Source organism: Stenella coeruleoalba, assembly GCF_951394435.1.
Source record: "Stenella coeruleoalba genome assembly, chromosome: X".
Taxonomy (NCBI): Eukaryota; Metazoa; Chordata; class Mammalia; order Artiodactyla; family Delphinidae; genus Stenella; species Stenella coeruleoalba.
Genome location: NC_137152.1, coordinates 67665846 through 67737934, shown reverse-complemented (window position 1 = coordinate 67737934; position 72089 = coordinate 67665846). Strand labels below are relative to the sequence as shown.

The 72089-nt window shown below is 37.2% G+C and overlaps 1 pseudogene across 1 annotated transcript; it reads right to left on the bottom strand.

Moving 5' to 3' along the window:
- Positions 1-25452: 25452 nt before the first annotated feature.
- Positions 25453-60634, bottom strand: LOC307180608 (V-type proton ATPase subunit B, brain isoform-like; annotated as a pseudogene). Its single transcript has 2 exons — positions 60486-60634; positions 25453-26885 (listed from the first exon to the last, which is right to left on the bottom strand). The product of its transcript is annotated as a V-type proton ATPase subunit B, brain isoform-like (transcript).
- Between the last annotated feature and the right edge of the window lie 11455 nt (positions 60635-72089).

Here is a 72089-nt window from a genome sequence, read left to right as displayed (position 1 = left end):
GTAAGTCAGCAGGAAGTTCTCTTCTGATTGCTTGTGGAAAATCTCTCTTTTAAAATATTCTTCATTTTGGAAAAGTTCAAACATATACTGAAGTAAAGAGAATGGGATAATGAACCTCTTGTTGTCATCACCCAGATTTAGCAATTATCTCTTCATCACCTATCTTGCTTTTCCTGTTGGCCCACCTATACTCTCTCCATTCCCCAGATTACTTTGAAGGAAATCCCATATGGCATATTATTACCATAAATGTTTCCATAATAAGTACCATAAGGACCTTAAATATTTATGATTTATGAACAATAAATATTTCATTATATGTCTCTAAAAGACAGTTCTTTTAAAAATTTAACCACATTACCACAATTAAAAGATTTATGATAATTCCTTAGTAGCATTAAGTATCCATTCAGTGGTCAAAATACCCCAATTGACCTTTAGCAATGTTTTCTTGAAACAGGATCCAAACAAGGTCCATGAAATGCAATTGGCCAATGTGTGTCTTAAGTCCCTTTCAATCTATAGATTCTCTTTCCATCTATTTTCCTTAATTTGCTTGTTGAAAAACTGAATTATTTGTCTTACAGAATCTCCCACAGTCTAGATTTTTCTTTTTGCGTCCTCATGGTGACTTTTAACATGTCTTTCTGTTCTCTGTAATTTGCATTCTAGAGGCTTAATGAGATATGGGTTCAAGTTTTTGCAAGAATATTTCATAGATGGCATTGTATACTACCATCAGGAGGCACATAATGTCCAGATGTCTCTCTTGTTAAGATGGTAGCAGCAATTGATGATTTTTGCTTAGATCTATGAATTCATTAGGAGTTGCTGGAATTAGCTGGAATATTTCTAAAATAAGAAACTTCCCCTCATTCCTGATAAGGTTACACTAGTATACAGTTGGAAGTTTTATTTTGATTGATTCAATTTTCTCAGTTAAATAGGAAGGAATGTCATCAACTAGAGTGAGGAGAGAGAGGAGATACTGGAGATTTGATGAGGAGAAGGTATTAGTTAGACATCTAGGAGAGTGGGAACACGATTGGACTAAGGAAATTTAATATGATTGCCAGGTAATACTAAGAGCACAGATGAGGTTCATGATCAAGAATTTGACATAAGACCAGTAAGTGTAGTTGTGCGCTTTTCTCAAGAAAACTTCAGCTGCATGGGTGCAGGTAAAAGTAGGTAAAGAACTGGATTTAACCAGGATTGGGTTTTGGAAGATCAGTACAAGCAAGAAAAAGACAAGAATATTGAGGATATGTGCAAGGGAATGATTGTAATGATGAACCATGGAATTTGAATTAGGTAAAGAGGGAAGTGAGGGCATGAGAATGATGAGGAACAGTGAAAAGTGGATAGGGTCAAAGGAGTGCATATCCTATAATGGCTGAATAATTAAAGAAGTCAAGAAGCTAAAAAAAAAAAAGAGTGTGCTACAGGGATAGGTGGTTTTGATCAGATAATGTAAGACTAAAAATTGAGTTATGAAGAGAGCAATGAATGACTAAGCCTAGGGAAAGACTACGGGAGTAAGTGGCTGAGGTGGAGTGAGGGACAAGATCACTGGAAGAGAGGAGATCAAGGGAAAAGAGGCCAAAGGATTGGAAAATTCATTAATATAGATATTGACATTATTAAGTATAATGACGGCTAGTGGACCAGAAGCTAAACTCCTCAAGGGATGAGTGTTATAACTCAATAAGGAAGGGTAGTAAAATATAAACTCCATATGGGCAGGGATTTTTCTCTATATTTTTTATCACTGTATCCTCAGGTCTTAGGATAATACCTGGCATATAGTAAGGTGCTCAATAAGTTATTATATGACTTAATAAGTGAATGAATGAATGACTTGAAATTCAAAGCTGAAGAGTGTTTAGGTAAGAGAGAGAGAGTAAATGAGTTGTAAGTAGAACATTTAACCCACCTCTAGGACCATTGATTTGAGGGGTATGGGAAAGGAAACAGCTGCCACTTGATAGGACTTCAGGGGAAGCAATGTCTTCATGGGAGAGCCAGAGTTCCTAGATCAAGAAGGCGAAAGGAATGTTCAGAAAAGAGGTTGAGGATATAGGAAATTTTTCTGGTGAAGGATTGTAAGTTCCAGTAGACATTGTAGAAGAAATTCAGGAGGGTGCGAGGGGTGGGGGAAAAGGACCAAAAGAGAATTTGTGACGTTGTATGCAGATTAGGGATTTGGGATTTCTGGACTTCTCTTGGTGACTGAAGTAAGCTGAGATAAAGGGTGAAATGAGATGATTCTAATGATTTCAAAGCAGATAATGGTTGTGAGGCTGTGAGTGTTGGGGGTGAGGGAGAGAGAGATGGGGATCCTGCAAGGAATACAGAGAGATATGAGGCCAATTCTTAATTTATGTAATGAAAAGGTGGAGACCAGGGAAGGAGGTATGTCTTTCTCCTAACTCTTGGAGAACAAGGAATGCTAGGGTTCTCTTTCAAACTTTATGTATCATAGTGTTGAATTCCAGGGATTCCTTTTGACTACTACCAAAGGTGAACATTTCAGGAAAAGTGATATCTCATGCATAAGCTCTTTATGCTTCAGCTGTACTTCACTTACTTGCAGCTCACTCAGTCTGGCATGCTGTCTCAGGTTTCTTTGCCTTCTAGTCTCTCTTCCTGGAGTATCCCCTATATACATTCCCCATCTACCTGGAGTGCTCCTACTCATTTTTCAAGACTCAGTTTAGGCATCTATTTCAATACAAAGTCTTCCCTTTTCCTCACATCCAAGGCAGATTTAAGCACTTCCTCCTGTTGTATTCCTTAGCACTCTATAAATATACCATCATGACATTAACTTTTTTATTAGGATAGTGTAGATTCACATGTAGTTGTAAGACATAACACATAAATAATCAATATACCCTTTACCCAGTGTTCCCCAATGGTAACATCTTGCAAAACTATAGTACAATATAGCAACCAGGACACTAACATTAGTAGAGTTCATCAATCTTATTCAGATTTCCCCAGTTTTATTTGTATTCATGTGTGTGTGTGTATGTGAATTTAATTCTATGCACTGTTATCATATGTGTAGGTTCCTGTATCCACCACCACAGTCAAGGTACAGAATAATTCCTTCACCACAAGGATCCCTCTTGTTGCTCTTTTCTAATCACAGCAAACTCTATTCTACCTCCTGCAACCCAACCCCTGACAACCATGAACATTCTCTCTATTTCTAAAATGTAGTCATTTCAAAAATGTTATAAAAATGGAATCATATAGTTTAGAAAATTTTGGGATTCACATTTTTCACACATAATTCTTTGGAGATTCATCCAGGTTGTTGCATGTATCAGTAGCTCATTCTTTTTATTGCTGAACAGTAGTACATCATATGGACGTATCATGGTTTATCCATTCACCAGTTGAAGGACATTCAGCTTCCCACCCCCCCCCCCAGTTTTGGCTACTACAAATAAAGCTTCTATTCATATATATGTTTTGTGTGAACGTAAGTTTTCCTTTCTCTTGGATAAATACTCATGAATGGAATTGCTAGACGTAGTGGAAGGACCAGGGAAGTCCATCTCCTCTTATCAGGAAGGCAAAAACTTTCCCAGAACCCTATCCCCATCATACTCCCCCTTCAATTTCATTGGCCAGAAATAGCCGCAAGGGATGCTGGAAAAAACAGGGACAAACTTAGATGACCCAAACAAAACTGGGATTCTGTTAGCAAAGATGAAGAGGATATTGGTTATAAAATTTAAATGCCTGCTAAAAAGTCAATGTTTGAGAACAAAAGAAACTGAATAGGAGAACGTGTATCATAGTAGTTATAGTGGGCTAAATGGTGACTCTCCCAAAACTATATCCCTAACCCCTGGAACCTGTGAACATTACTTAAATGTCAAAATATGCGATTAAGTTAAGGATCTTGCTTGTCTGTTAAGAGACAGAAGAGGAGACAGAGACATACACAGAGGAGAAGGTAATGTGAATACTGAGGTGGAGATTGGCATGATGTGGTCACAAGCCAACAAAGCCATCAGAAGCTGGAATGGATACTTCCCTAGAACTTCTGGTGGGAGAGCTACAGTGCTGACACTTTGAATTCAGGGTTTTATATTCCATATCTGTGAGAGAATAAATACCTACTGTTTTAAGTTGTCCAATTTGTGGTAATTTGTTATAGCAGCCACAAGAAATTAATACAGTAGTTAAGAGCACTGACATTAGAGTTACATCTGAGTTCAAAGCCTTCCTTAGCTACTTAGGATTATGACATTGGAGAAGTGACTTAAATTTTCTATGTTTAAGTTTCCCCATTAATGAAGTGGTGACATAACATAAAAACATTGAGCACTGTGGCTGGCACACAGTAAGCACTTATTAGCTTTTAGCCATTAGTGTTATTCAGAGAGGTGAACCTACAGAGGAAAGCAAGAAAAACACTCACATTAATATATAATCCACCAATCTCAAACTCTGTCTCTCTCTCTTCCAGTGTTATCATTTCCATAAAGAATGCTTCAGGGTTTTCAAGATGGCAGAGGAGTAGGAGGGCATGGAGTTCATCTCTCTCCACAAATGCATCAATAATATATCTACAGATGGAACAATTCTCACAGAACACCAGCTGAACACTAGCAGAAGACCTTGGACACCGGAAAGGACAATAAAGATCCCCACATAACAGGGTAGGATGAAAGAAAGAAGGGAGAAAGAAGAAGAGAGGAAGCAGGATGGAACTTGCAGACCTCGAGGGGAGCTGAAGCAGAGGAGAGGTTCCCGCATTCACGGAAACCCCATCACCAAGAGGGAAATCAGTTGGGACAGAAGGGAAGCATCTGAGGCTGTCAGAGGAGGGTGAAATTGCCTGTCTGTGGCAGACTGGACAGAGTGAGAACTACATAGACAGTCCGTACCACGGCTCTGTGTGCCTCAGACTGGGACATGTATCCACTGGTGTGCATGTCCACTGCTGGCTGAGAGCTGTAGTGTGGGAATTGGAGAGCAAACCTGGGGGAAGAACTTCTGTTGGCTGCGAGGAGACAGACTGAAGGGATAGGGGGGAGGAAATCTGCAACAAGGAATGCTTGTGGAGGAAACCCGGTCTGCCATGGAAGCAAGGTGCCACCGTTGAGTGACGCACAGGGTGTGGAGCCATCATTGTGGCCTCTCTCTCAACACGTGCTGACCCCTGCCCCCCAAGGCACCAGGAAAGGGCCCCACCAAGGCTGGCCCTTGCACACCTGCCACCAGGCACTAGAAAAGACTCCCACTAGGGCTGGATCACTCATGCCCATGGCCGCTGGCTTACCCATGCACCTGTCACCCCTGGGGCTCCTGCGACCCAGGAAGCTGCGCCACCTCCATGACCTGTCCTCAATGGGGCAGACCTGAGTGCTCTAGGGCAAGCTTGGGAGCAGACTCCTGTGGGTGGCCCACATGCAGAGGTGGGGTTAAAACTACAGCTGAGCCCCAGTGGCGGGGTGACTAAGGAAGAGTAATGAAAATCTTCCCCTCAGCTGCACAAGCCACATTAAATGCCTGCGATCTGTTTGATAGACACTGCATCTATGGAATATCTGAATGGAAGAGTGTTCCCACAAAAGAAGCCAGTCTAGCTCCGACAGCTGTGGATTTTGGGGGAAAGTACACATAAGAGTTGGGCCTGATCAGAGTCTGAGCTGTCCCCACAGGGCCCACAGTAGATCCAGAGACCCACCTAGAGGCACTGGAGGGCCTCCGGGGGAGGCAGAGGTGGGCTGTGGCTCACAACAGGGGCAAGGACAGTAACAGCTGAGACTCCAGGGAAATACTATTATTACTATTATTTTTATTATGTTTTGATTCATTCAGCTGTTGGCATTGTTTTGTTTTCTTAAATTATTTTTATTTTTTATTTTTATTTAGTTTTCTGGGTTTTTTTTTGGTTTGTTCGCTTTTTTCTTTTTGTTTTCTCTTTTAAATTAAATTCTTTTTTAATATATTGTTATTGTTTTATATTTCTATTTTTACTTTGCTTTTTCATTCTGCTTTTTTCCTTTTTCTTTTCTTTGTTCTGTTTTGTTTTTATCTTTTATTAAATCATTTTTATGTGTTTGTTTTGTTTTCTTTGCTTTATTCTTCAGTTTGCATTCCACTTTAGTTTTGTGGTTTCCTTTGTGTTTTTGTTAGTTTTGTTTTTAATTGTTTGATTTCATTTTGGGTTCTTTTGTTTGTCTGGTTGTTCTCTTGTTTTTTGTTTACTTTGTTTTTGTTTCTTTTTTTGGTGTTTGTGTGTGTTTCTTTGCTTTTTTGTTTGGCTTTGCTTTTACCATTTGTCTGTGGTTTTGTTTGTCTTTTTTTTTATTGCTGTTTGTTTGCTTCTGTCTTTGCTATTTGTCTTTAATTTTGTTTCTCTGTTTGTTTTCATTTGTTTTCTCCATCCCAATATTTTTCCGTTTATTGCCATGATGTGTGGCTTGCAGGGTCTTGGTTCCCCAGCCTGGGGTTGAGCCTGAGCTTCTGGGGTGGGGTTGCAAAGTCCAGGACGCTGGACCATCAGATAATTTCTGGCCCCAGGGAACATTAATCAGACAGAGTTCTCCCAGAGGTCTCCATCTCCAATCCAAGACCTGGCTCCACCCAACTGCCTGCAGTTCCAGTACTGGACACCTCATGACAAACAACAAGCAAGACAAGGAATACAAAACCACCCAACAGACAGGCTGCCTAAAGTTGTACCAAGCTCACAGACACCCCAAAACACACCACCAGACATGACCCTACCCATCAGAGGGACAAGATCCAGCTCCACCCACCAGAGTTCAGGCAACAGTCCCTCCCACCAGGAAGCCTACACAAGCCAGTGGACCAACCTCACCCACTGGGGGCAGACACCAGAAGCGAGAGGAGTTATGACCCTGCAGCCTGTGGAAAGGAGAGCTTGAACACAGCAAGTTAGAGAAAATTAGAAGACGGAGAAATATGTTGCAGATGAAGGAGCAAGGAAAAACCCACAAAACCAAATAAATGAAAAGGAAATAGGCAATCTACCTGAAAAAGAATTCAGAATAATTATAGTAAAGGTGATGCCAAATCTCTGAAATAGAATGGAGGCACAGATTGAGAAAATACAAGAAATGTTTAACAAGGACCTAGAAGAACTAAAAAACAAATGAAGAGTGATGAACAACACAATAACTGAAATTAAAAACACACTAAAAGGAATCAAAAGCAGAATAACTGAGGCAGAAGAATGGATAAGCCACCTGGAAAATAGAATGGTGGAAATAACTGCCATGGAGCAGAATAAAGAAAAATGAATGAAAAGAAATGAGGACAGTCTCAGAGACCTCTAAGACAATATTAAATGCACCAACATTCAAATTATAGGGGTCCCAGAAGAAGAAAAGGGCCTGAGAAAATATTTCAAGAGATGAGAGTAGACTACTTCCCTAACATGGGAAAATAATAGTCAATCAAGTCCAGGAAGGGCAGAGAGTCCCATAGCAGATAAACCCAAGAAGAAACATGCCAAGACATATATTAATCAAACTGAAAAAATTAAACACAAAGAAAAAATATTAAAAGCAGCAAGGGAAAAGCAACAAGTGACATACAAGAGAATCCCCATAAGGTTATCAGCTGAGTTTTCAGCACAACCTCTGCAGGTTGTGTGAAGGAAGGGGCAGGATATGTTAAAAGTGATGAAAGGGAAAAACCTTCAACCAAGATTACTCTACCCAGCAAGGATCTCATTCAGATTTGAGAGCAAAATCAAGAGCTTTCCAGACAAGCAAAATATAAGAGAATTCAGCACCACCCATCCAACTTTACAACAAATGCTAAAGGAACTTCTGTAGACAGGAAACACAGGAGAAGAAAAAGACCTACAAGAACAAACCCACAACAATTAAGAAAATGGCAATAGGAACATAAATATCAATAATTAGCCTAAATGTAAATGGATTAAGTGCTCCAGACAAAAGATACAGACTGGCTGAATGGATACAAAAACAAGTACCATATATATGCTGCCTAAAAGAGACCCACTTCAGACCTAAGGACACATACAGACTGAAAGTGTGGGGATGGAAAAAGATATTCCATGCAAATGGAAAAAAAAAAACAGGAGTAGCAATTCTCATATCAGAGAAAATAGACTTTATAATAAAGACCATTACAAGAGACAAAGAAGGACACTACATAATGTTCAAGGGAACAATCCTAGAAGAAGATATAACAATTGTAAATATTTATGCATCCAACATAGAAGCACCTCAATACATAAGGCAAATACTAACAGCCATAAAAGAGGAAATCAACAGTAACACAATAATAGAGGGAGACTTTAACACCCCACTTACACCAATGGACAGGTCATCCAGACAAGAAATTAGTAAGGAAACAAGGCTTAAATGACACATTAGACAACATAGACTTAATTGATGTTTACAGGACATTCCATCCAAAAGTAGCAGAATACACTTTCTTCTCAAGTGCACACGGAACATTCTTCAGGATAGATCACATCTTGGGTCACAAATCAAGCCTTGGTAAATTTAAGAAAATTGAAATCGTATCAAGCATCTTACCTGTCCACAGCGCTATGAAATTAAAAATCAATTACAGGAAAAAAAATGTAAAAAGACACAAAACTTGGAGGTTAAACAATATGCTACTAAATAACCAAGAGATCACTGAAGAAATCAAAGGGGAATTCAAAAAATACCTAGAAACAAATCACAATGAAAACATGATGACCCAAAACCTATGGGATGCAGCAAAAGCAGGTCTAAGTGGGAAGATTATAGCAATAAAAACATACTTTAAGAAACAATAAAAATATCAGATAAACAACCTAACCTTACACCTAAAGTAACCAGAGAAAGGAGAACAAAAAAACCCCCAAAGTTAGTGGAGGGAAAGAAATCATAAAGCTCAGACAAAGGTATCACAAAAAAGAAAATTACAGGCCAATAACACTGATGAACATAGATGCAAAAATCCTCAACAAAATACTAGCAAACTGAATCCAACAACACATCAAAAGGGTCATACACCATGATCAGGTGGGATTTATCCCAGGGATGCAAGGATTCTTCAACATACACCAAACAATCAATGTGATACACCATATTAAAAATTGAAGGATAAAAAACATATGAAATTCTCAATAGATGCAGAAAAAGCTTTTGACAAAATTCAACACCAATTTATGATAAAAAATAACTCTCCAGAAAGAGGGCTTAGAAGGAACCTACCTCAATATAATAAAGACCATACATGATACACCCACAGCAAACATCATTCTCAGTGGTGAAAAACTGAAAGCATTTCCTCTAAGATCCAGAGGAAGACAAGGTTGCCCAACCTTGCCACTATTATTCAACATAGATTTGGGAGTCCTAACCACTGCACTCAGAGAAGAAAAATAAATAAAATGAATCTAAATCAGAAAAGAAGAAGTAAAGCTGTCACTGTTGGCAGATGACATGATACTATACATAGAGAATCCTAAAGATGCTACCAGAAAACTACTAGAGCTAATCAATGAATGTGGTAAAGTAGCAGTATACAAAATTAATGCACATAAATCCCTTGCATTCTTATACACTAATGATGAAAAATGTGAAAGAGAAATTAAGGAAACTCTCCTATTTACCATTGCAACAAAAAGAATAAGATACCTAGGGATAAACCTACTGAAGGAGACAAAAGACCTGTATGCAGAAAACTATAAGATACTGATGAAAGAAATCAAAGATGACACAAACAGATGGAGAGATATACCATGTTCTTGGATTGGAAGAATCAAGTTTGTGAAAATGACTATACGACCCAAAGTAATCTACAGATTCAATGCAATCCCTAGCAAACTATCAATGGCATTTTCCACAGAACTAGAACAAAATTTTCACAATTTGTATGGAAACACAGAAGACCCTGAATAGCCAAAGCAATTGAGAACGAACAATGGAACTGGAGGAATCATGCTCTCTGACTTCAGACTATACTACAAAGCTACAGTCATCAAGACAGTATAGTACTGGCACAAAAACAAAAATATAGATCAGTGGAACAGGATAGTAAGCCCAGAGATAAACCCGTGCACATATGGTCACCTTATTTTTTTTTTTTTGTCACCTTATTTTTGATAAAGGAGGCAAGAATATACAATGGAGAAAATACAGCCTCTTCAATAAGTGGTGCTCGGAAAAGTGGACTGCTACATGTAAAAAAATGAAATTAGACCACTCCTTAACACCATATACAAAAATGAACTCAAAGTGGATTAAAGACCTAAATGTAAGGCCAGATACTATAAACTCTTAGCGGAAAACATAGGCAGAATACTTCTTGACATAAATCGCAGCAAGATCTTTTTTGACCAACCTCCTAGAGTAATGAAAATACAAACAAAAATAAACAAATGGGACCTAATGAAACTTAAAAGCTTTTGCACAGCAAAGGAAACCATAAACAACATGAAAAGACAGCCCTCAGTAAGGGAGAAATATTTGCAAAAGAAACAACTGACAAAGATTAATCTCCAAAATGTGCAAACAGCTCATGCAGCTCAATATCAAAAGGATAAACAACCCAATCTAAAAATGGACAGAAGAGCTAAATAGACATTTCTGCAAAGAAGACATACAGATGGTCAAGAGGTACATGAAAAGCTGCTCAACATCACTAATTATTAGAGAAATGCAAATCAAAACTGCAATGAGGAATCAGCTCACACCAGTCAGAATGGCCATCATCAAAAAATCTACCAACAATAAAGGCTGGAGAGGGTGTGGAGAAAAGGGAACCCTCTTGCACTGTTGGTGGTAATGTAAATTGAGACTACCACTATGGAGAACGGTATAGAGATTCCTTAAAAAACTAAAAATAGAACTACCATATGACCCAACAACCCACTCCTGGGCATATACCCAGAGAAAACCATAATTCAAAAAGACACATGCACCCCCATATTCACTGCAGCACTATTTACAATAGCCAGGACTTGGAAGCAACCTAAATGTCCATCAACAGAGGAATGGATAAAGAAGATGTGGTACATATATACATGGAATATTACTCAGCCATAAAAGGAAACGAAATTGGGTCATTTGTAGAGTTGTGGATGGACCTAGAGACTGTCATACAGAATGAAGTAAGTCAGAAAGCGAAAAACAAATATCATATATTAATGCATATATGTGAATTCTAAAAAAATGTTATAGATGAACTTATTTGCAAAGAAGAAATAGAGACACAGATATAGAGAATAAACGTATGGATACCAAGGGGGAAGGGAGCATGGGATTAATTAGGAGATTGTTATTGACATATACACATTACCATATGTAAAATAGGTAACTAATGTGAACCTACTGTATAGCACAGGGAACTCTACTCAGTGATCTGCGGTGACCTAAATGGGAAGGAAATCCAAAACAGAGGGGATATATGTATACATATAGCTGATTCACTTTGCTGTACAGTAGAAACTAACAGAACATTGTAAAGCAGCTATACTCCATTAAAAATTAAAGAAAAGGAATGATTCATTTTCATTTTGTAATCTGAAAACATTAGGCAGTATACTCCCAACTATGATTCATGCCTGCATTTATCCTCTATTCCCAGAGACATAAAAGTGTACAGTGCCTTCTTCATTCCTATACTTAAGAATATATTATTTTACTCTCAGTCTAAATACCTAGTTTTGAATGTTGACAGAGAAAATATCCTAAGGTTAATATAGTGACAGATCTGATTATCTGTTCAGCTAAGGCTCTGGGCATTGAAATACTATCCTACAAATACTACATCTACCAAGGGAGCTCCTCAATATCAGTAATGAATTCACCAGTGAGAATTAGTTTTGTTTCAAGGAGCCTTAGGCAAGAAAGTAATTTAATATATAGTATAATGCTTCATTTTAATTATGTCATTCAAAAACAGATAACATACATGTGTTATAGCTGATTTCAAGTGGATGTACCTAATCAGATACTAAACTGTTAAAATTTGGGGTTCCCGTCAGAAAGCTGAACATATTCTCCAGTCCTGTGTTTGGAAAGTAAATACACTATTGCCAGATGTCGGCTTTCTTAAAAGGAAAACGATTCTGTGAATTGCAGGCTTCTAACACACATTTTGACTCTCATTTGGGGACCATAACTGGACCTTTATCTTACCTAACACAGAAAGGAAATCCTGGCAAGCTTATCAGGACTTCAGAGTTTCAAGAACTTTTTGAAAAGACGAAACATGCTCTGATTTCATTACTAATGTTGAAAGTTCCAGTCTTTTCAAATCCATTCATAATGACCTACTACAAAATTGGATGCAGCTTTGTTTTAGGAACATGAAAATATAAAGCATCTTGTAATATATTTCAATAGAATGTTATTGCTAAACGAAAGAAAATTGTTTTCTTTCTAGAAATATAATCTAGAAATTTTGCAGGACATATATATATATTTTTTTTCGGTACGTGGGCCTCTCACTGTTGTGGCCTCTTCCGTTGCGGAGCACAGGCTCTGGACGCGCAGGCTCAGTGGCCTTGGCTCACGGGCCCAGCTGCTCCGCGGCATGTGGGATCTTCTCGGACCAGGGCACGAACCCGTGTCCCCTGCATCGGCAGGCAGACTCTCAACCACTGCGCCACCAGGGAAGCCCCAATAGGTGTTTTGTAGGAGTTGTTCCACATGTAGATGTATTTCTGATGTATTTGTGGGGAAGAAGGTGATTTCCACGTCTTACTATTCCGCCATCTTGAAGGTCTCCTCTCTCAATTTTTTTTTTTACTTGGTTTATTATCATCTAAAGGTCCTTCCTCTGCAGGAATGCTGTTCTTCACTTCACTGCGTGGGAGAAGAGGGAGCAATATTGAAGGCTTTAAGAAGAGAAGTAACATTAGATTTGTATTTTTTATTGAAATATAAATGAAGTAAAATATGTTGATTTCAGGTGTATTACATAATGACTTCATGTTTGCATACATCATGAAATGGTCACCATGATAAGTCTTTGTATTTGTCCCCATATAAAGTTTTTACAATATTTTTGATAATATTACTTATGCTGCATATTACAGCATAATGTGACCTATTTATTATATGACTGGAGGTTTGTACCTCTTAATCCCCTTCATCTATTTTGCCTACTCCCCATCCCCCACCCTTCTGGCAACCACCCATTTGTTCTCTGTATCTGTTAGTCTATTTTCACTTTGTTTTGTTTTTTAAATTCCACGTATTCAGTGGATCATGGGGTATTTGTCTTTGTCTGACTTATCTCACTTAGCATAATACCATCCAGATGCATCCACATTTTTGCAAATGGCAAGATTTCATTTTATATTTGGCTGAGTAATATTCAATTGTGCATATATATATGTATATATATACACACACACATACATACAATATCACATTTCTTTATCCATTCCTCTATCATTGGATACTTAGGTTGATTCCATATCTTGGCTATTGTAAATAATGCTGTAATGAATATTTGAGTTCATATGTCTTTTCAAATTATTGTTTTTGTTTTATTGTTATAAATACCCAGAAGTGAAATTGCTGGATCATGTAGCAGTTCTATTTTTATTTTTTTGAGGAAACTCCATACTGTTTTCCATAATGGCTGCACTAATTTTCAATCCCACCAACAGCGCATGAGGATTCCCTTTTTCCACAGCCTCGCCAACACTTGTTATTTGTTGTCTTTTTGATGATAGGCATTCTGACAGATGTGAGGTGGTATTTCATTGTAGTTTTGATTTGCATTTCTCTAATATCAATTTCTCTTTCTGATAGTTCATTGTTAGTGAATAGAAATGCAACAAATTTCTTTACATTAATTTTGTATCCTGTAACTTTACTTAATTCATTTATTAGTTCTAATAGTTTTTTCGTGGTATTTTTAGGATTTTCTATATATGGTATCATGTCATCTGCAGAGTGACAGTTTTCCTTCTTCCTTTCCAGTTTGGATTCTTTTTATTTCTTTTTTCTTGTCTGGTTGCTGTGGCTAGGACTACCAATGCAATGTTGGATAAAAGTGGCAAGAGTGGGCATCCTTGCCCTCTTCCTGATGTTAGAGGAAATGCTTTCAGCTTTTTACCCTTGAGTATGTTAACTATGGGATTGTCATATATGGCCTTTATTATATTGAAGTATGTGCCCCCTATAACCACTTTGTTGAGAGCTTTTTTTTTTTTACCATAGATGGATGTTGAATTTTGTGAGATGCTTCTCCTGCATCTATTGAGATGATCATATGATTTTTTTAACATCTTTATTGGAGTATAATTGCTTTACAATGATGTGTTAGTTTCTGCTTTATAACAAAGTGAATCAGTTATACATATACATATGCCCCCATATCTCTTCCCTCTTGCATCTCCCTCCCTCCCACCCTCCCTATCCCACCCCTCTAGGTGGTCACAAAGCACCGAGCTGATCTCCCTGTACTATGCGGCTGCTTCCCACTAGCTATCTATTTTACATTTGGTAGTGTATATATATCCATGCCACTCTCTCACTTTGTCCCAGCTTACACTTCCCCCTCCCCATACCCTTAAGGTCATTCTCTAGTAGGTCTGCATCTTTATTCCCGTCTTGCCCTTAGGTTCTTCATGAAGATCATATGATTTTTATTATTCAATTTGTTAATGTGGTGTATCACACTGATTTATTTGCAGATATTGAACTATCCTTGCATCCCTGGGATAAATCCCACTTAATCATGGTTTGTGATCCTTTTAATGTATTGTTGAATTTGGTTTACTAATATTTTGTTGAAGATTTTTGCATCTCTATTCATCCATGATATTGGACTATAATTTTCTTCTTTTGTAGTTTCTTTGTGATGTATCTTAAATTCGGGGGGGGGGTACAATTGCTCTCTTACCATAATGTTAGTTTTAGTGGAGAAATTGATTTTAGGCACTCTAAAGAAGAACTAGCCTCACTGTAACTTAGACTAGAAGACCTCTACATTCTCTTCCTCCCACTACATCCACAGGCTCTGAACAGCTTCTACATTCAACACTAGAGATCATGGAATTTGCAAAACTTTCCCAACTTTGGAACAATCATATGAATCCCTTCTCTCCAGTTGTTGGATAACAATTTAGCTGGAGAAACAGCTAAGCCAATCCCCCATCAACCCATCTCCATCTGCCTTTCTGTGAGGGAAAAATGGTGCTGCATGGGTTAGAATTATATTGGAGGAATGTGGCAGACACTTCTGGATGCCATTCCAACACCCATTTTCTCCTTTCCTCTTGCCAACAAAACCCTTATTGTGATCAAAGTCTTGAATGATACAATAGTAAGAATAATGCCCTTCCCCCAAAGATGCCCATGTCATAATCCATAGAACTTGCGGATTTTACCTTAAATGGTAAAGGGGAATTTAAGTTGCAGATGTACCAAATGTTGCTAATCATCTAATGTCAAGATAGGGAGATTACCCTGGATTTATCTGGGTGGATCCAATGTAATTCTTAAAAGTGGAAGAGGAAGGCAGAAGAGGTATTTGGAGTGATGCCTTGTGAGAAGGACTCAACCCACCATTGCTCGCTTTGATGGGGACCATAAGCAAAGAGATGTGAGCAGTTTAGAAGCTGGAAAAGGCAAGGGAACAGATTCTCCCCTAGAGCAGGAGCAATACAGCCATGTCCATACCTTAATTTTAGCCCAGTGAGAGTCATGTTCAGACTTTGACCTACAGAACTGTAAGACAGTAAATTAGTGTTATAAACCAACTAAGTTATTGGTGATTTGTTACAGTGGCCATAGGAAACTAATATGAGCAACTAGATAGATGAGCTCACTTTTAGGAATATTGAGTTTTCAATGCTTTTGAGATATCCAAGTTTACAGTGACATTAATCTGCCTCTATCCTCCCAGCTCTTTTGTTCTCTTACCCCTCTCCCAGTCTGCTCATTAACCTGTTGATCTGTTAACAACCTACCTCATTGAATAGTCCCAACATCCTTTCAATCATAATAACTTCTTCCTCCCATCTGTGACATCTCATGAGTCTCCATGTCCTGTCAGTTTACTTAGAATTTGCTTCAATCTGCCTTTCTTCTCAATCTATTTCTCTCACTGCTACAGTGATAGGATTCCTCATCTCTACCTTCTAACTGGTCGCTCTGCCTCTCATCTTGTCTCCTTTATTTTTTAAAAAAACATTTATTTATTTATTTGGCAGTGCCGGGTCTTAGTTGTAGCATTCAAGATCTTCATTGCGGCATGCAGGATCTTTAGTTGCATCATGCAGGATCTAGTTCCCTAACCAGTGATCAAACCTGGGCCCCCTGCATTGGGAACACCGAGTCTTAGCCACAGGACCACCAGGGAAGTCCCTCATCTCCTTTAAATCCATCCTCCACTTAGCCATCAAAGTGATCAATCTAAACATAAAATCTGATTATGATTATTTAAAACCCTTCAAAGGATCCCCATAACCAATAAAATTTAGTCTAAACTCATTAACAAGACATATGAGATCCTCCATGACCTAGTTTTTGGCTACCACCTCAGCCTCATCTTTTATCTTATGCCCTTGCTCACTTTTACATGCCAGCAGTACTTGAAGTTCCCTGCATACTCCATGTTGTTTTTCATTTCTCCACTTTTTGCTTTCCCTCTGTCTCAAAAACTCTCTCCCAACCTCACTTCATAAAGCTAACTCCCACTCACCTTTTATGACAGCTTAGGCATCACCTTCTTTTATGGCCTTCTTCCTTCACCATTATCATCATGCTTCTCCCTAGGCTTGGTTAATTGTTCTTTGAACTCCTACTTCCTTGTATACATTTTTATCATTGTATTGATAACATTGGATAATAAGTGTTTTTTGTTTCTGTCTCTTCTACCAGTCTGAGCTCCAGGGACTATCTCAGATTCATCTTCATACCTTTGCAACTAACCAGTGCTTGGCACATAGTTGGTGTGAAATAAGTGCCTTTTAAAGAAAGGAGGGATGAAGGAAGAGAAGTAGGAATAAGGGAAGAAAGGAAAAGGGGAAGGAGCAACCCAGATCTTGGGATCATTCCACAACACCACTCAGTTACAGAAATCATTTAGCAATTCTTAGTTTATTTTAAGGAATTAATTTATAATCAAATCACACATTTCAAATAAAATTCATTATTTATATGCCAATGCTTTGGTGCAATTCCATAGATTTATCCAGTAACTAAAAAGTATTCAATATTCTCTATAAGCAATTTGCAACCAACCTTCTATGCATTTCACTGAGTACTTCATAAAGATACATGTCATAAATCAGTAAGCAAGTGTTATGCTGAATTTTGGAGATAACAAGTATTTGCCATTCCTGCTGGTTAAAGAAGTTGGATATTGGAAGTGAAAGTTTCGCTCTGTGGTCATAGAAGGAAGGGTTGGGGGAAGGAAAAGTTAAACATATAAAGAGATAACAATTGATGGCATTAATACAGAAAGAAAGGTAAAGTATAATTTATAGCATAGGTAACTCATACTCATAGTTCTCTAAAAATATTCCAAGTATGCTTTGAAAATGATCAAATTATATTGTATATATAATATATATAAATTATATATATATACAGATTTTTTTCTGCCGGAAACATTTAATAGTTGGGTTTTGTCTGCACACGTCCTATCTTATAAGGGATTTCTGGCTCTTCAGAAATTGGGTATCCAATTTGTTGTCTCTCTCTTTGAGTGTAGCTTGACTTTGGAACTCCTGGTGTGGCCAAACTCTGCAAGGAAGTTAAAAATATCAAACATAATTAAATGATATTTAATAAAATTTCTATTCTTGTTTAGATATGTTGTGTATTAGAAAATTGTGCATATAATATCTGAATCATTTTAGAAATTTGTTTAATCACCATTATACATTTTAGTTATTTAAAAACACACACATACAGAATTTTTTTTTAGCAACTGAATTGTTGGCTGCTTTTAAATAACCTTTAAATACTGTACTCATAGTACAGTTTCCCTAGACAAGTTTAGATATTGTCCAATCCAGAATCTCTGTACTAAAGTAAGAACCTAACATTACAGGAGCAAATTTATGGAAGAAAAACAGATACCTCTTTTTTCTGAAATTACAGTACCAAAGTCCACACTCTAATCTTGCAGTGATGAATGTTAGTACTATATAACTGCACAATTACATTTGTTGCTTTTATGAAGTATCTCACTTTTCTTTTGTTGTATGATCCTATTCACAAACTACATTACTAGTGTTTCCACATCATATGTTATTATAACAACATTGTTTATGTTATAGTAGCCCAGACTTCTGTTACCACTATAATATTGTTTTATGATAGGGGTTCATGCTAAAACCTCATTTTCTCAGCATAACATGTTACTTTTTGACAATTAATCTCTACTCACAGATGCACTTTTCTATTGCAAAGACCCTCAGAAACATGTTCATGAGCATTTAAAAATACCATTTTAAAACAGATCTGAGAAAGAAATGAAGGCCTTTATTTTGAGAATTCTCTATTTTTATTGGAAAATATTGCACTGATCACTTTCCTCAGTTGTAAGAGAATGGTTCAAAGATAAACACACATATGTGCACATATACACATATGTTGACCACCACTCTGTGGCAGGCATTGTACTTGGCACTAAGGATACAATAATGAATAAGTGAGGGTTCTTGATCTGGATGAATTAAAAATCAAGTGGAAGACACATACCAATAGTCAGGTAGATAAATAATTATAACATAATATCTTAGTATAAGAATGAAGGCAATAATAGTGCTGCTGGGAGGGCAGAGGATAGAGCACTACCTCTGCTTAAAGGTTTGGGAAAGGCTTCATGAATGTGATATTCAAAGTACATATTAGGATGACTAGGAGTTTTCCAGGCATGGAACCATAAATGCTTTGGAACCATATACTTGAGAAACCATACATGTGGTATGGCTGGAACATAGAGTGCAAACCTAAGATCAGCCAGAGATGAAGCTGTAGAGCTGGAGAGATCAGGGGAGCTAAAATCCTTCACATTATGCTTACTTGAGGAATTTTGACTTTGACCTATTTGTAATAAGGATCAAGTATGGTCTTTTAAGCTAGATAACAATAAGATCATATTTGGTTTTAAGATAATAACTTTGGCAGCTGTGTGACAGTTAAGCCTGAAATAGAGACACAGGTGGCAGAGGAATTAGTTGGTAAAAATTTAGAAGGGACATGCTGAAGACCTGAATTTAGTCCGTGGCAGAGGGATTGAGTTTTCCCAGAACTGAGGGGGTGCCTGGAATGTGGGACTTTCACTTTTAAAACCAAGACTGTCCCAAGCAAATTGTGGTGAGATGGTCACCCTAGATTTAAGGGAAAACATTAATAACACATGACTTTGTGCATGATTAGATTTAGAGAGAGCAGTAAAGGAGAGAAAAGAGCCTCCTAGTGCTCACAGACTTCAGTTTTAGATGATTGGGTAGATGGCACCATTCACTTTAATACAGAATACAGGAGAGGAGCAGGGTGGAGTGAAGAGATAATGACATAGGTCTTTAAGGGGCCTGCTAGACATACAAATGTACAGATATCCTGTAGATTACTAGAATCACTGGTCTAGATCTAGAGAAACTTCTATGAGTTGAAATTAGATTTGAAATTCACAAACAAGATGGAACCCTGAAAAAACAGCACCATTTAAGTTGTGGACAGAGTTGGAAGTGTTTCAGAAGGAGTTTGAGGAATAATAATCAGAGAAGTATGCAGACAACCAGGGCAGTGGTACCCTGGCAGTCAAATGAAGAGTCAGGAAGCAGTGAGTGTCAAATGCCAACAGAGACGTCAAGTAAGGTAAAGTCTTAAAATAAGCTTTTAGGTTTGCTTATCAGGGGCTTACAGGTATATGTAATGAGAGCAATCTTAATAATATGGTTTAATAAAATGCTGAGCTTGGTCTCTTGTGTCCTTTAAATGATAGTACAATGAAAGATTTCTTGAGAAAAAGATAAGTTGAAGTTGTTAAAAGAAACTCAGATGAAAATTTCCCTAGGTATTAAGTAAGGAGCTCTTGGCATATTGTTTCCTTGTTTGGTGCACTACCTTCTACCCTTATCAATATCAACTTCACTTCAACTTTTTCTCTTACCTTGCCTCCTCCACTTCCAACCCTGCCCCTACTTAGAAATTGCTACTACTTTTTGACTGAGGTAGCCACAAAAGGGAGCTACAGCCCACTTCTTCCCTTTTAAGTCTCTTGTCCAACTCTTGTATATTACTGCTTTTCTTTTAGTGACTGTAATTAAGGGTAAAATTGATATGCGCACTGCATTGAAAGTACTGCACCAACTTTGTTATTTTCTCTCACTACCCTCTGAGCTATTTCCTCATAGCACTTATCACAATTAGTAATCCTATATGTGTTTATTTGCTTAATATATTTCCCCCACTATATTACAGCTCCATGGAGCAGGAACTTTTCTTTCATCATTCTTTAACTACCACAACAGTGCTTGGCATGTAATGGGCAACAAATTAGTTGAGTGAATGAAAAATGTCATGTTACTCTGTTAACTTCACTCAGTTTTAAAAGATTAATCTATCTGTCCCAAGATTTCTATAATTCTATAATCTTTAAGGGTCACTATTTTTTTCCTGTTCACCTAGTCTTCCAGTAAAATGCTGTTTTAGTACCATTTTAGTCCACTTTAAGTGGTAACCTGCTATTTATCTGGACACACCCTAAAGAATGACCCTCCAATGAGTCATGTCCCCTGTGTAACCCCCTACCTTTGAGTGTGAGCAGAACCTGTGATTCGCTTTTAGCCAATAGAATATGGAGAAAATAATAGGAAATGTCAATGGAATAGTTATTCCCTTGAATAGATTTTCTTATATGACTCCATCTTAGGAGAATGGAGCTGAAGCTTCTTCTGCTGGCCTTGAAGAAAGCTGTAATGTTGTGAGAGAGTCTGTCAGAAGGCCAAGTGGCAACTGTAGGTAGCCTCTACAGACCGACAGTGACCCCCTAGTTGTCAGCCAGCAAGGAAAGATATGGGGCAGGGTGGGCGGAATCACCTAAGTGATTCCTAAGGAACTGGATTCTACCAACAACCATGTGAACGTAGAAGAGGACCCAAACTCCAGATGAGAATACAGCCTGCCTGACACCTTGATTGCAGCTTGGTGCAACCCTGAGCAGAGCACCCAGAAAAGCCATATCCAGACTCCTGACCCACGTAAATTGTGACACAATAAATGTATAATGCTTTAAACTGCAGAGTCTATGGTAATTTGTTATGCAGCAACAGAGAACTAATACATAGATCAAAACTAATATGATGTCACCTGCATTCAAACCCAGACAGTTTACCTGCTATATTCTCAATATTAGTCTTTCCTCTTTCATTATTTAGATTGTATTTTCTCTTGGATTTCCACGTGTATTGACCCACAATGAGTTCAGTACCATTCTCTATTTCCTTCTCTTTCTGATTTAATATGTCACTTAAAAATTCCCAGTTTCTTCCCAGTTCTATCTTCCAGAATCACTGGTCCACATACATGGTACCATTTATCTAATGTGTGAAAAATCAGTTTTTATTCCATCACACATCCAGCATTTTGCCTTTCTCTTGTACGTCACTAAAACTCCACATTTGTATTTCCTTTCTTTACCTCTCTGAGGTCACTCATCAATTCACAGTGTTTTTTCTCCCAATTTTAATGAGAAACAATTAACATGCATCACTGTATAAGATTAAGGGGTACAGCACGATGGTTTGATTTACATATATCGTGAAATAATTACAACAGGTTTAGTTAACATCCATCATCTCATATAGCTACAATAAGAGGGAAAAAATTTTTTTTCCTTGTGATGAGAATACTTAGGATCTACTCTCTTAACAACTTTCCTATGTATCATACATCAGTGTTAACTATAGTTATCATGTGGTACATTACATCCCTAGTAGTTATTTATCTTATAACTGGAAATTTATACCTTTTGACCACCTTCCTCCAATTCCCCTCCCTTCACCCCCACTTCTGGTAACCACAAATCTGATTTCTTTTTCTATGAGTTTGGTGGTTTTTCATTTGTTTGTTTTACATTCCACTTCAAGGACCATCCATGTTGTTGCAAATGGTAGGATTTCCTCGTTTTTATCTTGCTGAATAATATTCCATTGTGTGTGGTATATATATATACACATACCACAACTTCTTCATCCATTCATCCATTGATGGATGTTTAGGTTGTTTCCATGTCTTGGCCATTGTAAATAATGCTGCTATGGGCATGAGGGTGCAGATCTCTTTTTGAATTAATGTTTTCATTTCTTTTGGGTATATTCCCAGAAATGAAATTGCTGGATCATATGGTAGCTCTGTTTTTAAGTTTTTGAAAAATCTTATACCAATTTACAATCCCACCAACAGTGCACCAGGGTTCTCTTTTCTCCACATCCACATCAGCATTTGTTATCACTTGTCTTTTTAATGATAGCCATTCTAACAGGTGTGAGGCGATATCTTATTGTGGTTTTAATTTGCTTTTCCCTAATGAATAGTGATGTTGAGCATTATTTTCATGTAAACATTGGCCATTAATATATCTTCCTTGGAAAAATGTCTATTCAGGTCCTTTGACTATTTTAAATTTAATTATTATTTTCCTGTTAAGTTGGATTAGTTCTTTATATATTTTGGATATTAACCTCTTATCAGATATATGGTTTGCAAATATTTTCCCCATTCTATAGGTTGTCTTTTTACTCTGTTGATGGTTTCTTTTGCTGTACAGAAGCTTTTTAGTTTGATGTTATCCCACTTGTTTATTTTTTATTTTGTTGTTTGTGCTTTAGGTGTGAGTTTCCAAAATATAATTACTGAGACTTGTGTCAAGAAGATTTGTTCCTATGCTTTCTCTTAGAATTTTCATGGTTTCAGGTCTTACGTTTAAGTTTTTAACACATTTTGAGTTAATTTTTGTAAGTGGTATAAGAGAGGGGTCAAGTTTCATTCTATTACATGTGAATATCCAATTTTCCCAGCACCATTTATTGAAAAGACTCTCTTTTCTCCATTGAGTATTCTTGGATCTTTCACGTCATTGGTTAAATTTATTCCTAAGTAGTTTACTGTTTTTGATACTATTGTAAATAGCTCAGTTAGTTCTTTTTCTATTACTTAAGGCATAGAGTTAGGTTGTTTATTTGGGATCTTTCTTGCTTCATAATGTAGTCATTTATTGCTATGAAATTCCCTCTTAGAACTGCTTTTGCTGCATCCCATAAGTTCTCATATGTTGTGCTTCCATTTTCGTTTGTCTCAAGAAATTTTTAATTTCTCTTTTAATGTATTTTTTGATCCAGTGGTTGTTCAGGAGAGTGTTGTTTAATTTCTATGTGTTTGTGAATTTACCAATTTTCTCTTGTTATTGATTTCTAGCTTCATGCCATTGTGGTCAGAAAAGGTAATTGGTATGATTTCAGTCTTCTTCAAGTCACTAAGACTTGTTTTGTGGCCTAATGTATGGTCTATTCTAAATAATGTTCCATGTGCAATTGATAAGAATGTATATTCCGATGTTGTTTGATAGAATGTTCTGTAAGGTCAATTGGACTATAGCGTTGTTCAAATCCAAATCCACTGTTTCTTTATTAATTCTCTGGCTGATCTATCAATTGTTGAGAATAGGGTATTAAAGTCCCCAAATGTTATTGTATTACTGTTTATTTCTCCTTTTAATGTGTTATTGTTTGTTTTATATATTTAGTTGCTCCAATGTTGGGTGCATAAATATTTGCAATTGTTATATCTTCTTGATGGATTGACTACTTTATCATTATATTATGACCTTCTTTGTCTCTTTTTACCAATTTTAGTTTAAAGTCCATTTTTTTCTCATATAAGAATAGCTACTTCTGCTTTTGTTTTTGGTCACCATTTGTTTGAAATGTCTTTTTCTATCCCTTCACTCTCAGTCTATTCATCTAAGGCTAAAGTAAGTCTCTCGTAGGCAACCAATCATTGGATCTTGTTTTTTTTTTTAAATCCATTCAGTTATTTCATGTCTTTTGATTGGAGAATTTAATCTATTTCAGTTTAAGGTAATTATTGATAAATAAGGACTTACTATTACCAATTTGTTAATTTTTTTCTGGTTGTTTTGTAGAGCCATTGTTTCTTGTTTCTTATCCTGCTCTCTTTTTTTGTGTTTTGATGCTTTTGGTATCAGTAAGCTTTGACATCTTTATCCTATTCTTTTGTGTAATTGCAGTAGATTTTTTCCCTTATGGTTATCATGAGGCTTACATAAAATATATATAACAGCTTAACTTCAATGAAATTCCTAAACTTTACACTTTTCCTTCTCTTCCCTCTTACATTTTATGTTACTGCTGTTATAATTTACATATATTATGTAGTGTAACTAATAACAGATTATTGTAGTTATGGTTATCTTTATGACATTCATTTTCTTAAACATTTAAACTAGAGTTGTAAGTGAATTATGCACCACCATTACCATATTATAGAATCTAACTTTGAGTATATATTTACCATTAACAGTGAGTTTTTGCTACCTTTTTAATGTTTTTATGATGTTAATTAATGTGCTTTTACTTCCACTCAGAGAACTCCCTTTAGCATTTCTTGTAAGGTAGGTCACATGGTAATAAACTCCTTTAGCCTTTTTATTTTTTCAGGAAAGTCATTATCCCTCCTTCAGTTCTGAAGGACAGCTTCACTGGGTATACAATTATTGGTTGACAGGTTTTTTTTTTTCAATATTTTGAATGTCATCACATTCTCTCCTGGCCTGAAAAGTTTCTTTTGAGAAATCTGCTGATAATCTCATGGGGGTTCCCTTTTATGTAACTTCTCTCTTTAGTCTTGCTGCTTTTAAAATTCTTCATTGCCTTTGACTTTTGACAATTTAAATAATGTCTCAGTGTAGCCCTATTTGGGTTCAACCTATTTGGGGTCCTTTGGGCCTCATGGATCTGGATGTCAGTTTCTCTCCCCAGGTTCAGGAAGTTTTCAGCCATTATTGCTATAAATATACTTTCTGTTTCTTTCTCTTTCTTTTCTCCTTCTGGAATTCCAATCATGCAAATATTGTTTCTTTTCATTGTGTCCCATAAGTCCCATAGTCTTTCTTCACTCTTTTGCATTCTTCTTTCCTTTGCTTCTCTGACTGGATAATTTTAAATGTCCAGTCTTCCAGGTTGCTGATTGTTTCTTCTGCATGGTCGAGTCTGCTTTTGAAACTCTATTGGATTCTTCAGTTCAGTTTTCATATTTTCCAACTCTAGGATTTCTGGTTGGGTTGTTCTGATGGTTTCTATTTCTTTGCTGAACTTGTCATTTTGTTCATGTACTGTTTTTGTAATTTCAGTTTTTTGTTATCTATTCCTTGTTTTTAATTACAGGGTAACACAGTAAACTCCAACACAAAGGTAGGGATGGGGGAGTGCAAAAGGAATAAAGAAAATAGAACCAGTATTTCACAAAAGCATCAAGCCAGTGATGAAGTAGCAGTTAATGCTTTGCAGAGTCTTGAGGGTATAATTTGCTCAGGGTGCTCTGAGGGATTCTCTTCAGCATTTCTTTGGAGAAGGTTTGAAGCAGCTGCCAGCCAATGTTCAAAGTCTCATAGACAGGGCGATTTTCACAAGGACTCTGAGCAATAAAGTTCTTCTCAAACTTCTGCAGAAATTCCAAGTAAAAAAGATCATCTGAGGTAAGGGCTTTGTCTCCAACCACAGCTTTCATGGCTTGTGCATCCTTACCAATAGCATAGCATGCATACAGCTGGTTAGATACATTGGCATGATCCTTTCTGGTTATACCTTCTTCAATAGTAGACTTCATTAACTGTGATAATGAGAGCAGCACATTAATAGGTGGGGAAATCTGTCCGTGTGTAGATCTGCCACTCTGTAATATATCCAGTCAAGTCAGGGATTCAGTGAGTGATATCATTGTTACGCATGGTGAGAATAGGAATTTGAGTAATAGAGTCATTTCTACCTTCCACTCGACCAGCACATTAATGTATTGTGGGTAAATCTGTATACATATAATTTTGGAAGCCTCGTTGACCAGGAACCTCCTTCCTGGGCTGCTGAAACCTCTCAAAGTGCTTCAGCATAAGAACTCATGTCTGTTAGGGTAACCAATACATGTTTTTCACACTGATCTTCACTACTCAGCTGTGGTTAGAGCCAAGTGAGGAGTGATAATTTGCTCAATAGCTGGGTCTTTAGCCAAGTTAAAAAAGAGGCAGGCATTGCCCCTTGAGCCATTTTCTTCAAAGTCAGATTTGAAGAACCGGGCAGTTTCCATGTTTACACCCATAGCAGCAAACACAATCACAAAATTTTCCTCATTGTAGTCCACTACATCTTTGGATTTTTTTTTACCATACCAGGCTGGCAATAGATTAGAGCTGCAATCTAATTGTGTGGTAAGCCATCTTCAGAGAAGACAGGAATTTTCATGCCATCTATGGGCAAAATACCAGTCTGAATCATCTCCTCTGAATAGCTTCGACACTGAGGATTGATTGCCTGGCCCATGATGTCAATGAACTCTTCAGCCAGTACAACAGGACCTCTGTTGATTGTTTTTTCTAATCCATTGAATACCCCACCAAGCACCTCCTTAGACACTGGTGTTTGGAGAATATCTTCAGTAAACTCACAGGACATTTTCTTGACATCTATACCTGAAGTCCCTTCAAATACCTGAACGACTGCTTTGGAACCACTGACTTCTAGAACTTGCCCACTCCGCTTCATGCCATCAGGTAATGTCAAGTGCACAATCTCAGCGTATCTGGGAAACTTAACATGAACTAAGATCACTAGTGGACCATTGACTCCTGATACTGTCTTGTATGCCCTAAAACAATTTCTTCATTGTTCTCATTTTAAAAGCATGCAAACATTGTTTTTCAAAGACTTTCTAAAATCAACTGTCTGGCTCATCACTTGTTCTTTAACTCTATGCTGCTGCTCAAATTCTAAAACTGAACTGTTCATTTTTTTGTGGTCTGGGACACTCTGTATCATTACTGAAAAACAACCTTTCTCCAATGGAGTGTAGCCACTGGAGAAGTTCTTCGGTCACTGGCTAAGCACACACAGAATGTTGAGAAATCATAGTCATCTCCCTTAAGGGTTTACAACCTTAGTCATGGAGTACTCTTTAAACTATGTTATTGTTTCAGTTGATACTCTCTGAATTGAGATTGAGTGAATAATTATATGGAAAAATGACAGCTGCCCCTTATAATCTTTTCCTAGAAGCTGCCCCTCCTAGGGGCAAAACATATAAATGAAATTCATAAAAGAGTATTTATAATTGTTAGGTATAAATTTATTGTCATAAGAATGCAACATGTGTCAGTTACTTGACACATCTACTTCAGCTCACATAAACTCCCCAAAGGCATTCTCTAATGCAAATAATTCCCATTATAAAAAGCACATCTGGGAGAGGAGGGATAAATTAGGAGTTTGGGATTAAAATATACACACTACTGTTTATAAAATAGATCACCAACAGGGACCTAGTGTATAGCACAGGGAACTATACTCAATATCTTGTAATAACCTATAAGGGAAAAGAGTCTTAAAAAGAGCATATATACTGAATCACTTTGCTGTACACCTGAAACTAACACAATATTCTAAATCAACTATATTTCAATAAAAAAAATTTTTGTAAAAGCACATCTCCTCAAACCATAGAATCAAGTCTTTTCCTTCTTCCTTACACTGCAGTGCTGTCACATGACCCAGTGACTGATCAGGACAGGATTAGTCAGGCAGGAGAGCGCCCAGACTGATACCCTTCATCTGAAATTCTTTTTAACCAATGAGCCACAAACAGGCACTCTGGCAATTAACCAGTGCAAACATAGTCTTACAACCTGGGGAAACAACAGGTGCTTTCCTAAGTTTTAAAGAGTCTACTTCCAGGGCTCATCCCCAGTTCCTAAGGAAGCTATGAAGAGGTCTGATGCTACACAATTGTATTGTTTAGTAATCAAGAACCATTTCTTTCAGAACTGCTGAGCAGTCCACTTAAGCCTGGTTTATTAAGGTCTTTTTACAATCACAACACTTAAACATATCAGTGCATATGCTTTGGATATATGCTATATAATATGGGCAAAGCTGCTTGTCTTCCCCAAAGAGAGCCTTGAGCTGAAAATAGTTAATGGTAGAAAAAGGTCAAACAAGACTTAAGAAACCTGGAATTTTCCTGCTCTGCCAATAATCAGGTGTCTAAATCCTGGCAAGCCCTGTCCCTCCCATAACCTTAGGCTTCTCACTGTAAAATGAGAGGGTTAGACTAGATGACCTGCAGGGTACTTTTCAGCTCTGGCCTTCTCTGATATCTAGGTGTCCTCCTGCAGAGCAGCCTCTCCACTGAACAACACCTCCCTCTGGCTGCGGGCCTGACCTCCATCCATGAAAGCAGTTTTCCTAATTTCATTTAGTTTTTTTTGTGTGTGTTCTTGTATTTTGCTAGATTTCCTTAAGAGAATTATTCTGAATTATTTGTCTGACAGTTCATAGATCTCCATTTTGTTAACGTCAGTTCTTGGAGCTTTATTAGTTTCCTTTGTTGGTGTCATATTTTCTTGGTTTTTCATTATCCTTGATTCCTTACATTGGTATCTGCACATTTGAGTAATTGGGGTCCTCATACAGACTTTACAGGTTTGCCTTGGCAGAGACGGATCTTCACCAGTCAGCTCAGTTTGGATCTCTAGGCATATTTGTTGGTAATATACTTAGGCAAGTGGGGCCTACTGTTATGCTGGGGGTGGAGGGAGGCAACTGTTCAAGCTCTGAGGTTGGGGATGGGAAGGTGTGCCACTGGCTGAGAACAGTTGGATAGGACTGCTGGCTTGTTTCCCTACCCAAGTAAGGCTGTTAGATGGTGCTGTACTTTCCTGGATTCTCTGGTCAGGCTTACTAGATGGTTGGGACTGGGTACTATATTCAGTAGTAGATGGGACTATGAATTAGCTTCACTCCCTGGTAGGGTAGCAAGGACCTGTATGGGCTTATTGTTTGGGAACCCAGATCAGGCAACTGTGTGCACTGAATTCCCTGATCAGGTGAGACCACCAGTTTTTTTCTGCAAATGGGGAAAGACATGGCTTGTGCTCTCTGTTCAAGTGCCACTCTAGTCTGGGCTGTTGGATGGGCTATGCAGCTTCCTGTGTGCTCTGATTAGGTTCCCTGGTTAGGCAGGCTAGAGGCTGTATTCAGCAATGAGCAGGGCTATGAATTAATTTTCCTGCCTGGGTGCAGTGAGAGAAGCAACATAAAGCCAGTAAAACTCTTTGTTGTCTTAACTAAAGCCAACCTGCACTCCAAGTTCTCTGGCCGAACAGGTTCATTGGCTTTGCTCTGCAAACTATCAGCTCTGCCTGCCTGCCTCTTGCCTTGAGTGCTGCTAGGCTGCACAGCTTCCAGTTTTTTTGCCAGCCTTTCTGATCAGATGGGGTGAGAGATACTGTCCACAGTGAGTGGGGATATGTCTCAGTTCCCTTGCCTGGGCAGGCCCGCATCTTGGCTCAAGCATTGCTGGTTACACAGCTTCTAGGGGTTCTTGCCAGCTCTTGTGGTCAGATGGAGCTCTGGAGCCACAATGGGTGGGGCTATGTTTCAGGTCACTTGCTTGAGTGGGACAGTGAAGGGTCACTCCAGGCAACTCCCATTTTTCTCCAAGCAGGCTTTCTAGTCTCGAGGGGTTGGGAGCTACCCTCAGCCTTGGCTATGAGTTAATCCCCCTGCCTGGGCTTAGCAAGAGAACCCTCCATGCCCAGTATTGGCTTTACTCTGGGGGCAATCAGCTCTGCATGTCTCTCAGCTGGAGTGTTGCTAGGCTACACAACTTCCCGGTGCTCTCACTAGCTACTCATCAGATGGGGCTGGGAGACACTCCTCCTAGTGGATGGATCTATGACTCAGCTCCTTGCCTCAGACTCCTTGGTCCAGGCTCTACGGCCAGAAAAACTCCTCATTTGAGTACCCAAATCAGTCAGATCTGCATCCTAATGGGTTCCCTAGCCAAAGTGCACCACTGACTTGGTTCTGCATATGGGCAAAGTCATTAATTAGGATTACTACTTGGGCACTGCAGGTATGAACTTGGTCTGCCAAGATCTTTGTTGCAAGCCCCTTCTCTCTTCTCCATAACAGTCAGATTCCCAGTGGTTGAGCCCTGCAGATTTCCCTGCAGTCTCCATGTAGCGAGACCAGAATAGGGGCTCCCACATGAGTAGGGGCTCCAAGAAACTTAGGAGGTTTGTTGTCCCCCTCGCCTCTCCTTTCCCACTGGAGGAACCAGAGACTCAGGGAAGACTTCTCTGTGTGTTGCTACACTGGCAATGGGAGGGACAATGCAGTCATTGTGTAGCAGCTTCTCTTATCCTTCCGAAGCAGTATCTTTTGCTCTCTGTGGTGCAGGGGGTGCTTTAGTCTCACCCTTATTTCTAGAATTCTTTCAGGAGTGCCACATACTTGAATAGATATTAGTTCTTCTTCTGAGGGGGAGTGAAGTCAGGAACGACATATGTTGCCATCTTGGTGATATCACTCTCTCCACTGTGGGTTTTTTGGGGAAGGTTATTTTGTCAGTGGTCACTCAACTAAAAATGACCCTTCCCCCCAAAAAACACAAAAATTCAATATGTCAACAAACATAAGGTATTCATTTTTGGTGAATTATTTTCATTTTTCTATAATTCATTGCATTTGTCAAGAACATTCATAAAGATAACTTTCGGGTGATGATCTATTTCACTTTTTTTTCTGATTTCTGGTTTTAAACACTTATACAGAGAAACACAGTTTGTACTTCATGATAATTGTTAATATGTCTTGTAATTAGAGATCAGCAATTAGCCAGTATTCAGCATTAGCTTGAGCAATGTACTATTTAATGTATTAAGTACACTAAAACACAAAATAGCAGTTGCCTTGTTAAATTATGATAATTTAATGATTATCATAAGACCAGTCTCACAGAATTTAACCAGTCTTCCTTTGATCTCCAATCTCCTTTCTAAAGATTGCAAATTTAAGTTACATACATAGTATATTTATACATATGAAGTATTATATATACTATACCTTTGACTCATATTTCCTAATCCCATTTAACAAAGTGAAATAGTAGTGATAGTGAGTCTTATAAGCTAAACTTTCCATATCTTTATCTCAAATGATTCTGTCATATCATTTTGCTATAGCAAAGTCTTAGTATTCATTATATTACCTTTACTAGAACTACAGTGATGATAACTATATATAGAAATGGAAATGCATGATACATACGAAAAGTGGCTTCATATGCATGGCTGAAGAATACTTGTCCCCATAATTTGCTTCAGGTCTAGCTGTTCCCAGAGAGCCATTCCAATTAAAAGATGGATGGATGTAAGGATTGTCCTCTTTGGGCTCATGAGTCATAATGCTATTTTAAATGAAAAAACAAACATGAAATATCTCAGGATATTTTAAAAATATCAAACACACATAGATTCTTATCACTATATTCTCTAGGAAGCAAATAAATGAAACCATCCAGAAGGCACATTAGATCGATATAGCAGATATACTAAAATAATGGCATCTTCATAAAACAAAGAAAATGATTCTGCTTTTATTCTATTCCTCACTAAAACTAGGGTTTTTGTTAGGGAATATTTCCTATGGTCTAAGAATGTCTGAGAAATTACTATGATACTTAGATAAGTGAAGGAAATATAATTTTAAAAATCTTACAGATTAATCTAGATCAGTGCTTTTTTCCTCAGGAAATGTGTTATCTTCTGGCATAAACACAATTATGTATATATTCATAGTTAGAAACACTGTTATCTCTGACTATGCCTCTCCTTCTCTGCAACCCCACCTCCTACTGAAAAATAAATACATAAAACTTTCTGCTAAAATTCTTTCCAAATAATATCCTGCTTTCTTTCTTTTTCAGTATTTACAAGCTTTAAATTTCCTTTTAAGGGATTGCTTACTTGTAATTTCTTCCAGAGAACTGTTGTGGTGGAGATACAGGACTTCTAGGAAGGATGCTCTGAAGGGATGAACTCCAGGGATTCTGCAGGTAGATTTTGTTTTTTGTTTAAAGGAGAGAGGAAAGGTTTAGCCATGATTTTAAGGAAATTTGAAATACAATGGCTCATATTGATACCACATGCTAAATATCTAAATGTCAAGATACCTCCAGGCCTGCTCCTAAAAAATGACAAATAAGCAAAGGTATTATTAAAAGGCAAATGTTTACATATTATAGTGGTAATTTAGCAGGTCTTTGTCTATTTCTATCTATTATCTATTTATATTTATCTATCTTTCTCTCTATGATGTAGAATGGCTTACTGAAGGGGAAATACAAATGGAAGATTCATTTCAGCTGGTACTCTAAGCAATACGTGAAGCTTCCAGTCAAAAGAATTAAATATAAATCCCCCTTCCTATTGTCATAGTGTGAAAAACGCTAATCCCCAGACAAAACAGAGTTGACAAAAAGTAACTTAGAGAATACTGAAGCTGAATATAGAGAGCTGCAACGTTAAACAGTTACAGCATACAGCAGAGTTTTGGAGGGAAACAAATACAAATCAATTGATAAAGAGTTGGTTCTTAAAGACCATACTTTAAGTACATAAGCAAAGAGTAAATTGTAGCAATACGGACTTTGAAATAAGAAATTGGCATTTTAACACAGACATGAGGCATATAAGTGGATCCAGACCAGATCTACACAGAGCCTATTCTTACAGCCATACTGGTTATGTGTGGGTACATAACATTGTGACATAGCCATTTTGATGGAGCCATATTGAAATCAAGGATATTTTTATATAGGTACTTTGATAGAGATATTTTGACATGGGGGAATTTGATGCAGATTATAAAATAATCCATTGAACTTTCTGATTAAAATAAGATTAAATTGGATGTGAAATATATACCATGACTCATCCTTAAGTTTAAGCTCATGTCCATCCACAACCACCCCTGGAGGAGGGGGTGGTGAGGAACCTTGGATTGATAATAATGTTGGAGATGAGATAAAGGTTAAGTATCATCTGGGGAAAAAAACTGATACAAACAGGAAGAATGAGACAGACCCAATATTTTTCCTCTATTGTTTAAATATTTGTCTTTGGGCTTTCCTTTTCTGCTTTGTTTTGGCAATCTTCTTTAAAATAAAATTTTAAAAACCCACAAAACTAAAAAAGAAAACCATGACTCTTGAAAGTGTGATTTCAGTGAAGCTTGGCAAGAAAGCTTCACTTGTGTCTATAGCCAGTCCCTCTTTTCTTGGCTCCCTGATGTCATAGTAGACAGAATCACGGGTTCCTGAGCATTCTGTACATCAGTTCTTAAAGGGGCTACCTTTCTTTCCATGGACTTAATTTCATTGGTCCAGGCCTTTTTCTCCAGCAGGCAAGAGAGAATAGCATATCTGATGCAATGAAAAGAGAGCTATCTAAAATTTGGATTTGCGGACCAGAGACCAGATTTTCTAGCTGAAGCAGTATGGATATATTTGGGGAGAAGGATCCCATAGGAAGTAGTAGGTGAGTCTCGGCTACTATATAGAGGGATGCTGCATACTTCCCACTTGTCCATTTTGGGCCTAATTTAAACTCATTAAGCCAGACCTGGGCCTTGATACAGCTAGATAGATGTAGAAAAGTGTTTCAGGCAGAACCTAAGGAGTATAAACTTATAGAATAGAAGGCAGGGTCAGATTGACATGGTGACTTATTTATTTATTTATTTCTTGAGATCAGGTCCTAGGGGTGGTGGTGATGGTCATGTGATCATAGTGTGACACCCCACTCTTTTCTTTAACATCTTTATTGAAGTGTAATTGCTTTACAATGGTGTGTTATTTTCTGTTTCATAACAAAGTGAATCAGTTATACATATACATATGTCCCCATATCTCTTCCCTCTTGCACCTCCCTCCCTCCCACCCTCCCTATCCCACCCCTCTAGGTGGTCACAAAGCACAGAGTTGATCTCCCTGTGCTATGCGGCTGCTTCCCACTAGCTATCTATTTTATGTTTGGTAGTGTATATATGTCCATGCCACTTTCTCACTTTGTCACAGCTTACCCCTCCCCCTCCCCATATCCTCAAGTCCATTCTCTAGTAGGTCTGTGTCTTTATTCCTGTCTTGCCTCTCAGTTCTTCATGAACTTTTTTTTTCTTAGATTCCATATATGTGTTAGCATACAGTATTTGTTTTTCTCTTTCTGATTTACTTCACTCTGTATGACAGACTCTAGGTCCATCCACCTCACTACAAATAACTCAATTTCGTTTCTTTTTATGGCTGAGTAATATTCCATTGTATATATGTGCCACATCTTCTTTATCCATTCATCTGTTGATAGACACTTAGGTTGCTTCCAAGTCCTGGCTATTGTAAATAGAGCTGTAATTAACATTTTTGTACATGACTCTTTTTGAATTATGGTTTTCTCAGGGTATATGCCCAGTAGTGGGATTGCTGGGTCATATGGGACTTCTATTTTTAGTGTTTTAAGGAACCTCCATACTGTTCTCCATAGTGGCTGTATCAATCTACATTCCCACCAACAGTGCAAGATGGTTCCCTTTTCTCCACACCCTCTCCAGCATTTATTGTTTGTAGATTTTTTGATGATGGCCATTCTGACTGGTGTGAGATGATATCTCATTGTAGTTTTGATTTGCATTTCTCTAATGATTAATGATGTTGAGCATTCTTTCATGTGTTTGTTGGCAATCTGTATATCTTCTTTGGAGAAATGTCTATTTAGGTCTTCTGCCCATTTTTGGATTAGGTGGTTTGTTTTCTTGATATTGAGCTGCATGAGCTGCTTGTAAACTTTGGAGATTAATCCTTTGTCAGTTGCTTCATTTGCAAATATTTTCTCCCATTCTGAGGGTTGTCTTTTGGTCTTGTTTATGGTTTCCTTTACTGTGCAAAAGCTTTGAAGTTTCTTTAGGTCCCATTTGTTTATTTTTGTTTTTATTTCCATTTCTCTAGGAGGTGGGTCAAAAAGGATCGTGCTGTGATTTACGTCATAGAGTGTTCTGTCTATGTTTTCCTCTAATAGTTTGATAGTGACATCCTACTCTTATGAGCCCATAGGGGTTCAGAAAGAGTAGCAGCTAGCTATGAAGACATTTTTCTCCACAATCAATGACTGTATAAGCCTCTTGAAGTAGAATGACTATATAATTTATTGCCCAAACCAGAACACTTATGAAAGTGACAGGGGTAACTGTTCATGTTTACATTGGAACAACCAACAGAAAGTGGGGCTATCCTGATCACCCTACATTGAAATCACTGCTGTTGTACCCAAAAGCTGAGCCTCCACCTGTTTTTCAGAAATACAGTCAATACGGCTTCCACTTTCTCCATCAAAAGAAATTTCTCTTCTATATCTTACTTCAGAAAACCTTGAAATACCCTATTTGGTATTACATAGGCACCATCATTAATTCCATTGTTCAGCACCCACAAGGTTGACCCTGTGAGTGTGTGAGACAGATGTGTTCGGTAAAGCATTAAGCCATGGTCCACCTTGACAATTTCAAAGGAGAATGAAAAAGCCATGTGGAGGGAAAAATTAGCATATGATAAGTGTAGAAAAGTCAGCAGATTCTGATTTAAATCTATGATCAAAGAGCAAAACATCATGTGAGGGTTGGGAAAATTAAAGAAATCAAGAGAAGTCTCTGGAACTCTGTGATGACATTCCAAAGAGCAAAATTTGTATGTAGGAAGACACACAGGTCATTCTAATCTATCTGGGACAGCCTGACTAGGTGCCCCATGTATTGAGAGTCAGAGGCAAATTACTTGTCCTATTCATTCTCTTCTCCAATGCCAGTGAAGTTTTTCTAATTGTTACAGATCAAGGCTCTTTCTAGGGCATCAATACCTGGAACCAGGAGTAGACTGCGCCAATGGAGGGCTGGATTTTAGTTTCTCAGATGAATTTCATATTTTAAAATGTATGATTAAAAATCTCCAAAAGGCCAAACAGCACTGTCTAGCAATCCTACAATTTCCTAATTTATTTTCCTATTCTCTGAGACAACTATTTCACCATTCCATCTCTCCACAAATCTTCAACTTCTCCTCTATGTTCTTTATTCCCAGTTAATGACCTCACATCTTATTTCACTAAGAAAATAGGAACAGTCAGAAGAGAACTATTTCATTTTCCAACCAGCAAATTTACCAACCGACCTGAATCTGTATCCACACACTCTATTATGGATAAAATGTCTCTTCTTGTATCAAAGACCAACTCTTCCAAATGTTCTCAGGATCCCTCTTTTTGCCCTCCCATGGCTTTTCTTCATGCAATTATTAGCATTCTATCCCATAGTGTCACATTTTTCCCTCTCAACTGGATCATTCCTATTAATATATAGATTTGCATTACACAAAACTCTCTTAACTCCACATAATTTCGCAGCTGCTGCCTCATTTTTCTGCTTCTTACGTTAAAACATCACAAAAAAATGTTGTCACCCTCATTGTAACCATTTCCTCACCTCTCTTTCACTTTTTAGTCCGTGTCAGTCTTGCTTCTGTCCCCACCACTCTGCTGAAACAGCTCTTGTGAAGGTTGCCAGCCATCTCATTTTACCAAATCTAATATTATTTCTCAGTCTTCACCTGACTTTATCTCTCAGTATCATTTAATATAGTGGATCATTCCCTAATTCTTGAAATACTATCTTTTCTCTCTTTGCTTCCTTGAGACTACACTCTCCTAGTTTTTCTCCTATTGCTCTATATGATCTATCCCAGATCCTTTTTCTGGCCCAGCTTCTCCTTTGCTACATGATCTCTAAATGTTGGAACACCTGAGGGCTTGTTACCAACTTCTCTTTTCCTCTATGTTTATACTCTGTCTATAAGTCCAGTAACATGACTTTAATTAGCACTCATATCCTGATGACTATCAAATTTATATCTCCAGTTTGTACTTGTCCCTGAGATCTAAATTCATATATCCAACTGCCAACTCAAGGCCTCCACTTGGAAGTCTAATAGACATACCCAACTAACCATGAAAATACCAAAAAATTTGACCCCTCTTCCATCTAAAAACACTCTGCTTTTCCTCCAGTATTCCTCATACATCCGGTTGCTCAAATAAAAATCCTTGAAGTCATCCTTTGTTCCTCTCTTTTCCTCATGCTTCATATACACTCTGTCAGTAAGTTTTCAGCATTCAGAATCATTCCCATGGAGAAAGTCCTCCAGTGTGACTTTCCACTGAACTAATAACAAAATCAAATCCTACATACCTTACCATATCCTACAAAACCCAGTATAATCTGCTGACCTCACCAGCAATTCAGTCATGTTGAATTTCTTTTTTTGAGCACATCAAGCCTGTTTTTTCCCTTAGGGTTTTTGTATTCTTTCTGCTTAGAAAGTTCTTTCCCTGACTTTTTGTATGGAAGTGTTTTTTACAACTTTCAGGCTCAATTTAAATATCACATTTTCAAAAAGTCATCTCTAACTTTCCCATCTAACGTTTCCCCACTCCAAGTCACTATTATATCACTGTTTATTGTACTTATAGAATTTATCACAATCTGAAATTATCTTATTTATTTACTTGCTTATTTGTTTATTGTCTGCCTCCTCTCCCTTCTCTAATGTAAGATCAATGAGGACAAGACTTAATCTCAAATACCACTGTATCCTCAGAGTATAGAACAGTTCCAAGAACATAGTAGGCATTTGGTAAATTTTTTGTTCAATGGATAAATGAATAATGATATCTAATGAACACAACTGAGTGCATTTTTATGTTAAGAACCAAAGTGAAACATTGGTTCCTTCTTGTTTGGAGTCTGCAATCCCTTTGCTGTGACCTTCTACTTTAATGGCCTCATAATATACCTATCTTGAAAGAACATCAAGCACAGATGAGGAATAATCTGCACAATAATAAGGCATAGTGGGCTCTCAATCAGAACTAGTGTACTGATTATCTAGGATATTTTACTTCTCTATCCTTCTTACTGCCTGCCTGTTGGTACCTTTGTGCCCTCCTAAGGTGAATAAGAATGATAAAATAAAATTTGATACTCAAACTTATCAATTTGGTTTCCATTAGCAGCTTTAATCAAAAGTTGGTAGAAGAAAAATTATTCTGAAAGGAAATTTGATTAATTTTCTGTTTAGAGATTTAGTATATCCACATTTCCTCTTGTCTCACCTCTTGGTCAGGACTAAAGATAATTAAGCATTGGGAATTTAAGATCTGGTGAATAGTGGTCACCTATCCAGGGAAAAAGTGAGTCAAAGAAATGGAAGAAAGTGAAAGAGGTAAGTACTCTTTAAACCCCACTCTAAGATTACTCCATCAGAAAGGAACTCTTTCTTTTCCTGCTTCTGCCTCAAATAATAGTCTTGTCCACCAAAAACAGTGACTCTAGACCCTGCTAGAGTTCTTTTGGATCAGTTGTGAAGTGAGTTTTTAACTTGCTAGACTGGCCTGTGAAACTCAGAGAAAAGTTTCACACCCATGACAAACAAAACAAAACAAAACAAAAACAACACATCCATAAGTATATATAAAGTATGTATAAACAGAGTTAAAACAACTCATTGAGAGTACAACTTAAAAAAGATCAAGTCTATATTAACACATGATACAGTCTTTAAAATGGGCCTTGAAACTAGCATAATAGAGCCTTAATCTCCTTTAAAAATTCATGTTAATTAGCAACATCCTAGGCTGTGTTTAAATTCTCTCTAGCCAGAAGCACCAAAGTCTAATGAAATTAAGTATTTTAAAGTTTCGAGTAAAATTTTTCTTACTTTTGATCTAAGAAACACATACACATACATGCACACAAAAACATACACACAAACACACATTTATGTGAGTGTGTTGGAAGCTACATTAAAATGCAGTCACCTCTTTGGGTTCTATTTAGTACCACAAAACAGTATCCTGAGGTATTGTAGACCAGAAAGAGTGAATGCATTTGCCAAAAGTATACATTTTACAACGGTTGTAATTTAAATCCTGAGACAGTATGACTCATGTTACTCACAGTTTCCTCCATTAGCACTACACCTAATAGAGCAACCATATGTCTTACCTTTTTATAGGGACAACACTGACTTCATGTAACTTTTTTTCAATAATGGAAATTTGCTAAATGTATTATAATGCCAGGGACTTCCCTGGTGGCATAGTGGTTAAGAATCCACCTGCCAATGCAGGGGACACAGGTTCAGTCCCTGGTCCGGGAAGATCCTACATGCCATGGAGCAACTAAGCCCGTGCACCACAACTACTGAGCCTGCACACCACAACTACTGAAGCCTGATCGCTTAGAGTCTGTGCTCTGCAACAAGAGAAGCCACCGCAATGAGAAGCCTGTGCACCGCAACAAATAGTAGTCCCCGCAACTAGAAAAAGCCCACGCACAGCAACGAAGACCCAACGCAGTCAAAAATAAATAAAATTAATGAAAAAATAAGCATGATGCCATACCTCTGCAAGAACTAGCATTGACATATATACACTACCAAATGTAAAATAGATAGCTTGTGGGAAGCAGCTACATCGCACGGGGCGATCAGCTCAGTGCTTTGTGACCTCCTAGAGGGGTGGGATAGGGCCGGTGGAAGGGAGAGCAAAAGGGAGGGGATATGGGGATATATGTGTACAAATAGCTGATTCACTTTGTTATACAGCAGAAAATAACACAACACATTGTAAAGCAATTATACTCCAATAAAGATGTTAAAAAAAAGATTAGATGAGGTGACTATTTACCTCCCAATAAAAGAAATATACATTGCAAATAAAAAATAAATAAATAAATACACAGGGTAAACAAAGAATGTTGCCTGCCCTTCCAGTTCTACAAGGATTAAGTTGCAGCGCACTGCAGTGTGGCCTGAGGGGAATTCAGGATGGAAAAACAGGAAGCATTCTGTGTTTTGGATATACGGGGCCCCTCAATAGTTAAGATGCACATCTAAGGAAGAATTTCAGTGACCCTAGATTCTTGCATCTTCCCATACATAGAAAAGCACTAAAATCATTAACTTCAGATTTTTTCTTTAGCTTATGAGAACTGGCTTCATTATTTTAGAGTAGAATTTTGAACTTGTGTCTCTTTTGAACGAATGACAGGGTCTAGTGATAAGACAATAAAGTACAACTGCTAACTGAATAAGTTCCATTTCATTATTAATTTTATTAAATAGCAGAGTTATTTGTTTTAACATCTAGTATATCTTTTAGTGGGTATTACCTAAGATATCCTGTCATTAATGTTCATAGTTCTCTTATAGCACATTTCCTAGTGATTAGCCTTAACCCAATTATCATGCCTATTAGGAGAATAATACAAACTGGATTGAGCTCCTTGAAAAATAAGACCATCACCTTTATCCAGCTGGGTTAGACACCAACAGGTGTGGATTAACCATCTGTAGATAATCATGAGTTTTTAGTATTATTACTATTATTAATTTATTTTTATATCAGATGACTCTATCTTATTCAAACAGGACAGACACTATTGGATATGGACATTGGTTATTAGAACAGAATTTTCCTGGTGAGAGAAAAAGTCCTTTATTTTTGTTATTTCTAAATTTTATTTCTGCTATTTCTAATTTTATGTATCTATATTACAGGCTAGACTATTTTGTCCTTAGCTCATGATGACAAATAGAGGCACACTATTGGCCAAGTGTAGCTGTTTTATAACCATAATTTCAGAATAAATATGTTTCAAAATAATTGTATTAAGACCATTCTGCAATAACTGTAAAGGCTACAACTGGACATTATATTTATTTGTAATTCAGTAAAAGAACATTTTTAAGCATGAATACATAAATGCTCATATTTTTAAGTCTTTTCATTTCTAAAAAAGAGTTTGACAATCATACTTTTCAGTTTAGTAATAGATTGGTATGGGAATAAATCAGCAAGGAAATGATTAAAAAAGAGATAAGAGGTTACTTTCTGTGAGCATTCACTTATTGAATGCCGCTATTAACTATTCTGACCATGCTGTATAGTTAGCGGCTGTCTGGCTCCAACTGTGCAACATCCATATTAGAGCGCTACATGACAATTGAATATTAAATCTTGCCAAGTAGCATTCATAGTCTCATGTTACAGATATCTTGCTGTGCCTGATGTCTGAAAGCTCCATGTATGATTCAAGTGGTTATTAGCATTAATTTCATAGAGAACTTTTATCTGAGATTTTGAAGCAACAGTTACACAAAGTTGCTCCCTTTTTGGGTGCTATGCAGCTATCAGGAAATCTGTGATTACATTTAAGCCTTGGACTGTGGGGAAAACAAAAACTGTTCCACACTTATTCAGAATTCAGCAAGTTGAAATGCTGGAACCTGGATGAAGACCTTTTGATACAACAAAATGTCACATCAAAATTTTGTTTGCTTCCAAAAAAGACCCCCTTAGCAGCAAGTTTTCTGAGATATCATGCCCATAGAACGAGAGATAGAAACTTTCAAAGAAAGAACATTTTAGCAAAGCTAACAGAAATGAAGCTTCACAGTTTCTGTGTTTGGCCGATATGACTAAAATCACTGGAGCTTGAAAGAATTTGGTATGGTCATTTTGATAAGCCTAATGGTTAAATTATATTGCTGCTTGGGTGAGCTAATTAACTGCATGATCAACAATTTGTTCTATACACTGAAATAAAAAATCCAAAAATATTGTGAACAATTTGGCAAACATTGATATAAATAATGCTTTGCTTTAATACGTATGAGAGTTAGAAGTGAGAAGTAAAAGGCGGCACTGTTTACTAAATATCTGTTCTTCATCATCATTAAATAAAATTAATTGAGCATTCATGTGGTACATAGCACTCATATAAGCATACAGGAATATCAAGAATTTTGTCACATCCTATTTATTAAGAAATTTGCAATCCAAGTGGAAAAGTAATGAAGATATTTCCTCCCAATATTTTATAATATCTCCATTTTGAAATATACTATTTTGCATGTACAAACACGTTTGAGAAACCTATCTCTGCATGGAAAGGCTGTGGCTAATTTATATTAACAATTATTTTCACTTAGATATTCCATTTTATAATTTTAACTAATTTTACTTCTTACAATAAAAGACACACACACACACACACACCTCTTCCCAAACGTCTCCTTAAATCTTTCCACTTCCCCACATGTCACCCAACTCATAGACATGTAAAACTATCTTCAAACCCACACCAGCCTGGAAATTTTAAATTTAATTATTTTATGGAAAGTATGAAAAAGAGAGCACCATATACCCACTGCATTAAAGCATATTTATTTTGCATTTTCACGTGTGTGTTATGGCCAAATATCTTACTTATTTTTTAACATCATTATTGGAATATAATTGTTTTACATTATTGTAAAACTTATTATTTGTAAAAATAATTTGTAATTATTTGTAATAATTTGTAATAATTTATTTGTAAAAAACTTACTTTTTAACATCATTATTCAAATATAATTGTTTTACATTATTGTGTTAGTTGCTGCTGTATAACAAAGTGAATCAGGTCTACATAAACATATATCACCATATCTCCTCCCTCTTGCATATCCCTCCCACCCTCCATATCCCACCCCTCTAGGTGGACACAAAGCACCGATCTGATCTCCCTGTGCTATGTGGCTGCTTCCCACTAGCAATCTATTTTACATTTGGTAATGTATGTATGTCTATGTCACTGCCTCACTTCGTCCCAGCTTACCCTTCCCCCACCCCGTGTCCCCAGATCCATTCTCTATGTCTGTGTCTTTATTTCTGCCCTGCCCCTAGGTTCTTCAGAACCTTTGTTTTGTTTTTGTTTTTTTTTAGTTTCCATATATATGTGTTAGCATACAGTATTTGGTTTCTCTTTCTGACTTACTTAAATCTGTATGACAGACTCTAGGTCCATCCACCTCACTGCAAATAACTCAATTTCATTTCTTTTTATGTGTGCCACACCTTCTTTATCCATTCTTCTGTCGATGGACACTTAGGTTGCTTCCATGTCCTGGCTATTGTAAATAGAGCTGCAATAAACATTGTGGTACATGACTCTTTTTGAATTATGGTTTTCTCAGGGTATATGCCTAACAGTGGGATTGCTGGGTAATATGGTAGTTCTATTTTTAGTTTTTTAAGGAACCTCCATACTGTTCTCCATAGTGGCTGTATCAACTTACATTCCCACCAAGAGTGCAAGAGGTTAACTTTCCTCTACACCCCCTCCGGCATTTATTGTTCACAGATTTTTTTGATGATGGCCATTCTGACCGGTGTGAGGTGATACCTCATTGTAGCTTTGATTTGCATTTCTCTAATGATTAGTGATGTTGAGAATCCTTTCATGTGTTTGTTGGCAATCTGTATATCTTCTTTGGAGAAATGTCTATTTAGATCTTCTGCCCATTTTTGGATTGGGTTGTTTGTTTTTTGATATTGAGCTGTATGAGCTGCCTGTATATTTTGGGGATTAATCCTTTGTCAGTTGCTGCACTTGCAAATACTTTCTCCCATTCTGAGAGTTGTCTTTCATCTTGTTTATGGTTTCCTTTGCTGTGCACAAGCTTTTAAGTTTCATTAGGTCCCATTTGTTTATTTTTGTTTTTATTTCCATTTCTCTAGCAGGTGGGTCAAAAAGGGTCTTGCTACGATGTATGTCATAGAGTGTTCTGCCTATGTTTTCCTCTAAGAGTTTAGTACTGTCTGACCTTACATTTAGGTCGTTACTCCAGTTTGAGTCTATTTCTGTGTATGGTGTTAGGGAGTGTTTTAATTTCATTCTTTTCCATGTAGCTATCCAGTTTTCCCAGCACCACTTATTGAAGAGGCTGTCTTTCCTCCATTTTATATTCTTGCCTCCATTATCAAAGATAAGCTGACCATATTTGTGTGAGTTTATCTCTGTATTTTCTATCCTGTTCTATTGATCTATATTTCTGTTCTTGTGCCAGTACCATAATGTCTTGATGACAGTAGCTTTGTAGTATAGTCTGAAGTCAGGAAGCATGATGCCGCCAGTGCTCTTGTTCTCTCTCAAGATTGCTTTGGCTATTCAGGGTCTTTTGTATTACCATAAAAATTGGAGAATTTTTTTGTTCTAGTTCTGTGAAAAATACCATTGGTAATTTGATAGGGATTGCATTGAACCTGTAGATTGCTTTAGGTAGTATAGTCATTTTCACAGTGCTGATTCATCCAATCCAAGAACATGGTATATCTCTCCATCTGTTTGTATCATCTTTAATTTCTTTCATCAGTGTCTTATAGTTTTCAGCATACAGGTCTTTCATATCCTAAGGTAGGTTTATTCCTAGGTATTTTTTTGTTGTTGTTGTTGCAATGGTAAATGGGAGTATTTCCTTAATTTCTCTTTCAGATTTTTCATCATTAGTGTATAGGAATGCAAGAGATTTCTATGCATTAATTTTGTATCCTGCTACTTTATGAAATTCATTGATTAGCTCTAGTAGTTTTCTGTAAGTGTCTCTGATATACTCTATATACTGTATCATGTCATATGCAAACAGTAGCAGATTTACTTCTTCTTTTCCGATTTGGATTCCTTTCATTTCCTTTTCTTCTCTGATTGCTGTGGCTAAAACTTTCAAAACTATGTTGAAAAATAGTGGTGAGAGTGGGAAAACTTGTATTGTTCCTGATCTTAGTGGAAATGATTTCAGTTTTTCACCGTTGAGAATGATGTTGGCTGTGGGTTGTCATATGTGGCCTTTATTATGCTGAGGTAAGTTCCCTCTATGCCTACTTTTTGCAGGGTTTTTATCATAAATATGTGATGAATTTTGTTGAAAGCTTTTTCTGCATCTATTGAGATGATCATATGGTTTTTATCCTTCAATTTGTTAATATGGTGTATCACATTGATTGATTTGTGTATATTGAAGAATCCTTGCATTCCTGGGATAAACCCCACCTGATCATGGTGTATGATCCTTTAAATGTGCTGTTGGATTCTGTTTGCTAGTATTTTGTTGAGGATTTTTGCATCTATGTTCATCAGTGATATTGGCCGGTAGTTTTCTTTCTTTGTGACATCTTTGCCTTGTTTCGGTAACAAGGTGATGGTGGCCTCATAGAATGAGTTTGGGAGTGTTCCTCCCTCTGTTATATTTTGGAAGAGTTTGAGAAAGACAGGTGTTAGCTCTTCTCTAAATGTTTGATAGAATTTGCCTGTGAAGCCATCTGGTCCTGGGCTTTTGTTTGTTGGAAGATTTTTAATCACAGTCTCAATTTCTGTGCTTGTGATTGGTGTGTTTATATTTTCTATTTCTTCCTGGCTCATTCTCAGAAGGTTGTGATTTTTTAAGAATTTGTCCATTTCTTCCAGGTTGTCCATTTTATTGGCATATATTTGCTTGTAGTAATCTCTCACAATCCTTTGTATTTCTGCAGTGTCAGTTGTTACTTCTCCTTTTTCATTTCTAATTCTGTTGACTTGTGTCTTTTCCATTCTTTTCTTGATGAGTTTGGCTAATGGTTTTTCAGTTTTGTTTATCTTCTCCAAGAACCAGCTTTTAGTTTTATTGATCTTTGTTATTGTTTCCTTCATTTATTTTTCATTTATTTCTGGTCTAATTTTTATGATTTCTTACCTTCTGCTAACATTTGGGTCTTTTGTTCTTCTTTCTCTAATTACTTTAGTTGTAATGTTAGGTTGTTTATTTGAGTTGTTTCTTGTTTCTTGAGGTAGGACTGTATTGCTATTAAATTCCCTCTTAGAACTGCTTTTGCTGCATCCCATAGCTTTTATGTCGTTGTGTTTTCATTGTCATTTGTTTCTAGGTATTTCTTGATTTCCTCTTTGATTTCTTCAGTGATCTCTTGGTTATTTAGTAGTGTATTGTTTAGCCTCCATGTCTTTGTGTTTTTTACAGATTTTTTCCTGTAATTGATATCTAGTCTCATAGCATTTTGGTCGGAAAAGATACTTGATACGATTTCAATTTTCTTAAATTTACCAAGGCTTGATTTGTGACCCATGATATGATCTATCCTGGAGAATGTTCCATGAGCACTTGAGAAGAAAGTGTATTCTGTTGTTTTTGGATGGAATGCCCTATAAATCAATGAAGTCCATCTTGTTTAATGTATCATTTAAAGCTTGTGCTCCCTTATTTATTTTCATTTTGCATTATCTTTCTATTGGTAAAAGTGGGGTGTTAAAGTACCCTACTATGACTGTGTTACTGTTGATTTCCTCTTTTATGGCTGTTAATATTTCCTTAAGTATTGAGGTCCTCCTTTGTTAGGTGCATAAATATTTAAAATTGTTATATCTTCTTTTTGGATTGATCCCTTGATCATTATGTAGTGTCCTTCATTGTCTCTTATAATAATCTTTATTTTAAAGTCTATTTTATCTGATATGACAATTGCTACTCCAGCTTTCTTTTCTTTTCCATTTGCATGGAATAACGTTTTCCATCCACTCACTCTCAGTCTGTATGTGCCCCTAGGTCTGAAGTGTGTCCCTTGTAGACCGCATGTATACAGGTCTTGTTTATGTATCCATTCAGCTATTCTATGTCTTTTGGTTGCAGCATTTAATCCATTTACATTTAAGGTAGTTATCGATATGTGTGTTCCTATTACCATTTTCTAAATTGTTTTGGGTTTGTTATTTTAGGTCTTTTCCTTCTCTTGTGTTTCCTGCCTAGAGAGTTTCCTTTAGCATTTGTTGTGATGCTGGTTTTGTGGTGCTGAATTCTCTTAGCTTTTGCTTGTCTGTAAAGTTTTTAATTTCCCTGTCGAATCTGAATGAGATCCTTGCTGGGTAGAGAAATCTTGGTTGTAGGTTTTTCTCTTTCATCACTTTAAATTTGTCCTGCCACTCCCTTCTGGCCTGCAGAGTTTCTGCTGAAGGATCAGCTGTTATCATTATGGGGATTCTCTTGTGTGATATTTGTTGCGTTTCCCTGGCTGCTTTTAGTATTTTTTCTTTGTATTTAATTTTTGATAGTTTGATTAATATGTGTCTTAGCATGTTTTTTCTTGGATTTATTCTGTATGGGACTCTCTGTGCTTCCTGGACTTGATTGACTATTTCCTTTCCCATATTAGGGAACTTTTCAACTATATTCTCTTTGAATAGTTTCTCAGTCTCTTCTTTTTCTCTTCTTCTTTTGGGAACCCTATAATTTGCATGTTGGTGTGTTTAATGTTGTCCCAGAGGTCTCTGAGACTGTCCTCAATTCTTTTCATTATTTTTTCTTTATTGTGTGCTGTGGTAGCTCTTGCCACTATTTTATCTTCCAGTTCACTTACCCGTTCTTCTGCCTCAGTTATTCTGCTATTGATTCCTTCTAGATAATTTTAATTTCCTTTATTGTGTTGTTCATCATTGTTTGTTTGCCCTTTCGTTCTTCTAGGTCCTTGTTAAAAGTTTCTTGTATTTTCTCATTCTATTTCCAAGATTTTGGATCATCTTTACTATCATTCGTCTGAATTCTTTTTCAGGTAGACTCTATTTCCTCTTCATTTGTTTGGTCTGGTGGTTTTTACCTTGCTCCTTCATCTGCTTTGTGTTTCTCTGTCTTCTCATTTTGCTTATCTTACTGTGTTTTAGGTCTCCTTTCTGCAGGCTGCAGGTTCATGTTTCCCATTGTTTTTGGTGTCTGTCCCCAGTGGCTAACGTTGGTTCAGTGTGTTGTGTAGGCTTCCTGGTGGAGGGGACTGGTGCCTGTGTTCTGGAGGATGAGGCTGGATCTTGTCTTTCTGGTGGGCAGGACTGCATCCGGTGGTGTGTTTCGGGGTGTCTGTGAAATTATTATGATTTTAGGCAGCTTCTCTACTAATGGGTGGGGTTGTGTTCCTGTCTTGCCAGTTGTTTGGCGTAGTGTGTCCTGCACTGTAGCTTGCTTGTCATTGAGTGGAGCTGGGTCCTAGAGTCAAGATGGGGATCTCTGAAAGAGCTTTTGCCATTGGATATTATGTGGGGCTGGGAGGCCTCTGTTGGACCAGTGTCCTGAACTCAGCTCTCCCACCTTAGAGGCTCAGACCTGAGACCCGGCTGGAGCACCAAGACTCTGTCAGCCACAGGGCTCAGAAGAAAAGGGAGATAGAAAGAAAGAAAGAAAGAAAGAAAGAAAGAAGAAAGAAAGAAAGAAAGAAAGAAAGAAAGAAAGAAAGAAAGAAAGAAAGAAAGAGAAAGAAAGAAAGAAAGAAGGAAGGAAGGAAGGAAGGAAAGAAAGAGAAAGAAAAAAAGAAAGAAAGAAAGAAAGAAAGAAAAGAAGGAAAGAAAGAAGGAAAGAAAGAAAGAAAAATAAAAGTTATTAATTTAAAAATAAAAATATTATTAAAAATAAAACAGTAATAGAAATAAAAAAGAATGAAAGAGAGCAACCAAACCAAAAATCAAATCCACCAAAGATAAAAAGTGCTAAAAAATATAGTACAAAAAAAACCAGAGACACAGAACCCTAGGACAAATGGTAAAAGCAAAGTTATACAGAGAAGATCACACAAAGATGCATAGACATACACACTCATAAAAGGAGAAAAAGGGAAAAAATATATATATAAAAAGGAAGAGAGCAACCAAATCAGTAAACAAATCAACCAATGATAATAAGCTCTAAAGACTAAACTAAGATAAACTTAAAACCGGAAACACATTAGATGCAGAAAGCAAACCCCAAGTCAACAGTTGCTCCCAAAATCCACTGCCTCAATTTTGGTAAGATTCATTGTCTATTTGGGTATTCCAGAGATGCAGGGCACATCAAGTTGATTGTGGAGATTTAATCCCCTGCTCCTGAGGCTGCTGGGAGAAATTTCCCTTTCTCTTCTTTCTTCACACAGTTCCTGGGGTTCAGCTTTGTATTTGGCCCTGCCTCTGCGTGTAGGTCTCCTGAGGGCGTCTGTTCCCTGCCCAGACAGGACAGGGTTAAAGGAGCAGCTGATTAGGAAGCTCTGTCACTCAGGCCAAGGGGAGGGAAGGGTACAGTTGTGAGGCAAGCCTGCAGCAGCAAAGGCCAGCATGACGTTGCAACAGCCTGAGGCGTACCGTGTGTTCTCCTGGGGAAGTTGTCCCTGGATCATGGGACCCTGGGAATGCGGGGCTGCAAAAGCTCCCTGGAGGGGAGGTACGGATAGTGACCTGTGCTTGCACACAGGTTTCTTGGTGCCTGCAGCAGCAGCCTTAGCATCTCATGCCCATCTCTGGTGTCTGTGCTGATAGCCGCAGCTCGTGCCCATCTCTGGAGCTCATTTAGGTAGTGCCCTGAATCTCCTCTCATCGTGCACCCCAAAACAATGGTCTCTTGCCTCTTAGGCTGGTCCAGACTTTTTCCCAGACTCCCTCCTGGCTAGCTGTGGCATACTAGCCCCCTTCAGGCTGTGCTCACGCAGCCACCCCCAGTCCTCTGCTTGGGATCTGACCTCCAAAGCCCAAGCCTCAGCTCTCAGCCACCACCTGCCCCGGTGGGTGAGCAGACAAGCCTCTCAGGCTGGTGAGAGCTGGTCGGCACCAATTCTCTGTGCAGGAATCTCTCTGCTTTGCCCTCTACACCCCTGTTGCTGCGCTCTTCACCGTGGCCCCAAAGCTTCCCCCCCACCCACCCACCGTCATCACCAGTGAAGGGGCTTCCTAGTGTGTGGAAGCTTTTCCTCCTTCACAGCTCCCTCCCAGAGGTGCAGGTCCTGTCCCTATTCTTTTGTCTCTGTTTTTTCTTTTGCCCTACACAGGTACGTGGGGAATTTCTTGCCTTTTGGAAGTCTGAGGTCTTCTGCCAGCGTTCAGTAGGTGTTCTGTAGGAGTTGTTCCACATGTGGATGTATTTTTGATGTATTTGTGGGGAGGAAGGTGATCTCCATGTCTTACTCCTCTGCCATCTTGAAACTCTGCCCCAAATATCTTTTTACATACTACATTTTTTACATTCAAGAAAGGTAAAAAATTATTTCCAAAGAGATATTAAATGGTAGAATATGCTTAAAACATACCAGAGACCATTCGCAGAGTCATAGTATTTTTTAAATGAACAAATTAGAAACTACTAGAATTCTGTGGTAGTCTGTTTTCTCTTTACAATTATAGAGTAAGGGTTAGAAATTTCCAGAAATTTAAAAGGTCTAGAACTTTTAAAAAATGAAGCCTTGTTTTATTTTGAGAGGTATGCATTTTAAATGTACCAAAAAACCCAGAAAAAATGTACAGTCACTTAACCTATCTTATTGTTGATTTCCTCGTTATTAAAAATAGGATTAATAAGACTACGCAGGGGCAGTCATGAAGATTAAAATAGATATCCTATGTTACAGACATTCTGTGATTTAAAAATGCCTTGTGTATGGGACGTGTTCAATAAATGTTAGTTCTTCTCTACTCCATTACCTTACTTATATCCCAGAGTACCTCAATCACAGTAAAGTCTTAATGATACTGAACGGACGGTTGATTGGGGAAAAAAAATCATTTGAACTGCTTGATTACCACGATTCAACAGATTCAGACTGTATAAATTCTATATGTAAAAAGATCACAGAACTATTTCTCAGGCTCTGATCATATGATTCCAAGGTCAGATATTTTTACACCATAACCCAAAGAGGGAAATGAGAGAACAGACAAAAAAGCTAGTTATAGAATTAACAATAAGATTAGTGAAGACACTACATGAATTATTTTCATTGGTTTTTACTGAGGGAAATTAAGAATAAAGCTTTCCTGAAAGTGTTTAGTAAATCAAAGGGAACTTCCCTGCTGGTCCAGTCGTTAAGAATCTGCCTTCCAATGCAGGGGACGGGAGTTTGATCCCTGGTCGGGGAACTAAGATCCCACATGCCACAGGGCAACTATGCCTATGTGCTGCAACTACTGAGCCCGTGTGCTCTGGAGTCCACATGCCACAACTAGAGAGAAGCTGGCATGCTGCAACAAAGAGTCCACTCACCGCAACTTAAGACCCAATGCAGCCAAATAAATACATTAAAAAAATGTAGATTAAAAAGAATCAAAGGTGTCAGAGAAAAGTTACTTTAAATGTGTAGGGTGGTCATACCTGTTCTATCCAATATGGTAGCCACTAGTCAGATTTGGTTATTTAAATTTAAATTAATTAAAATAAAATAAACCCACTCCTTAGTCATACTAGCCGAATTTCAAGTCCACTATAGCCATATGTGGCTAGTGGCTGACACATTGGACAGCACAGATTTATAGAACAGTTTTTTCATTGCAGAAAGATTTATTCAGAATCACTTGTCAAGTCTTAGTCAAAATACTAGGTGTAGGAGAATCATAAGGGCTGGAGAGCATCTCTTGAACAGTTTGAAGAAAGTCAAAATTGAAATTGTGGAATATATGACCACGAAGTGTTACATTTTGTTATAAATGGCCACTATGCTGACTCCAATCCATAAGAATCCTGAGAACTATAGACCAATAATTCTTATTCTTACATTGTGGGTGAGGTGGAAGATTAACAGCAATATCATCAGATGCTTAAGAAAACATAACTTATTATGTAAAAGCAATCATGATTTCTATAAAGGAAAATTATGACTGACAAAATCAACTAGGGTTTTTTGAGCATTTTGAGTAAGGGGGTTGAAATGGTTATAACTTATTTAAACTTTCAAAAAACTTTTACAAGTTTCCACACCAAAGGCCGTTAAAGTGTCTGTCATTGAATAGATGGTCTCTAAAATTTCTTCCATACTAACATCTGATGCTGACCTTCCTGAAAATGAACTGCCAAGCTGACAAGGAAAATCTGCGTGGAGATCTCGCAAGACTGAGTGAGTGGGTAGAACTCAGCAGATAAGCTTCAATGAGCTAAATATTATTTATTAGAAAATGAGCTTCAAACAATAACCTTGGCATTTAACATACTGAAAACACAGAGTTGAAGGATAGCAATAAACAAAAGCTCCTTTGATTCTTCAAATATGAAGGAAGCTGAAGCAAATTTAAAGGGTGATATGCCAGAAAGGATACAGAACCTTAGCAGTGACTATCATAGAATCTTATCTGTTATCTAGTCTATTCTTCCACCTGAAGATGTCACTCCTGTCTCATCCTACCCTTTTTTGGAATATTTTCAGTTTTGAGGAGTGCTCCCCTCACGGGACCAATCTGTTTAATTATTTGATTGCTCCAACTGTTAGAAAATAGATATATTACATCGAATTGAAGTTTGCCTACCATAATCTCCACCATTGGTTTTGGTTCTGAATTTCGGAACTAGGCAAAAGAAAAATAATCTTTCTTCCACTTACATTCCCTACACATGCTTTAAGACACCTATCATGTACAATATGTACATACATTTTCCTGCTCCTAGTGGGGAAGAAGATATTAAAAAAAAATCACCCAAACCAGAATATAGTTGCAAAATAAGATATGTTACTAAGGAAGAAACATCTTCCTGCAAGAGGGTATAGCATGATTTCCCTGGTGGTGCAGTGGTTAAGAATCTGCCTGCCAATGCAGGGGACGTGGGTTCGAACCCTGGACTGGGAAGATACCCCATGCTGCAGAGCAACTAAGCCTGTGTGCCACAACTACTGAGCCTGAGCTCTATAGCCCGCAAGCCACAACTACTGAGCCCAGGTGCCACAACTACTGAAGCCCGTGCGCCTAGATCCCGTGCTCCTCAACAAGAGAAGCCACTGCCATGAGAAGCCTGCACACCACAACGAAGAGTAGCCCCCGTTCACCGCAACTAGAGAAAGCCCGCATGCAGCAACGAAGACCCAACACAGCAAAAAATAAATAAATAAAATAAATAAATTTATTAAAAAAATAAAAAGAGGGTATAGCAAAGGAACCTGACCTAGACTTGTCCATTGTTTCATGGATCTTTATCATATCCCTGGACACCAGGCATAATGATGTTCATCTGTCTTCCTACACATTCCAGCAGGACTTTGGACCAAAGAGGTTTTCAACCAATGTTTATTTTTAAAAACGTTTTATTTTGAAATGACTTTAGACTTACAGACAAGTTGCAAAAATTGCACAGTGTGTTCCTATATTACCTTGACTCTGCTTCCTCTAAAGTTTACATCTTATATAGCTATAGTACATTATCAAAATCAGGAAAATAATAATGGCACAATATTACTAACAGCTGTAACTAATTAACTAACTAAAGTTTTATTTTTTCCATTATTAAAAGCAAAATACTCTGAAAATTTTTGAATGAGTAATAATTTAAACAATGAATTTCTTTTTCTCACCCCTGACCTCCAACCATTCAGTCTCCACACGCAACCCCCTAAGCAGTAATCATTTTTATAGTTGCTTGTGTATTAATCCAAATCTTTTTAATATAAATATAAGCAACATGAATATATATTCCTACTTCCTCCTCTTTCTTATACAGAACGAAGCACACCATACACACTTTTTTGCACCATTTTTTGTTTTTCACTATACCTGTCTTGGAGATCTTTTCATATCAGTACAGAGATAATCCACTTCGTCTTTTGTAAAGTCCCATAGCGTTCCATTGTATGGATGTACTATAGATTATTTAACTAGCCTCTCTTGATAGGCATTTGTGTGGTTTCCAATCCTTTCCTATTGTAATCCATGCAGCAATAAAAATATTATAAACATATCAGTCTGCACTTATGGGAATATATCTGCAGGATATTCACTCCCCCAAGTGATATTGCTAGGTCAAATGATATATGCATTTGTAATTGCCAAACTGCCTTTCCACCAGCCATTTTCCTCAGAGCCTTTCTAATAGAACATATTAACAAACTTTTGGATCTTTACTAAAATGATAGGCAAAAAATGGTATTTCAGTATAATTACAGTCACGTTTCATAATAATGAAGGAAGGTTAACATATTTTTATATGTTTAAGAGCTATTCGAATTTCCTTTTCAATGAACTGTCAGTTCATCTAATTTGTCCATTCTTTTATTGAATTGTTGATCTTTTACTTCACGATTATGAAGAATTTTTATATATTAAGGAAAATTAACCTATAGTTTCCCACCTAAAGAAAAGTATTGTTAATATTTTGGCATACGTATTTCCATCATATATGTATACTTTAGAAAAAGGATAGTTGTGCTCCTTCACCATTACAGTTTTCTATTTTCCTATTTTCCACTTGATTGATGCTTGCTTTACAATGCTGCTAGTGTGACACAAATCAGTTAAGATTTTATCAGAATCGCCATAATTTGATACTGATGGTAAGTCCTCTCAATGATTTGGCCCTGAGTGCTTAACTACAGGTTTTCTGCTTTTGAATTTTTACAGAGGAGGCTCTTCCTCCGCAAACCAGAACGGCCTAGGAAGATACACTTAATGGTTGATCACTGCCATCTGTTGGTAAATATGGAGAATTTCATCCAGTGACTTTCCCCTGTGGTGTGGATATTTTATTGTTTTTGGAAACATATCTTAAAAATTCCAGAAAATTTAGGTGCATGATAATCTTAAATAAAATGACAAAAATAGGAACAAAGATTAAGGAAGCTTAGGAGTTTAGTCAGAACATATTTTTCTTCGAAACACTGATTCAAAAAGGTGCATACACCTCAATGTTCATAGCAACATTATTTACAATAACCAAAACAAGGAAACAACCGAAGTGTCCATCAACAGATGAATGGATGAAGAAGATGTGGTATAGATATACAATGGAATACTACTCAGACATAAAAAAGAATGAAGTTTTGCCATTTGCAGCAGCATGGATGCACTTGGAGGTTATTATGCTTAGTGAAATAAGTCAGGGAAAGATAAATACTGTATGATATCACTTATATGTGGAATCTAAAAAGTACAACAAACTAGTGAATATAACATAGAAGAAGCAGACTCACAGATATAGAGAATACAACTAGTGATTGCCAGTCGGGGGAGAGGGAGAGGGAAGGGCACTATAGGGGCAGGGGAGTGGGAGGTACAAACTATTGGGTTTCAGATAGGCTCAAGGATATATTGTACAACACAAGGAATATAGCCAATATTTTGCAACAACTGTAAATGGAAAGTAACCTTTAAAAATTGTATAAAAATAAAAAGTAAAAAAAATAAAATAAAGGTTAAAAAAGCTGCAAAATAATATTCCCCTCCAATTACTAAGATTCCTTTAGTGTTTCTAACCAATTAATATTATTTTCCTAAGCAGAATATTGGACTGTTGGAAAAAACTAATCTCAGTAAAAGATATTATTTCTACCTTGCTGATTTCCAGTTCACTTTACATAACTGGTTGTCATGGACAAATTAATTTAATGAATTGGATAAGTGACACAACATAAGGTTTTAACTATGCAAATATTCATAAAACTGTGACTAATTGTTTACTGATAAGGTAGAATAATGTACATATCCAAAGATAATGCAGACTGAAAATGTAACAACGGTCTGGAGATTATCACAATTTACACAGTGCCATCTGTAGTGGAGTGCTTGATAACGTTTAACTGTTTGAAGATGATATTAACAACTTCTAGTGAGAAATTACTTAAATAATATAATATTCTCAGGTATCAGTAAAGAATACTTTAATTATTGGATATTATTTTCATTTATTATCTAGGAAGAATAATCTCCTGGATTTGGTAAATTGATCATTTAAAGCTTAGCACATTATCTCCTCCTGCTTTCAATTCATTCTATTTGAAAACACAGTAAATCCAGCAATTTGGTAAGTTTGTGATTATAATGCCAAATTTAGAAGATCTTATTTTTAGTCAAAGTATTCTTCCTTTTCAGTGAGCACATCTCAATATTTGTTGCCTCCACTATATGGTTTATTATATGCTCTTTAAGTCATACCAGTATTTATTTCTTTGCTCTTCAGACTATGCCAGTTACCTGGGTCTCTATCAAATGTAGGGGTGTTTTTTTTTCCCCTCTGGACATAGCTGTCATATATTTTCACCAGGTGAAAGTAGCTAAAGCATGTTATATCCTGTGGCTGAATGTGGTTGAATCATTACCTGGCATGATAAACTTAAAGGCAGATAAACTTAAAAAAACATATTTATGATCAGAACAATAACTAAAAATAAACAACAATAGCAATGATGAATTCTCACAGGACTAAACTATGCAGCACACCTTCCTGCCAGAGATTCACAGAATATATTGGGACTTCTAATTATATGCTCATGCTAGGATTGTAACAGCTTTGAAAGCCACAAGCTATTCTGTGCTAAAAGTAAAAGTGGGTGGAGGTGAAGAAGAGGTAGCAAATACGTAGTCTTACCTCCACCCACTCAAATCTAATTGTTAAGTCAATTAGAAAAGATTAACGTTGACAATTCAAGAATGAACTCAGGCTCTGCTTATTAATTCCTGGTTCTCTGCGTGTGAGTTAGCTGAATAAAGAAAATAGTGATGAATTTGCATGAAAAAGCATTATTCACGTCTGTGGAAACCTGATCTGGGCCTTAGCTTCTGAAAAGTCATCACACGCCAAAGTCAATATTTTAAATGTACACTCAGAGCACAGTGCATCTGGACACCCTTCTAAAAAGTTTAACTCAGTTGAAAAGTTTCCTAGTCCTCTATTAAATTGTTAACCTGCAGTCTACTTCTACTTCCTAATGCCCTAGACTCTGGGAAACCCTCAAGAAGAGAAGAATATGGTAGATTGAGACCAGGCATGGTGGTTCACTTGTGCCGTCCTCAGTAAAGGGAAATTTAGGAAATGTTCACAGCAATGAAGAGAAAGTGTCTACAGTGGAAGTATTTAGATAGATGTAACAGGAACGGAGCAGACATTTAGCCATAGGAAGTCTGAGACCAGGAAAAGGGAGAGTAACATTTATTGAATATAGCCTAAACGATGTGCATTATATTGGTCCTCCTCCTGAATTTTATCCGCTATTAGAGCTTGTATAGCATTAAGTAAAAAAGGGATGATGAAAGGAGAGAAGGAGATTTGAAAAATAGGTGGGTAGCCAAAGTAACTACAGAGGCTAAGAATAAGTGAATACTTAGAAGAGGAAAAACACCATCTCCCTGCTTGCTTTTCTAACTCATAGGATTCATCTACAAAATAATTGGTCACTTCAGGAGAACAACTGACAACTAAAACAATCCGACAGCCCTAGAGTTAGCCTTTCATAACATCAACATTATTCACCATAGTATATTCATCCAGAGTACCTTAAACTTCGTTTTTGAAAAATGTTTTAGATAGACAGATAGACACAGATATATTCAGAAACACATAAATCCTATCCTCATTCTCTAAGTTCCAATATTTAACTGTTCTGACTTCTAATAGAAAATATATGACCACTATCATTCACTCATCCACCGTTTACCAACTTTTTATCTTAACCTTTTCATGAGTTTTAATTTTAACTGGCCTTGATACTATTGAGAAGGTACCATATCAGGAATATATGTAGAATTATACTGAGGCTTGTGTTCTTTAGTCTCAAAGTAGGTCTTCCTTAAAATATAGAGATCATAATTGGGCATATTCTAGGACTAAAATACCATAACAAAAAGATGATGCTGCAGTGTCTTACTAGCGATTTGTTTGATTTAAAACAATAAAAGCATTGCTGCTGCTTCTGATACTTGTGGTTGGGTATGACATCCAGACCTCTTACTTCAGAGCTATTCCTAAGGTACACTGAATTGAAGAGATCCACACAAGTCTTCTGTTTCAGAGGATCTGTGCTACTGAGAACATATTGTTAGATAAGAAGAGATTTTCAGCTAATTCAAAAAAAAAAAAAAGCCACATAGCTCTAATCCGTGTCCTGTTACGCATATCTTTCTAGTCCTCTTTTAGTGGCTTCCTTTTCCCCTTTGATATGTGTTTTAACTTTCCCCAAGGCTGCCTTTGATATATGTTTTAACTTGATTTTACCTGGAAAGAAATGCTGGAGAAAAGAAGGAGAGAGCACTCCCAGTGTAATTTGCCCCAGGCCTGGCCTGTACTCTACTGATAAATAACTTGTCATCAACAATCCCATATTTGTACAATTTGATCTTCTGATCACACTTCATTTTGTTGTCTCTGACTACTTCTTTAATCTCCCAAAGTTCTTTTTGTTTCTCTAATGCATTTCTCTCTATGGTGTCTTCTGTAAGCTTAGTTTACCTTACAAATGAATTTCAGTGTTTACCTGGCCTTGATCAGGTTGAGAAGGTCTCATAGCAGTATCAAAAGCATGTGCAGAATTATGCCGAGTTTGGAGTCCTGATAAACTCCTCTGTTCTCTGGCACAGTAAATTAAAAAAAAAAATATATATATATAGTTAGGATAGAGAAGTAGCTTAATTGGTTATAAATCACTTTTTAAAATAAACTCATTTTTGACAACACAGAATGAATGTTCCCATCTTAAGACTCCATTATTATATGTACCCGAGAGAATGCAATAATATTGGCTACCATTTGTTGAGTATTTTCCATGCTCAAAGTGTTTTACTTTACATTATCTGATTTTTCCCAACATTTTATTAGGAAAATTTTCAAACACACACCAAAATTGAATTTTATAGTGAATGCCCATGTATCTACCACCTCGATTTAATCATTAACACTTTACTATACTTGCTTTTGCATATATCTATCCATCTATCCATCCTTCTATCCACCCATTAATCCATTATATTTTTAATGCAATTGAAAGTAAATTTCACACATCAGTTTATTTCACAAAAATTACATTATCTTACTTGAGTAAGGCTTGCAAGATAAGTATTATTAACTCCATTTTACAGATGAGAAACCTGAGGCTGAGAAATTTTAAGGAAATTCCCCAAGGCCACACAGTCAGTGATTTATAGGACAGGGATTTGAATCCCAGTCTGTCTTGCTCTATGTCCATACATTTTCCACTACACTAAGGAATCTTCCAGAGTATATATAGAAACACTCTGTCAATTCACAATTGAGGGAATGGCAGAAGGGAAAAAAAGGAGCTCAAACTAAATTATATTTTAACTGAAGAAAAATAAGGCAGATTAATTCTTTACCCAAAAAACCTATAAATAAGTCTAAATGCTTATAAACACTATTACTATTCTAATCTATAATCAAGCTTTTTGTTTTGCTTTTGCTTCTCAATGCAGTTTTCCATTAATTATTTCATTTGATTCTCACAACTATAGAGAAAAAGGATATGTATACCCAACTCTTCATTTATAAAGGAGGAAACAGGGGCTAAGTGATCCTCTCAAAGTCATAGACAATTAGTAGAAGAGAGAGGATTGGAATACAAATCCAGTGTTCTAGAAAGCTTTGGAGTAGGAAAACTATGGAGAATACTTAAAAGGTGACTTGTTTATGGGTATGATTTCTAATTAAAATGATTCTTTAAAATCTCAGGAGGTTTCCAACCTAATTCTATTCTTAGAAGTGTGAGGCTGACAGTACAAGCCACTTCCAATTTTAAAGTAATATTTCAAACTATCTTCATACTGCATAGAGGGTAACATTATCTTGTCACTGGAGAATGATACTTTAAAGTAGATGCTAATTTGAATTAACTGATATAAAATTGGTGAGATTATACCCTACTGGTATTTACCTTTCATATTTCTATCATTTAGAGGCAGTGCAAAATATAAAGGATATTATTTGCTTTTAAGCAAAAAAACAAAAGGAATGCAACAGGGCTTTACAGCTTTCAGAGCACTGTTTTATCTCATTAGAGTCCATTAGTGTAGCATGGGGATTAAGACTTTAACCCTGGGAGTCAGATTGCCTGGGTATAGACTTAGCCCTGTAACCTCAGCCAAGTTATTTGATCTCTCTGTGCCTTAGTAATCTCATCTGTACTTTATAGGGTTCTTGTGAGGATTACATGGGCCGATAGGTATGAAACATTTATAATTCAGCCTGATACATATAATAAGCTGTCTGTAAATGATTGTTGTTTTCAGTATCAATCTCACCATCTCTGTAAGATGTGTAGGTCAGATTATAGCAATCTCTACAGCTGAGAAAATTGAAGCCCAGTGAAGTGACGAGATTTGCCCAAGACAGAGTCAGAATACAGTCAAGCCTATTGGATGCTGGGGGTTGGGGTAAATAGGAGATACTGGTACAGCTGTCCCCCTTCCCCCGCCTCAACTCTTAGGACAGTATGTGTGGTGCATACAAATAGCACGTTGGTGGAAGGAAGGCAATGAAGTAGGACAATTCTTTAGTGAATTACACTTGGCTCACTTGGTTTTTATCTGAGGAAGGGGCTTTACAGTTTTTGTTGTATCCAAATCCTGAACAAAATTTATTTAGTTATCCTGACTTTTGTTCTAATTTAATTAAATGTTGATGAATATGGAAGAGAATATATCAGCTGTATGCATGATAAATGATATCCATTATTTCTTGAATCATTTAGTGATCTCACAAGCGATTTCCCATCATTCTCAGATGTATTTAGAAATTTCTTACCGGTGATCATTTGTATTCCTTGACTTCTTTTTACAGTAGTGGATAGTCTGGATTGTTACACCAACTAGTATAGCCAGTCCTATTCCAGGCAATGCTGCTACTAAAATCAGGTCCAGAGTATTCCAGAGCTGGTCACATTTGGTCCCCATGTACCAATAATTTCCCCACCGGCCTCTGAAATTTGGACATCTTGATAGAGATAATAAAAATAGAAAAAGCTCACAAATTAGAGAAATAAAAACAAATTGTTTCCCCTGAAAGAATCCAATCTTTCATTGTTACTAAACCATAAGTTTTCCCTTTAAGGCCCTCAAGAGATTTCTATTGTACTATTTTTCCACTTGAGCAAACATGCTAAAATGTACAGGTTTGAACACATTGAATTAGCATGCAGAAGGTGGTCAGGATTTCCCAACCATTGGCTAATGAAGATGTGGTACTTAGAAGTGAAAAAAAAGTCTCACCCAGAATGGCTGTCTCAACACTGCTTTTAAAACTATCCACATTTTGCCCATTGCTCATGCCTCTATTCACTCTGGCTACTTCAGTTCTATGACTGCTATGAAAAGAGTTTGAAGTGGCCTAATCTACTAGTTCTGTAACTGCAGCTGGGTGTTCCCTTGACCAACTCCTACAGTGATGAATGCAGGTTAACAGCCTGACTATGCCACTCGACAGCAAATACAAGAAGAAACATGAGAAGGTGAGAATAGACTGTCTGCCAGCAAAATCTGCCTGTTTCCATCTTTCCCATGACTCCAGATCTTCCTCCTCTATTTTAAAGAAATAAATGACTCATACATAAACTTCTTGTGTTTTTATAAAGCCTGACACTTTGCCAGATAACCTGAGTGTGGTTCTCTGGTGCCTAGATTGAACTGGCATAGCACACACCCACATAGAATTGTCTATGGGTTTGTGGAAAGGAAAAATGTGACTTCTCACCATCCTCAATTAGAGTGACTAATGGTGAGGTTAGTTCATGTAGTGTCTTTAGAGATTACTTCATTATCTCCTGTAGAATTGATAAAGGATTACCCAGTTTAACAGTGAATATCAGATCCTAAGTAAACTAAACCTGGTTTGTATTGTTCCAATACATTGGGTACTGTCATGGATGACATGAAGGGATTGATTAGATGATTACTATAATCTTTTATAGCTCTGATACTCTAGGCTTCTATAATAAAGTGCAGCTACCAGCTTCAAATAGGTAGTAATCTACTCAATGGGACATGGCTTCTAATATGTAATATAATGTAATTCATTTAAGCAAGTTAAAATATGTTTGAAAAATATGTCTTATAAACTCTCACGGATTTCTTCCTAGAAAAAAAGACTTTTTCAAGAGTGTATTTCTTGTTTAATTTAGGACTGAGTCACAAAAGGAATTATATATAAAACAGTAACAGTTCATTCATTTATTCAACAACATTTATTGGGTTCGTACCATGTACCAAGTACTGTGCCAGGCATTTGAGATAGACCAGTAAATAAAACAAAGATCCATGTTCTCAAGCATCTTAAAATGTAGGAAAGGAAGACAGACAACAAAAATAAGCATCATTAGTAAATTATCTAGAATGTTTAAAGGTGATAAGTGCTAAGGAATAAAGAAAAAGTAGAGCAGGGTAAAGGGGATTAGCAATTTGGGGGGGGCAGGATAGTAGGACAGGTTGCAGTGATATAATAGGTTAGTAAAGGGCAGGCCTTATTGAGAAGATAATATTTGAAGAAAGACTGAAGGAGGTGAGGGCGTTAGACACAGGTTTATTTGGGGAGAAGAGCATTCCAAGAAGCAGGAACAGCAAGTACAAAGGTTCTAAAGCAGGATGGAATGTGCCTACATGTCTGAGGATCACAGGAAAATCAGTGTGGCTGAAGCAGAGTAAGGGAGTAGGGTAGAAGATAAGGCCAAAGAAAGAAGGAGACCAGATCACAAAAGTCCTTATAGGTCATTGTAAGGACTTTAACTTTTATACTGAGTGAAATGAGGAATAGTTACAGGATTTTGAGGAGTGACATGATCTAGGTTGTTTTACAAGGATCGCTCTGTTTTCTACAGTATTGAAAAACAGACTATAGGGGACAAAGGTAGAAGCAGGGAGAAAGGTCACAAAGCTGTTCAGTAATCTAGGTAAGAGATGACCAGAGTAATTTAGACCAGAATGATAACAGTGGGGGTGAGGATAAAAGATGGTTGATTTCTGCTTATCTTTTTAAAGGTAGAACCAGCAGGATTTCCTGATAGACAAGGAGGAGAGTGTGCAAGAAAAAGAGGACTGAAGGATGACTTTAAGTTTTTTGGCATAAGCAAATGAAAGGATGGAGTTGTCATCAACTGAGATGGGAAAGACTGTGTAGAAAGAACATTTTGGGGTGGGAGTGATGGGAGTTGGGGAGTTCAGTTTTGTACTTGCTGATTTTGAAAGGAGTATTAGATATCCAAGTAGAAATGTTGAGTAGGCAGTTGTACCTCTATGTCTGGAGGTATGAATTTTCCCAGTTGGATGGTATTTAAAGACATGAGACTGGATGAGATCACCAAGGGAGGAGGTACAGATAAAGAAGATGAAGGACTAAGTCCTCGGACACTCCAACATTAAGTAGGTGGGGACAAGAGAAGAGATTAGCAAAAGTAATTCAGAAGTGGGCAGTGAAGCAGAAGAAAAAAATAAAAACAGGAGAGAGGGATATCCTGGAAGCTAAGTGAAAATTCAAGGAAGAGAGATTTATCAACTGTGTTAATTGCTTCTGTTAGGTAAAGTAAGATGAAGAATGAGACTTGACCATTGAGCTTAACATCATAGTGGCTAGGGAGAAGAAATGAACTGACTTTGCGGGAGCACATTTCTGAACCAGTTACTTTACGAGGAATTTTAAGTATTTTATCTTACTTAATTCTCATAGCAATCCTGGGAGGTACGTAATTTTTTTCTATCATAAATGGAAAATAAAGCCGTTATATAAAAATACACTTAAAATATAGTTTAGATTCTTTTTCCTCAGAAACCAGTAAGTATGTGAGAAATGTGAATATTGGTTGAGAGATACATTAACTGTTCCAAGTAAAAATAGTCAAACGCATAGAAGCAGAGAATAGAATAGTGGTTTTCAGGGGCTGGGGGTGGAAATAGGGAATTATTTCTCAATGGGTATGAAGTTTCAGTTGTGCATGATGAGTAAGTTCTAGAGTCTGTTGTACCACATAGTACATATAGTTTATAATACGGAATTGTGCACTTTAAAATATGTTAAGAGGATAGGGGATTGGAGACAAGGTGGTGGAGAAGAAGGACCTTGAGCTCACCTCCTCTCACAAACACACCAAAATCACAACTAACTGCTGAACAATCATCGATTAAAAAGATTGGAACCTACCAAAAAAGATATTCTGTTAATACATCCAAAGACATAAAGAAGACCACAACAAGATAGTAGGAAGGGTGCACTTGGGATATAATCAAATCCCATACCACCTGGGTGGGCAACTCACAAACTGGAGAATAATGATATTGCAGAAGTTCTTCCACAGGAGTGAGAGCTCTGAGCACCACATCAGGCTCCCCAGCTTAGGGGTCCAGCATCAGGAGGAACAGCCCCCAGAGCATTTAGCTTTGAAGGTTAGTGGGGCTTCATTGCAGGAGCTCCACAGGACTGGGGGAAACAAAGACTCCGCTCTTAGAGGGTGCACACAAGGTCTATCACACACTGAGACCCAGGCAAAAGCACTGACTTCATAGGAGCCTTGGCCTGACCTACCTGCTGGTCTTGGAGGGTCTCCTGGGGAGGTTAGGGGCAGCGGTGGCTCTCTCTGGGGTCATAAGAAGTGGTGGACATATCGAGGACTGTTCATCTATATGAACTCTTGCTGGGGGTTGACAGCAAGACCCTTGCTCGAGTCATTAGCACCAAGACCTGGCCCCACCTAACAGCTTGTAGGCTCCAGCTGGGACACCTCAGGCCAAACAACCAACAGGGTGGGAACAAAGACCCGCTTGTCAGCAGAGAGGCAGCCCAAAGACTTCCTCACCCCACAACTACCTCTAGACACTTCCCTTGACACAGCCCTGCCCACCAGAGGGTCAAGACCCAGATCCACCCACCAGGGGGCAGACACCAGAAGCAAGAAAACTGTCATATCAGAGCCTGTGGAACTGAGTCTGCAAACATGGGTCAGAACTTATCCTGGGACCAGCTGGCCCCTGACCCTTGGGTGACAAGAGGAGAGTGTACTGCTTGGACACATAGGACATCCCCTACAGAGGGCCAATTCTCCAAGATCGAGAAACGTAACTAACTTACTACATACATAAAAACACAAATAGAATTTATAAAAAATGAGACAGCAAAGGAATATGTTCCAGATGAAGGAACAAGATAAAACCCCAGAAGAACAACTAAGTGACATGGAGATAGGCAATGTACACAAGAAAGAGTTCAGAGTAATGATTGTAAAGATGATCCAAGAACTCAAGAAAAGAATGGATACACAGAGTGAGAAGTTACAAGATGTTTTTAAGAAAGAGTTAAAATATTTTAAGAGGATAGATCTCGTGTTGTGTTCTTATTAAACAAAGAAAAAAAAGGTGGGGTGGGGGGGAAGCAAGCAAGGAAGAAAGTAAAGATACCACAAAAGAACACAAGAAAATTTTTGGAGTTGATGGATATGTTTAGTGCCTTGGTTGTGATGATGATATCACTGGTGTATGCATACGGTCAAACTCATCCAGATATAAACATTAAATGTGTGCAATTTTTGTAGAGCAATTATATCTCAATAAAACAGCAATACCAAAAAAAGATTTGCATCCTGTTTAAATATACTGAGGTACTGATTCTCATTTTGATGAGTGATGGACATAGGGGGTCAGAGTTAATTTAATTTTTTTTTTTTTTTTTTTTTTGCGGTAGGCGGGCCTCTCACTGTTGTGGCCTCTCCCGTTGCGGAGCACAGGCTCCGGATGCGCAGGCTCCGGATGCGCAGGCTCAGCGGCCATGGCTCACGGGCCCAGCCACTCCGCGGCATGTGGGATCTTCCCGGACCAGGGCACGAACCCGTGTCCCCTGAATTGGCAGGCGGACTCTCAACCACTGTGCCACTGGGAAGACCATAATTGAATTTTTTAAAAATATAAAATGATCTTTTTTTTTTTTTTTCTTTTAACATCTTTATTGGAGTATAATTGCTTTACAATGGTATGTTAGTTTCAGCTTCACAACAAAATGAATCAGTTATATATATACATATATTCCCATATCTCTTCCCGCTTGCGTCTCCCTCCCTCCCACCCTCTCTATCTTAAATAAGCTTTATTCTATTTGTATCAATGTAAAATGTAGTTCTTTTAAACAAAACATGACTGAAAAATTAAAAAGCGTGTATCAGGCATGTGTTCTTAATTTGGCCAATTTTCTTAAATTGTTTATCTTTAAACATATTTTAAATTTGGCTTTTGTTCATTCATTATTTGAATGAAATATTTGGAACATCTGTGCATGTACGTGTGTGTGTGACAGAGATCTGCCTGGAGGGGTGTGGGTGGTGGTGATGGTATGTATATCCTGACAATTTCAGCAATGCCATTAAAATGTTTTAAGAACTTAAAAATAATGATCATACCATTTAATTTGATATGTTCAATTATAATTTGTTAGTGCCTAACTCTTATTAACAATGTCAAAATAACTGACTCAAACTGTGTGGTGCTAATATATTTAGTAATAAAAATGATCCCTTGTCATTAGGTAGACATTCAAAGAACCTGACAGATACATATATACACAGGCACACCAAGTCCAGAGCAGTTATGCTCCACATTGAGATCTACCAGTAAAATAGGTTGAAGTAATTTGTTTGAATCAACTTGGTGGAGAAAAACTTTAAAATAGGCATAATGTCAATGTGATGTGGCAATTAACAATTGTAAAGACTTGTAAAAGAAATGAGGTACATAATTATAATAAGGATTAGGAAGACAGGTAAAAGGTAATTAGCTTTTAGCCAAAATTTTGATTACATGCTTCCAGAATTCCTCCAACTAAGAGTTTACAAATAACAGTAAAATTGTCAGATGACTTATATATGTTTCTTCATTGCCGTATTACATTTACTTCCTACTCCTTGGATGTAATTTTGCAATCTGGTTTGTATTCTCATCTCAGTCTTGGAATATTCTCAAAGATTATAACCAACAACTCCTAAATGCTAAATCCAATGGATTTTTAAAATCACTTTTTATCTTTTTCAATATTTTTCCAATATTTTGCACTATTGAATTACTGATTCATTCAACAAACCCTTGCAGAACGTCTTCTATATGACAGGCATTGTGCTAGGTGCTGGAGATAAATAAAACTAAATTTTTGTTCTTGTGGTGCTTTCAAAAAGGAAACATACACCCTACATTCATAGGCAGAACACTCTATGACATAAATCACAGCAAGGTCCTTTTTGACCCACCTCCTAGAGAAATGGAAATAAAAACAAAAATAAACAAATGGGACCTAATGAAACTTAAAAGCTTTTGCACAGCAAAGGAAACCATAAACAAGACGAAAAGACAACCCCCAGAATGGGAGAAAATATTTGCAAGTGAAGCAACTGACAAAGGATTAATCTCCAAAATATACAAGTAGCTCATGCAGCTAAATATCAAAAAACAAAAAACCCAATTCAAAAATGGGCAGAAGACCTAAATAGACATTTCTCCAAAGAAGATATACAGATTGCCAACAAACACATGAAAGGATGCTCAACATCACTTATCATTAGAGAAGTGCAAATCAAAAGCACAATGAGGTTTCACCTCACACCGGTCAGAATGACCATCATCAAAAAATCTACAAACAGGGCTTCACTGGTGGTGCAGTGGTTGGGAGCCCGCCTGCCGATGCAGGGGACACGGGTTTTTTCCCCGGTCCGGGAGGACCCCACATGCCGTGGAGCAGCTGGGCCCATGAGCCATGGCCGCTGAGCCTGTACATCCGCAGAGTGTGCTCCGTAAAGGGAGAGGCCACAACAGTGAGAGGCCCGTGTACTGAAAATAAAAAAATCTACAAACAATAAATGCTGGAGAGGGTGTGGAGAAAAGGGAACCCTCTTACACTGTTGGTGGGAATGTAAATTGTTACAGCCACTAAGGAGAACCGTATGGAGGTTCCTTAAAAAACTAAAAATAGAACTACCATATGACCCAGCAATCCCACTACTGGGCATAGACCCTGAGAAAACCATAACTCAAAAAGAGTCATGTACCCCAATGTTTGTTGCAGCACTATTTAAAATAGCCAGGACATGGAAGCAACCTAAGTGTCCATCGACAGATGAATGGATAAAGAAGATGTGGCACATATATATATATATAATGGAATATTACTCAGCCATAAAAAGGAATGAAATTGAGTTATTTGTAGGGAGGTGGATGGACCTAGAGTCTGTCATACAGAGTGAAGTAAGTCAGAAAGAGAAAAACAAATACCATATGCTAACACATATATATGGAATCTTAAAAAAAAAAAGGTTCTGATGAACCTAGGGGCAGGACAGGAATAAAGACACAGACGTAGAGAATGGACTTGAGGACATGGGAAGGGGGAAGGGTAAGCTGGGACAAAGCGAGAGAGTGGCATGGACATATATACATGACCAAATGTAAAATAGATAGCTAGTGGGAAGCAACCACATAGCACAGGGAGGTCAGCTGGGTGCTTTGTGATGACCTAGAGGGGTGGGATAGGGAGGGTGGGAGGGAGGCGCAAGAGGGAGGGGATATGGGGATATATGTGTACATATAGCTGATTCACTTTGTTATACAGCAGAAACTAACACAACAATGTAAAGCAATTATACTCCAATAAAGATGTTTTAAAAAAATAAAATAAAATTGAGAGGAAAGACACCCAGAAATTGCAGTAGAGTAGTTTAAGTGCTATGTTAGAAATATGATGGAGCTTACTCTTGAAGGTTAAGTAGGAATTCACCAGGGGAAGAAGAGCTGTGATGAGAGGAGGGAGGGTGAATGAACAGTAATAGGGAGAAGTTGTAGTATATGTCAACATCCAAAGGTGAGAGAGAAAATAGTGCACTTGAAGAACTGCAAATACTGTTATTCAGTATATCTAGAGCATGGTGTGCAAACTAGTCACATTTCTCCAAACACAAAATTCTCTCAAACCTCAGGTCCCTTTGCCTACCCCTGGTTTTCTTACTATCAGTTTAAGAGGCAGGGACCCAGGAAAACCTTTCACTATTGCCCCGTCCCCACCTATCCTCTCTTTCTCTCACTTATGAATGCTTTCTTATTCTTGTGTTATGTTTTTTCCTAGGTCTCCTTCTATTTTTTGCTCAAATACTCTCATATTTTTGATTAGAGCAAAGTAGAAAATCTGCCTAAATTCATATCAAAGAATACACACTTTTATAAAAAGCAAACCTGGAAACAAAGGAGGGAACCACAGTACATTTAAGATATTTCTTGATTTACAAAAAAACTTTATTTACACATAACATGTCAGGATTATTGCTATTGCATAACATGAGGCACACCTTAAGTTCTTCTTTAGAACAGCAAAATAGTTTATTCATGAGTATATATAACTAATCTATTAAAAGTCTGTCTGAGGAAAGCTCTTTTGAATGATGCTAATCTCTTAAAGTTAATAAAATTGTCTCAGTTAATCTTTTAAATTTTATTATATTGTTTTTAGAACAGTAGATTAAACTGTTTTAGGGAATCTACAATAACTGTGTTATATGTGTAGGGGTTACTTCTGATTAAAATATTTTAAAAGAAGTGTTGCATTGTTGAATATAACAAACAAAAACAAAGTGCATTATTACTTACAGTATATTGTACTTTGCTTTTACAACACACATAACCACTTACTTGCAAAAAGGCTCTCCATCTTTGCATGCACAAACAATATTCTCTGGACAGAAATGTATTATATTCCCTGGACAATCATCAAAGTCAGTCACAGATGTACAATTGGCTGTAAATAACAACATTCAAAAATCCCTCAACAATATAGAACAAATGTTTCAAACTTAGCTAATACACATGTGAAAAGTTCTACATGTTAGAAAAACTACATGTTAAAGAATCTTAAAACATAAAAATGAAAATAACTTTGTTGTACTTTGAAAATGTTCAAATACCATACTTTCAAGTACCAGTCTCCAAAAATCAAGATGAACAACACAAGTGATTTCATTCTGTTATTTTGTACCTGATGGATTTTTACAACATGGCTTTAAAAACAGTCACTACACGCCATTATAGCTTAAAGGCTATCTAACATTTGAAATAAAGTTCTTTTGTACTAAATTTGAGAATCATCTCTGGCTAAGGGAAGACATAACAATATATCCAAAGATAGGATCAACATACATCCTGGTTTGCAAGGACAGTTTCAGTTTATGCCTTTTGTCCTGGAATAAATATTAATACTTCTCTCTTCACTTTCAAAGTGTTCTGGTTGAGACAGGTAGATTAGTTACCCTACTAGTAGGTCACTGGGGGTGGCAGACACCTCAGCCCCAATCCTTGATGATTTTCTGATATTTCTAAGGTTACCCTGGAGAGTCATTCTGTCAATGATATGGCTGCAGTACCCCTTCCAGAAATCTGGACTCAGAAAAGGTTTTCTAGAGTCTGAAAATCAGTGAGTAGGAACATTTATCTGGAGTCACAGGACCTATAAACATGCACAGAAACTGTAATTTCAAGAAAGGGAAAACTATTTTGACCCTCCACCAGCCTAAACACAAAGAAGAGATTCTATAAGCATGAGACTTCAGATTGCCCAAGTCCCAAGGTTAGAGGTGACAGGAAAGAAGGGAAAACAGCTCCAATAAGATCAGGTCTATAGAATCCAAAAGAAAACTGTTTGCCCTTTGGAGAGCATATTTTTTCCTAATGTAAAATATGACACATTGATTTTGCTACATAAACATATTTTTTTAAATAAATGAAAGGGTGACATCAGAAAAATACAGTACTTTAAAACAGTTTCTTCGAATCTGGAAACCATTTCAATTGACCAAAATGCACAACTGACCATCTAAGTACCAACTAACATTGCAAAACTCCCTCACCAGAATTAGTGAGTCAAATGGTACTGCTTGGAGAAATTTCAACAGGCAATATTTTGAAAAAGAATTGTACTTCTGGTCTCAGCAAAGATGTTAGGCCATTTTACAGACCAATATGATTATATAATTTATTTCTTTGGATATCTCTTTCCTTTTATAGGGATTCACATGGTTTATATTATGTCAAGTAAGTACCTGTTTGTATTGGACATGTTAACAGAGCGAAATTTTTCTGAAAAATAAAGTATAACCTTATATATTCTAAGAAACAAAGTGTTAAATATAAATAGCCTAAAACAATCACTAATATTGATGCAAGTAAACATTTTAGTTGGTAGTCCATAGAATTTTTCATATTTATCTTAGATACCAGAGACAAACATGTCAGCTTCAAGATAAAACAATTATTTATCCCTTCTAAGAATAAATATCTTTTAAAAGAACCAGATACTTTTAGGTTTGTGAATTTTTAACAATAGAACCTTTGCTTAGAGTTCTGTTTAGTCCCTTAGGCTACCTACTGCAGCCTTGATTCCTCCTCTGATTAATATCTAATGAATTCTTTACATCTTCAACCTATGGAAATAAAGCAATTAAAAAATTTCTTACGTTGTGCACAATGTACAGTCAGAACACAGCAGGAAATGAAGAAAATTCGAGTCAATATAAACATGCAATCCACCATCGTGAGAGTAAGACAGAAATACAAACAGTCCTCACAGCAGCACTTGGCTACTGCAATTATGAGAAAAGATCAGCAAACAGAGACTGTGAGTGGTTAATATAGGAGATAAGTGAGCATGGATTTTGAACTTTCTCCTCCACCCTGTGTAAATTACTAGATAACTTTTTCATTGTACACTTGGTTCCTCACATCTATAGTTCCTATATATAGAACACACATGACTTGTTTGTGAGTTGTATACTGCTTGTGTTTAGTCACAGGAATTTGTTACTTGTAAAAGTTATTTGTTCATCTTTGTACTAGGTTTCATCATGTTTTATTATTTGCCAAAAAATCCCCCACATCTTATGCATGAAATATACTGCTATGAATGCAGTTTTCAACCCTGTGCAAATCAGAGATCTCTGACCTTATAGCCACCAGGACTGCTAAACAATGATCTGAGGATATCATTGAGCATCATTGGCAAGGAGAAGAGATGAAGAAAAAGTAAGGAAAAAAAGCAAGTGGAAAAAGACAGAAAGAGTGAAACAGAGGTAAGGAGAGTTGCCAGGAAGAGAAAATAAGGAGGAGACAGGGAAGGAAGTATTAGGCAGGGCAACAGACACAGATGTAATCCAGCTGGGACACCAGGCTTTCGTTAAGATTCATTCTCTCTCACTCTCTCTCTCTCCCTCTGTCTTTCTTTCTCTCTCCCTCAAGTCTACATTTGCCAGGATGTCACTTCACATTCTGCTAATATTCCCTACCATATATTTTCCATTTAGGTCATTTTGATAAGTTGTTAACCTTCTACCCACTGTGTATCTCAAATTCTACTACT